The sequence below is a fragment of the Patella vulgata genome, chromosome 9, assembly GCF_932274485.2.
Source record: "Patella vulgata chromosome 9, xgPatVulg1.2, whole genome shotgun sequence".
Taxonomy (NCBI): domain Eukaryota; kingdom Metazoa; phylum Mollusca; class Gastropoda; family Patellidae; genus Patella; species Patella vulgata.
Window position 1 is genome coordinate 9826287 of NC_065887.2, and position 60948 is coordinate 9887234.

At 35.5% G+C, this 60948-nt stretch overlaps 2 protein-coding genes across 2 annotated transcripts; both read right to left on the minus strand.

The window, feature by feature from the left end:
- Positions 1–15454: 15454 nt before the first annotated feature.
- LOC126807649 (DNA-directed RNA polymerase I subunit RPA2) lies at positions 15455–43620 on the minus strand. Its single transcript, XM_050532391.2, has 31 exons — positions 43499–43620; positions 42668–42745; positions 41888–41947; positions 40922–40996; positions 39459–39578; positions 37691–37756; positions 36295–36369; positions 35654–35752; positions 35368–35463; positions 34844–34920; positions 34009–34155; positions 33561–33614; positions 32486–32603; positions 31329–31416; positions 28976–29082; positions 28080–28215; positions 27399–27472; positions 26153–26362; positions 25224–25421; positions 24098–24205; positions 23667–23843; positions 22949–23032; positions 22539–22596; positions 22173–22260; positions 21914–22055; positions 21614–21672; positions 21391–21488; positions 20103–20228; positions 18954–19081; positions 17819–17983; positions 15455–16827 (listed from the first exon to the last, which is right to left on the minus strand). The coding sequence occupies exons 1-31, from the start codon at positions 43586–43588 to the stop codon at positions 16612–16614; spliced, it is 3417 nt and encodes a 1138-aa protein (XP_050388348.1). The 5' UTR covers positions 43589–43620; the 3' UTR covers positions 15455–16611.
- Positions 43621–48861: 5241 nt separating this feature from the next.
- Positions 48862–59753, minus strand: LOC126807654 (neurogenic differentiation factor 1-like). Its single transcript, XM_050532398.2, has 2 exons — positions 59609–59753; positions 48862–50044 (listed from the first exon to the last, which is right to left on the minus strand). The coding sequence occupies exon 2, from the start codon at positions 50035–50037 to the stop codon at positions 48961–48963; it is 1077 nt and encodes a 358-aa protein (XP_050388355.1). The 5' UTR covers positions 50038–50044; positions 59609–59753; the 3' UTR covers positions 48862–48960.
- Between the last annotated feature and the right edge of the window lie 1195 nt (positions 59754–60948).

The window sequence follows — 60948 nt, forward strand, 5'->3', positions numbered from 1 at the left end:
TACAACAGACTTTTCTGCTTTAATTTATTTTTCATGTTAAAAGATAAACATCTTTTATTAGATTTGCTATCTTTTAAGAACAGGCGTTCGTGGCGTATTTAAATGTTACCAAATATAATCCAAGCAGGTTTTACGTATGTAAATTAGCTGTTAACTACCCATCTCTGGATGCTTCAATAACATTTAGAGTAATGCTGAAGATTTTAATAATTAATTTGTGAGAAATGCAGGCAATAAATAAATATGCTATGCATTGATGAAAACGTTACAAAAACGTAAACAACGACGCCATTAACAAATTATTAAAAAAGGCTAGGTGGTAAAAGGTTTCATTGCATTATACCTTGCTGGTCAGGATCGTCGTCTGCGGGAATGACAAAGAGTGTCTAGTCGCTCGGATGGTAAGAAAAAGCTAGGTACACCCTTGGCCCTAGTCGTTCGGATGGAACGGAAAAGTTATGTTCACTCATGAAGACATTGGCGTGCACGAAAAAGCTAGGTTCATCTGTGAAGGCATTGGCGTGCTCGTAAAAGCTGGGTTCCCCTGTGAAGACATTGGCGTGCACGTAAATGCTGGATTCAACCGTGAAGGCATTGGCGTGCACGTAAAAGCTAGATTCAACTGTGTAGACATTGGGGTGCAAGTAAAAGCGAGGTTCACCCGTGAAGACATTGGAGTGCACGTAAAAGCTAGGGGGTTCACCAGTGAAAGCATTGACGTGCACGTAAAAGAGGCCTTGGCATTTGGAATTACACGAAGAGTAAGCAGAAACGCCTTTCTGGGAAAAATACCCCGGTGGAATTGTACACCTAACAGTTGAAATAAATAATATCCCCTTGGAATTGTATACCTCATAGTTGAAATAAAAAAATATCCCCGTGGAATTGTACACCTGATAGTTGAAGTGAAAATGACCGTATATTAGTATCACAATGATATTATAGTGTTGACGAGACGTTAAATCCCATTCTATTATACCTCGATATTGTCTTTGTGAACTTGTGAATAATTGAGAAGTGATCAAATCTAAAAAAATCTGGAATAAATTTTAACTAAACAACTGTAAACGAACGTTAAAGAAAGCCTACTATTTGTAAAAGATTTCAATGGTCAATGCTATTAGCACTTCTGGGTGTCATTAACACCACAGGAGATAGTGGATACCCTGTACCGATTGCTTCATTTCCCTCGGGTATTGCTGGCGTTAAAGGCACAACATGCCATATCGTTCACATTATATCTCATAATTCAAATATATGAGTATGTACTATTTTAATGTAAATACTGGTGTTATTGTGTAATTATCGTATCTTTAAAAGTACATCAAAATATTTTTAAAAATGTCTTCAGGGAGCATATAGAAACCAATGTAAAACTTGAAGATACATTATGGGAGGTTAGATAACGAGTTTGTAGTTCTCACTATAATAGTTAAAAACTAGATAATGTAAAGATAATTTGCTGAAAATTTCGATCAAATTGATCCACTAAGAACCAAGAATTAAGCGATTGAAATTTCCGCCTAGCCTCGATCATCATTACTAATCATAGTCTCGATTATCCAGTTAATCATTAAATCGTGAAGGAAAGTTATGCAGTAAATCGGATCATAATCCACTACAGATCGCAGGCTAGCGATGCCATTGAGAGTTGATGATGGTCTGGATGAGTTAATTAATGTCTAATTAATAATTTAGATAACATTTCAGGCCTAAAGAAAGACCTGCAATAGGCAGATTTAGCTCTTGTATAATGTATATTTAAATGACCAGAAGATGGAATTGATTTATTTGAATAGTTTTTGAACCAATTTATTTATGATTGTATATAACTTTTATTCTGGCAACTTGGCGCTTTTAAGGGATCAGATAATGCCGTTTCCGGGTACAAAATCATTTCCAATCTTAAGACTAGTTTTTTTTCCATTTATTGTGTGTGTTTGTGTGTGTATGTTTTTTTCGGGGTTTTTTGGTGGGGGTGGGGGGAAACGATTTGAGACAACTGGCGTGATTTAGATTGCCCAGTTGTATGTCGCCCGTCCAATCTCGTGGGTTTTCTCCGGGTCTTGAACCATTATGCCAGCTAACCATCTTTCTCTCTCTCTATCTCCCTCCCTCTCTCTCTCTTAAACAAGTACGTGCGCACTATAGGGACTAGGAACCGACCATGACGTCATTTCGATATCATATCGAAGTCCATTAATCCATGCGCATTTGTTCAAAGACAAGCATGCGAATTGGTGGAGCCGTAGACGTTTTGACAAGCGCCGTCCTAGGACGAATCAAAAAACAAATTTGCATGATTTGTTTCACCCCCCCCCCCCTTCGGGCCCACACCATAACACCTCATTCATGCACTCTGATCTACCTTCAAATGATACACGAACTCTACATATATATTCATTCGGCTAAAAGAGGAGAAATTCCACCCGCTTTTCACTGAGTATATTACCATCTGTTTTTCATGGTAAATATTTGTAAGATAGGGGTAGGAGATATGATATATAGTTGGTAAATTAAGTGGGGTGTGAAATGGACCAGCCAGCTAGTTACACCTGCATATAATAGACAACTTCTAATGATGATGATAACTGGAAGAGCCAATAGTTAAAACACTTTATAATCAGCAGTTGTAGGCCTAAATATATCTTTAGGTAACTTGTGTCATAATTCAGTTTGTGACTCAATCGGGTTACCTTGTAAAATCCTGGTCTAAGCAGAGACGAACCTCGGGGTAGTGCCTGTGTGCTTAGTCGTTTTAGGCAAAGCGATTGTCCTTTGTCATAATTCAGTTTGTGATTCAAACGCATATGGTCACATATGCAACGTTAGGAGGGAAGAATATTTTCAAAACGAGGCCGTTTCATTGAATTCCAACTATCAAGGGCTCTTTCACGTAAACGTCAACACAATAAAACACAGATCCTATTTCGTTTCGTTTTTAAAGTTCAAAATTTCGTTTTACTTATCTTTATGTTATCGGCGGAGGCCATCGAAAGTTTAAAAAAACGAAACGAAATATAGATCTGTATTTTAATATGATTGACACCAGCACGAGCAACCTTATTATTTGTCTTAGCCAAGAGAAGGCGGGGTTTTAATTAAAGTGACATTAACTTGTAATTTATTACTTTCATTTATTAAAATTATTATATCAAGCAATAAATGTTTTCTATAAAGTCTAACAAAACATATTTGATGAACGAATGACGACTTAGCGCACACAACTTATATCTCGTTGCACCATGGTAAACACATTAGTCTCGCACTCACCACGAGATTAATACCGTTACGTCACAAATTTCCACCAATGAGATCTTATCTAACAGAAGTATGAAATGTATCCTTCTGATGGTCTGTGTGGCTGTCATTTTCATCTCAAACACTGTGTAATTTTGTCATTAAATTGAAAGCTTATCCACTTACGTTGTTGATACTTACGGTGGTATTTGTACAATCTGTGTGTGAGTTTTGTACCACTAACGACTCGTCACGCATTGGAGTTCCCGGTAGGGGCTCAAAAATCTCCTTCGATTTTAAATGGGCGGAATTTCGGTATATAAGATTTCGCAAATGGTGCGTGGCGAATATAAGACAGGCGTGTTCATTAATATAATGACTTATACTCTGTCATTGTCTAACTAGCTCATGTCTTATCTTGTCTTGTTAGAGATAGTAATAAATATGGCAATTCATACTCAAATCAGGAGGTCGGGTGTTCGATCCCGGCCTGCATTGGCCGAGAAAGTTCATCCAGATTTTCCGGCGTGGTTCCCGGAGGGCCTGACAAGGACAGCTGTCTAGTCGTTCGGATGGGACGGAAAACCCGTGTATATATTTGAATGCACGTAAAAGATCCCCTGGCAGTTGGAATTCGATATAAGAGTAGGCGATAGTGCCGCTGCCCGGGCAAAATTCCCCTCATAGCACACTGTATGGCGTATGCCCGTCTTCATTAGCCCAGTAATAGGAGCAGAACAGTAGGACGTCAAACCCCATTTCAATTCATACTCAAATCAAGAAACCCCTAAATATGAGCGTGTGCAATTGCATTAAAAAAAACCCATCTCTTTAAAGAACCCCATCTCTGTCAATATAGATATATCCCAACAAGTGTTTTGTAACCCGTCAGTGCAGAGATAGGCCCTATGTCACTTTATGGTTAGTAATTCGTTAATATTGATATCTTACATTGGTGGTTAGTAAGTCGCAAATATTGATATCTTACATCGGTGGTTAGTAATCTGCCAATGTAGAGACACGTCACATCACTTTTTGGTAATCAGTCAATATCTATAGAGATAGGTCACATCACTGGTTAGTAATCAGCCTTTGCAGTAGTTTGGGTTTTACTGACGGTGATTATTACGGTCGTTTTTGTCAAGATTTCAATTGCCATAATTTTGTCATTTTTGAAATAATTTGACAAAAGAAACGTTCGTGTCGGTGATTAGAAGGAACGCGGCGACCCGTCACATCATACATCAATAGTTAGGTAATCGTCAGTAGAGGTAGCCTACTTTACATTAATCGTTACTAATCAGCCAATCTACAGATACGTCTCCCCATTGGTTAGTAATTAGTCAATCTACAGATACGTCTCCTCGTTGGTTAGTAATCAGTCAATTTACAGATACGTCTCCTCATTGGTTAGTAATCAGTCAATCTAGAGAAACGTCTCCTTACTAGCACATGTAATGTAATGCGTCAATATTGAGACACGTCTCATGTCTGATTAGTGTAATGCGTCAATATTGAGACAGGTCTCAGGTCTGATTAGTGTAATTCGTCAATATTAAGACATATCTCATGTCTCGTGCCTGATTAGTGTAATTCGGCTTTATTAAGACACATGAAAAATAGGTTATTATAATAAAGGTACTAATTGACCAATGACTGATAAGTTTCTTTGCTCCAAAAATGCAACATCAATAGATTTTAAAAAAAAAAAAGAAAACTACCATTAAAAGCTAATCACCCACGTAAAGAGCCAAGGGCAACAATTAACGTCATTGGTGTACCCATCATAAAATATAGTTAAGTAAAACGATTTAATAGTTTCAGGGGTCTTTTTGATACTTTCTACTTGCAATGAACCGTTTAATACATTTAAAGAACAAACAACACATGTGTAAAGTTGTAGTCTCGGGAACAACTGGCGGTATGGTGTATTGTTCTAAAACTATTCTTAAAGAAAATCGACAAACAATAACAGTGGTACAAGACAACACTTGCCTCTAATAAATTTCACCACTTCTCATTTTGCATGGATAACGACACATCTTTTGTTTTTTAGTTATGAATCATTACCTTGAACACGTTTTATGGGTTTGTGTTTGATGTTTATTTTGTAGACTAGAATGTGGTGGAAATATTAAAGGGGATAATGTACAGCTGTTCAACTATGGAGGTAAAACTGGAATAGACTTGAGTGCTTGTATTATGTTAGGAGAAATAGTACATATATTTAGCTATGTGAACTTCCCAAAGAAGTGGCATTAAGTGTTCTAGAAAAAAAATAAAAGTCGATAATGTATTTTCAACTATGTGGGTAAAACAAGAATAGAATTGATTCCTTGTATTATGTTAGGACAAATAGTACATAAATATATTTAGCTATGCGAACTTCCTAAAGAAATGGCATTAGGTGTTCTAGAAAAAAATAAAAGTCGATAATGTATTTTCAACTATGTGGGTAAAACTAAAATAGATTTGAGTGCCTGTATTATGTTAGGAGAGATAGTACATATATTTAGCTATGTGAACTTCCCAAAGTAGTGGCATTAGGTTTTCTAGAAAAAATACGAAAGGTGATAATGTATTTTCGACTATGTTGGAAAAACTAGGGTAGATTCGAGTGTTTGTATTGTGTTAGGAAACATAGCATCTTGAAAAAAGTATATATATTTAGCTATGTGAACTTTTCAAAGAAGTGACATTAGATGTTCTAAGTAAAAAAAGAAAGGCGATAATGTATTTTCAACTATGTGGGTAAACTAGAATAGAATTGAGTGCTTGTATATGTTAGGTCAAATAGTACATAAATATATTTAGCTATGCGAACTTCCCAAAGAAGTGGTATTAGATGTTCTAGAAAAAAATATGAAAGGCGATAATGTATTTTCAACTATGTGGGTAAACTAGAATAGAATTGAGTGCTTGTATATGTTAGGAAATCCTACTTTAATGATGGCATCTTCAAAAAAAAGTACATTTGTTTTAGCTATGTGACCTCAAAGTAGTGGCATAAGGTGTCTAGAACATGACAAGGATGATAACTCTAGAAATAGTTATAAGAAGTTATATATAGTTCATTGATAGACTTATTTCTCACAATAATAGAAAGAAACAATATAAATTTCAAGTAGATCAGATACTGAACTTCTACAGTTCCCACAGATCAGAACAATGCAAGATATGTCAAGTAGATCCCACGATAACATTTGTCACAAGTGAGTTCCAAAGATTCTAGACCAAGTGAGCAATTGCAAATTATTGAAATAATTCCCACATTAAAGTGGGATTAAAAATTTACCGAGTCGAGATGGGGTTAAAGGTCCACTTGACACAAACTAGGGACTAAAATGGGGTTCAATTTTATTTCAATAATTTGTTTGTATGTAGGGATTTTAGCAGTGGGAGGAAAACAAAGGACCCAGGGAAAACTTTTGTGGTTTGACAGGGGACCCTACTCATTGACTTGTACACACATTGGGATAGAGAGATGTTTGGCTTAACATCCACTTCACAGGTAAAGAATACATTTTACTTAAATAGCACACTGGGATATAATTTAGCAGTGGCAGGAAACTGGATCCTCTGGACCTTGAGGAAATCTGCAGGTGACCTTGGTAAAAAGATCTGACCTGGAGAAACCCATGCTCTTAGAAATTCCTGAAAACTTAAACATGCATTATGCAAGAGCAAAATCTGATTATTGCAAGTCTTAATTTAGGCTTCAGATGTTATAGAAATTATAAATTAGATCTTTATTTAAACAAGCCCAAAATCAACTCTGTAGCACGGATGGCTCGGCTACAGCTCGGATTTAAATAGGATTTCACTTATTAATTAATTCAAATATGGCGCATCCTGATGAGAATACGTCAGTTAGATCGAGGCTAAATGATAGAGTGTACTTAGCGAGGCCGCTGTAGAGCGTTTCCGCATACCATTGAAAACTTTACTTGATAATCGAGATATGTAAGTGGAGTTAACGCCTGTCAATCAAACGATCGGCCTAGGTGAAGGCACATTTCACTACCATTTCTAGTCAAATATTACAACGATGATAACTATGTTCAGAATAAAGTAATTTGACTGAAATTTTCAATATATTCTTCTTTCATCATCTACTTTTGAACTGTTATAGCAAGAATGGCCAATTCTCTATAAAAAATCTCCCATAATGTATCTTTAAACTAAAATAATTTGAGTATACTGATGGTTCATTGGCTTAGCACTAAAATAATTTGTGTATACTGATGATTCATTGAGTTAGAACTAATATTACAGAACAAACTTTACCTCATAGCCAATGAAAAGGCTGCATTCTTAAAATATTTTAGTTTAAATTTTCTTGAATAAGGCCCCAGTGTCATATTGTGGTATATTCTATATCATTGTGGTCTGAAACCTTATGTTTAAGCAGACACAAGTTGTCTCCCTTATGTTGTAGTTCTTCTGCCTTTTAAAGTAATAAAGATAGAGATTGGAATTCTAACATGGAGAATGGTTGATTTTTATTTTCACCCACATATAAATGTGTAACACCCCTGGATCCAAGGATCCGAATACAACATGGTGGAGATGCAAAACATCCTAAACTTATTGTGCTTCATATTTTGTATGTTTTTCACCAAACTATGGATTTAATCAGATTTTTGTGACAGTTTAAGAGTACCATGTGCTTTTCATATCTGTGCCATGTGCTTTCCATGTGCTTTCTTAGAATGGACTAAGCAATACTGCTTGACTTTACTGTATATCTTGAACTCTACTGATATTAGTCAACTGATGGAACTTTAATCAATCTAGTATCATTCTAATTTTGAGAATTTTCATTGTGCAGAGAATTACATTTACAATTTACTAAATGAATCACAGATGAGATCAGATTGAGATAGCCCTACATTGCCTACAATTATCCAAAGTCTGAAATTATTTTGGAGAGCCTAGTCTTGAAGACAGAATAATTTAAACCATGTTTATGTTCAACTTACATCATCATTACCTAATTTTCAATTCATACTATGATTTCGATCCAGTTTCCAGTTTTATGTGACTGTGAATGTAGTAATATTATTTAGTATTCTTGAGCAGGCAGTGTGGTGTAGATAATCCCAGAGAAGACCAATTATTGTAGATGTAGTATAGGCCTACCGACTTTTAATTCTAGCCTTAGACAGTCCAGTGACAATTATAACATAACATGCCAGTTTTTAGCTTCATACTGAATAGTATTTAATAGTAATAGTAACATTTTGAAATCTACAGTCTACAGTGATTTGATGCATATGCAGTTGCAGTGACATTTGTGCGATATTTTCCTATATAAATCATTTGTTCAATTATCGACATTCATTGAATATTATTGACTTGTGTTTTTTTACCTGCTTGGTTATCGTTGTTAGGATATTGTATGATTGTATTGTATGATTGTGTTGGGTGAATGTGTTATTGTGTACAGTACTTGAATTTCCATTTTGTTAATTTGATATATTGTTTAGTAATTAGTTTTCTAACATTTTGTAAGCTTGATACATGTATATATTTTGTTTCATAATTAATTTTGTGGCATTTCATAAGTTCATTTTGTACAACTTTGAAATGGCTCAAGGTAAGCCCTTTAATGCTGATAAATTTGATGGGTCTATCCTAAGTAGGGATCTTGCTACAGCACATTATTTGACTTTCGTGGATTATTTAGAACATCATAATCATGATCAGAACCCTGTCAATGTTGCAGGAATTAATGTGATGGTTGGTCTCTTCAGGCAAACATTAAAAAGCAAAGCACGTCTATGGATAGAAGGTAAAGTGTTCCGAAGCTTGGCAGATCTCCGCACTCAGTTTATTGAGAGATTTTCTGATAATCGGACGCCCTTTGGTTTGCATAAGGATTACGCTTCATTTTGTTATGACGAAACTAAACCGCCCTCTGAAAATTTAGAGGAACTTCAGAGATTAGGAAGACAGTTGGACATAGCTGATGCACAACTGCGATACAAGTTTGTTTCCATTTTGCCATCATTATGTCAACAAGCTGTGGCAATGTCAATTAATGACAGGACTTCTATTTCTGACATAGCTCTCAAAGCTCAGTATTACTTTGACATTCACAAGAGTGACAGTAAAACTAAGGAAGTAACCTTTTTCACGGCAGAAAATGACAAGGATACTGAGATAGCACACTTAAAACAAGATTTAGCTGATCTTAAGCTAGAGCTGGAACGCCCATCACGACAATTTGCTTCAGGTTTTTCTTCTCCTCGGAGACGGTCATCTTCTCATCATTCTTCTTCCAATGATAATCGACGCATCGATCACTCAATCAGTCCTAAGGCACGCCATACCAATGAATTTCGACCTCATAGCCCTAGACAAAATCGAAATTCTCATTTCTCAAGACATAACAACAGATCATATTATAACAGTCGATTTTCTTCAAGTCGTCAAGATTTTTCTCCAAATCACCGAGAATTTTCTCCAAGACGTCAAGATTTTTTTCAAAGTCATAGGAATCGTCAAATTGTCTGTGACTACTGTGGAAAGCCTAACCATACTTGGCGCTCTTGTTTCGTCCGCCAAAGGCACATGGCTGACAAACATAATCAGGATTTTTAATACAGGGAATTTGTTCCATTGCTCCGAATAAATTCCCGATGTCATCATCACAGACCAAACCTTTAAACATACAATTGTCAAAACGTAATTATTGTAAAGGTAATTTCCCTGATGGACATTCTGCTTTACTTTTGTTTGATAGTGGTGCTACTCGATCACTAATCTCATCATTTACTATTGAGTCATCTTCATATCTCAGTAGTTTACCACTTCATAAATTAGAACAATCCCTAAAATTTAGAATGGCTAATGGTCAACTAATAGTTTGTTCTCATTCGCTACAACTTGAGATAGTTATTCAAGGTCATACTTTAGTTTTTGAAGTGTATATTGCTTCCAATCTTGTTGGAATTGATTTGATCGTTGGTCAAGAGACATTGGCAAAGTTGGATGCCAACCTTAGTTTTAATAACAATGTTTTGCAGTGTCGATCTACCAACATTTCATTCTCAACATCTAATTCAGTCTATGTCAAACCCAATCAGCAACGTTATGTTACTGTTCATGGTAAAATTCCAGGTATTTTTCGCAATCGCGAGGTTTTAATGACATGTAATAGTAAGATTAAAAGTGCTTGTCCTTCAACATTTCTTATCAAGCTAAAAAGAAATAGTGCTGTGATTCCAATATGTAATACAACTTCCAAGACATTACATATTCCATCATCTAGACCTATATCCCATGTTTCACTACATGACATTTTCGTTTGTGACTCTATTAATATATCTACAGAATATGAGTCTAATTACACCAGTCATTCATCAGACTCTGTATTTCGCTCTACAATTGACCTTACCAAAAGTCTTCTTACAGCCAACCAGAAAGACAATTTCTACCAGCTTTTGACTAAACATAAAGAAGCATTCAGCTTGAATGGCGAAATCGGAAAATGTCCCAATATCCAAGTTGATATTGACGTCACTGATGACAAACCTTTTTATATTAGGCCTTACCCTAAAACCGAAAAAGAAAAACGTATAGTTGATCAAGAGTTACAGAAATTAGTGAAGTTAGGAATACTTGCAGTTGGTAGTCAAGCCTACACATCACCTGTCTTGATTCTTCCAAAGAAGGGAACCAATGAAAAGCGAGTCGTTGTAGATTTCAGATATTTAAATTCGCGGATTAAGCGCTTAAATCATCCGTTTCCACTGTTGACAGACACTCTGAAGAGAATTGGTAACGCTTCACCTGCTGTTCTTAGTTGTTTAGATCTTAAGTCGGCCTTCTTTTCCCTTCCTTTATCGCCTAAAGCTCAACAGTACACAGGCATATCTTCATACTCTGGTGGAAAACATTACTATTTTAAGAGACTAACACAAGGATTATGTATATCTCCAGCGGTTTTTCAATCAACAGTTGATAATGTTTTAGCAACTATTCCAAGTAGTTACGATTTCTGTATCGCACACCATGATGATATAATTGTTTTTAGTCATGATACTGATTCTCATACACGACATTTAAATCTTCTTTTTAAGGCCCTTATTCAACATGGTTTAAAAATTTGTCCTCGTAAATGTGCATTTTTTCGTCAGGAAGTTACATATATGGGTCATAAAATACAACTTGGTTCAGAAGGCCTAGTGACTATTCAGCCTTTGTCAGATAGGTGTAAAGCCATTCAGAATCTTCCCAGGCCTAGGTCAACCAGAGATGTACGACGTTTTGTGGGCGCTGTCAATTATTTGTCAAACTTCTTGCCCAGTTTGCAATCCATATTGCAACCTCTACATAAGATATCCAATAAACGTTCGGTTTTCAAATGGTCAGAAGCTCAAGAAACAGCCTTCACTAAAGTAAAATCTTTGTTAGTAAAGCCACCCGTTCCATATATGCCTTCTGGCACCGGACGCTTAACCCTTTACAGCGATACATCTCGCTTTGCAACAGGATCTTACCTTACTCAAGTCATTCAAGGTCAAGAACGACTGTTAGGATATTACTCAAAACGCTTACCAAAAGCTTGTGAAAGATATTCCGTTACTGAATTAGAGTTATTCGGATTACTCATAAATATTTCCAATTTCCAGTATTTATTACGTGGAGTAGAATTTGATGCATACGTAGATCATGCAGCCATCATTCATCTATTTGATTCAAAACGTGCACCTTGTACAAATCGACTTCAGAAACTTTTAGTAAAACTCTCCCATTTTTCCTTCAAGATCGGTTACAAAAAGGGAAAGGAGCTAGTTCTCGCAGATTTTTTGTCTCGTAATCCCCTTGAGGATGATTCAGAAATAGATTCAGTAGTTCCTACAGCATTTACTTTAACAGAAAGACCTATAACTCGTCAGTGGGCAAAACAACAGAACATACCCATTCCGGATCTTAATTCCTCAAAACAAAAGTTATCTTCTTCATCTATGCTTACCAATCCTCCAGTTTCAGCAAATCAACAATCTCTTCATAATTTTCCCATTGATTTTGAAGATAGATCCAATGATAGACAAGCCGTCTCTACATCAAAGTCTGGCAACAAGTCTCATACTATTCAACAATCAACTCAGCAAGAGTCTACTCCCTTGTCTTCTGTTTATGCACCACCTTCTACTTTTCCCAATGAACCTCGACTTGTTGACCGAATCCTTGACTCAGACACACCCAATGTTGAAATACCTATTGAATTGTGCATGCCTCCTAGCCCAGTTGTTCATAATTCTGCACAGGTTGTTAAATCTCATTTTCCGAAACAGCGAGAGTTGGATAAATTACTTTCAATCATCAAGAGAAAAATGATACGAGATTACAATCTCCCTATTGATTGCAATCAACTGCGTATACAACAAGAGACATCACCATATTTTAAACCCATTTATGACTATTTATCTCACGGTATACTTCCTTCCAACCGTGCAGCGGCCAAATCGGTTAAGAATAAATCTGACGAATATATTCTCTATGATAATGTATTATTTCGTCTTATTATTCATAAGGATGAAACATTTAGTCTCCAGTTGGCAATTCCTGAATCGATGTGTTCTAATTTAATCAGTATTTACCATGATAATATTCTATCCAGTCATCAAGGTATTACCAGAACTTACCTCACCATGCGGAAACTTTTTTATTTTCCACAGATGTTTCACACCATAGCTAATTATATTAGCAGCTGCCATCCATGCCAACAGTTTAAACCAAAGTCAGACGATGTTCGTATTTTTCATCCACGAATACCTACCGAATTTCGAACTTTCGATAAACTTTGCTTAGATTTTAAATCCATGCCAGCTTCACCCAGTGGATTCAAACATTTAATGGTGATATGCGACGAAATAACTAGATTTATACTGTGTGTTCCATTGAAGTCTTTTGATGCGGAAACTATTTGTGAGGCTATCATCCAAAAGATCGTTTGCATTTTTGGCCCTCCTTCTGTATTAATTACAGATGCAGCATCCTCTTTGACAGGAAAATTGGTATCTATTCTTTGTTCTTCATTAGGAATAGATCACAAACTAATCAGTGTTGCAAACCATGGTAGCTTGTTGGTTGAGAGACATATTAAATCTGTATCTGACCTTCTCAAATTCAATCTAAATCAATTTGGTACGGATTGGGTCAGGTTTGTTTCTACCAGTTGTTATGCATATAATTCATTTGTTTCACCACAACTTGGAAATCATAGCCCATATCAGCTCGTTTTTGGAAAAGAACCCAAAAATCTTACTTCTCTCAACTGGAACTTTGACAAGAGTCTTTGTAAATCCTATTCGGATTATTTGTCACATTTGAAACAAAAGTTTGATTCTATGTCTTCTACTATTTTAGATTTGCAAAAACGCAAACAATTAAGTCAAAATGTTAGTATCTCACACAGTCTAAGTACAAATCCAGTTTATGGATTAGGACAGTTTGTTTATGTTCTGAAACCTTCCTCATCAGCTTTAACCTCTAAGTCAAAGAAAATCAAAGCTGAATGGTGCGGACCTTTGATTGTCCACCAGATTTTGGATCGCACACATTACATTTTAGCAACATTAGATGGTAGAGTTTTGCCTGATGTCTATTCCATTAATCGGCTTAAACCTTGTTTCATAAGAACTAATGAGCCAGTAAAGAGATTAACACATATTGACCAATTACGTAAACAATTAGGTAAATCTGTATCTAGCAATGATTCACCTGTATTGAATACTAAGGATAGTTAGTATCAGTTTACAGATGAAAATGGTTATAATTTACCTGAATTTAATAATAAGTTTATTACTTATGATAGATTTACTACTTCTGTTGATATTAATAGATGTATACCTAATCAAACTATTGCCTCTTTATCTATGTTATCACCTCCTCAAATGGAAGAACAACTCAACTACTTAACAGAAGTTGTGAATGATGACAATTTTATTGAAATCAAAAGAGCAAGATTTAAATTTGGTAAATTTCAATTGCTTGTCAAATTTAGCCCAAAACAACAAAGTTGTGAATGGATTAATATAGATCATAATGTTGAGTTTTGTAATATTGCTCATGAGTTAATTAATGAAAATACTCTTCAAGTAACTGGTAATCTCCGTAAATATCAAAGTAAATATTTTTAGAATTGTTCCTTACACAATGTGTTTAAGCTTGTATTGAAGGTAAACCTATTTTTGCTATTTATCATACACTCCTATATTATGATGAGACTCTTCATAGTTAAAATTAGATCATTATTGTTTATATGTATCTGATAGTTGGATAATTTGATATACACTTGTATGTTAAAGAGATAATATAGTATTAGGTTGGAGCAATACTTCTCAATCAAGTTTGTTTTATAGAGAACATTTCAAAATGGAGTTATCGTAGGATTTCTATGTATATTATAGATGACATGTAATTTTCATAATTTGTTTTGTTTTAATTAACATTCAATATTGTTCTTGTTTTACTACTTTCTCATTTTTGGTATCATATCGTATCATCCCTCATTTTTATTCTCATGTATATTTAAGCTTTTCTTATTTTTGTGTGATAGTGTGTGAATGTTTTTCCATTTATATCTCTTCTTTTCAAAAATTCCTATGGAATTTTGTTTTAACGCGGGGGGGATGTCATATTGTGGTATATTCTATATCATTGTGGTCTGAAACCTTATGTTTAAGCAGACACAAGTTGTCTCCCTTATGTTGTAGTTCTTCTGCCTTTTAAAGTAATAAAGATAGAGATTGGAATTCTAACATGGAGAATGGTTGATTTTTATTTTCACCCACATATAAATGTGTAACACCCCTGGATCCAAGGATCCGAATACAACACCAGGCCTTTGAATAGATGACAGACCTAATGGTCTACTGAATTGGGATAAGACCACTAAACCACCTAAAGTACGAGACATAGGGTTCCAATTTCTGGTAAAAAATATTAGAACTCTTATACATCATAACATCTACTTGTATCATTAGAATTAGTAATGTTATATTTAGGTCACAGGCACTTGAAGGGATTAAAATAAAATTTCTTACTACTGCTTGACTATAGTAATATATAGTCAAGCAGTAGTAAGAAATTTTATTTTAATCCCTTCAAGTGCATGTGATTTAGGTATGCTCCAATAATTATTTTAATATCAATTTACATTTGACTTGTTTGCATAAACAGCAGAAATAGAGACCAAATGGATAGTAGTTATTTTATCTTTTATTTACATAAACATAAATGAATCGAGAAAATTTCTATATTTATTCAAATTATAATGTTACTAATTACAAATAAATTTATTCAAGGAAACGGTCCACAAATAGATTATTATGACTGCTACTTGAATCAATATATTCTATGGAATACAACTACTGCTTATTACTGAATGACTTTCGACTGGACTTTATCAAGCTCATAGAATTGTGATCTGTATATTCCAATTACTAAATGCCATGGAAACAATTTACCTGAATCAAGTTTTTGAAAATTTCTAGGAGCAACTGTTCAATATTTATCAGCTCCTTTACTTAATAATGTGTTAGTGACATCATCAATGCGACCAGATTGTTCAAGTCCCCCGAACTGATAAAAGGTGATTGTTTGAGTGATTTGAGGGTTTCCTGTAGACAATTACTAGTTCTGTTGTTGCAGTGAAATGAATATAAAATGAAATTGGGTTTAACGTCCTACTGTTCTGTTCCGACTGGACTAATGAAGATGGACATACGCTATACAGTATGCTATGAGGTAAATTTTGCCCGGACAGCGGCGCTACAGTCTGATCTTATATCGAATTCTAACTGCCGAAATATTCATGTGGTTAGGTTTATTATTAGTGTATTCATAAATAGCCACTGGAGTCTGGTGAATGATGTTTTGCGTAAAATTTTAAAGCTTTTTTTGCCCCTAAAGAAATCGTGAAGCAATTAATCCAATAAATATTTGCAATGAACAAATATGATATGTCCTTAGATTATTTTTGTTATGATTTAATAAATTATGATTTCTGTTTCTGTAACAATTTTTTGTAGTAATCTATGCAATTTTAAATCACCATGCATTTGTCGGAAAATACTCAGAAATCATTTCACATTACACAACTAAATTAAAGTAATCCTTTCTACACAAAACACTGTAGCAAATTTTTTAATAGATGTTCCCAAAGAAAACAAATGATATGGCTTTAGTACATATTTGCTATATTTACTAAATTATTATTTCTGTTTCCATAAAGAGTTTCTGTATCTATCCATGATATTTTAATTCACCATGGATTCCTCGAAAAATACCAAACAGCTCAGAGAGGTCATTTCACATTGAAGCACTAAATTAAAGTAATCCTATATACACTGAAGATCATTTAACATCTAAAACCACTTTGAGTCCCATAGAAGCCATCTCAGCTACTAAAACTTGAAAGACATAGGGTACGGCAATAACTTGAATACTTTCTGTTTTTTTACAAAGAGAACACGTCCATTTATTTTGATTATTATAAACAGTTCCATAAACTTGTTTCGGTTTTTCTAAAACAGGAGACAGTAGACTGTGACAGTCTGTGCACATTCTTGCCTAAAAAAATAAAAAAGTCCCAGATATAATAAATAGAAATATCCAGGTTTAATTTGAAATAAACTGAAATGAAATGAAATAGGGTTTAACATCCTACTGTTCTGCTCCGACGGGGCTAATAAAGACTGGCATACGCCAGGCAAGGTGCTATGAGGGAAATTTTGCCTGGGCAGCGGCACTATGGCCTACTTTTATATCGATTTCCAACGGCCAAGGGATCTTTTATGTGCACTCCAATGTATACACGGGACATCAGTTTTTTGTTCATCTAAACGACTAGACAACTGTCCTTGTCAGGCCCTCCGTCCTGCACCACTGACAAGGGGAAACCACCTCAGAAAATCCTGATGAACTTTCTCGGCCAATGCAGGGATTGAACACGCGACCTCCAGGCTAGCGAGCCAGCGTCTTACCCACTTATTAGCCACCTTGGCTCCACAATAAAATGAAATGGGGGTTTAACTCCCTACTGTTCAGTACCACCAAAATCATGAAAATGGGCATGCTGCATACTATGAGGGAAATTTTGCCCAGACAGCGGTGCTACAGCCTGGTTTTTTTTTTGTTCCATCCACACTGTTCCTTGACAAGCCCTCCGTCCTGGAACACTGACAAGGAGAAACTACGCCCGAAATTCCTGACAAACTTTCCTCGGCAAATACACAATAATACTAGTACAATCTGTGAGTCAAGAAACAAAATCAAATGTACCAATGAGAGATAGAGAGAGAAATGGGGTTTAACATCCATTCGATCATTTCGGGACTAACATATGGTTCAATTTTATTTCAATAATTCACTTGCATGTAGGGACCCTACTCCTTGTCACGTACAACCTGGGAATCGAAACAACGCCAATTGAATCAATGACAGACCTTATGATACAGCGTGCACACATGCTAACCATCCAGCCATCCAACCCCGTGTATCAATGAGACAAAATTTAGTTGGCTGATCTTCCAAATGAATAATGCTGCTTTTAGTAACTTACATATGATTTGTCTGAACAGTTAAAAAGTCGATCATGAAGCAGAAAAGGAGTTCCATGAGCTATCAATGCATCTCTTTCCATTTCTCCAAATCGGACACCTCCAGCTTTTTTACGGCCTTTAACAGGTTGATGGGTCAGTACATCCACTGGACCTGTTGATCGTACCTATAGAAACGAACAACACCATGATTAAACATTGGAGTAGATGTTTCAGTTAAGAAAAAGTAGTTTGTATTTGATAAAATGAAATATATCAGAAGGAATTAAGAGATCTAACATTTATGTCTTGAATATTTTCGGGAGCCATGGTGGATAAAAGAGTAAGACGCTGGCTTGCTAGAAATTAAATGAAATGAAATGGGGTTTAACGTCCTACTATTTTGCTCCGAACTGGGCTAATGAAGACGAGCATACGCCATACAGTGTGCTATGAGGGAAATTTTGCCTGGACAGCGGCACTACGGCCTACTCTTATATTGAATTCCAACTGCCAAGGGATCTTTTACGTGCACGCCAATGTGTACACGGGACCTCGGTTTTTCGTTCCATCCGAACGACTAGACAGCTTTCCTTGTCAGCCCCTCCGTCCTGCATCACTGACAAGGGAGAACCACGCCGGAAAATCTGGATGAACTATCTCGGCCAATGAAGGGATTGAACACCCGACCTCCAGGCTAGCGAGCCAGCGTCTTGCCCACTTAGCCACGTGATCCCCCGCTGGCTTGCTAGCCTGGAGGTCGAAAGTTTGCTACCAGTGTTGGCCGAGAAAGACATCAGGATTTTCTGGATTGGTTTGCCCTTGTCAGTGGTGAAGAACGGGGGGAGGGGACCTGACAAGGACAGCTATCTAGTTGTTTGGATGGGATAAAAAAAAACTGAGGTCCTGTGTACACATGTGCATGCATGTAAAAGATCCCCTGGCAGTTGAGATTCAACACAAGAGTAGGCCGTAGTGCAGCAGTTCAGGCAAAATTGCCCTCATAGCAGACTGTATGGTGCATGCCCATCTTCTTTAGCACATTAAAATATAGTGAATCATATATATACAGCAGGCCCCCATTCATATTACCATATAACAAAATTAAATAATTGCAATCGAATCTGCAAGTTTCTAATTTTGTTACCCAAACTCTACCTGGAATTTATCGGACACCATGTGACGGAGTCGCTGATAATAAACAATACCAATAAATATTTCCACTTCTAATTCTCTACCATCAATACCAGAATATAGACACTCTGTACCATAATAATTATATCCAGCTAAAAAATATTGAGAAAAAATATGTTACATTCTTAAATGAAATGAAATTTTAACGTCCTACTATTCTGCTCCGAACTGGGCTAATGAAGACGGGCATACGCCATACAGTGTGCTATGAGGGAAATTTTGCCCGGACAGCAGCACTACAGCCTACTCTTATATCGAATTCCAACTATCAAGGGGTCTTTTACGTGCACGCCAATCAATGTGTACACGGGACCTTGGTTTTTCGTCCCGTCAGAACGACTAGACAGCTGGACTTGTCAGGCCCTCCGTCCTGCATCACTGACAAGGGGGAACCACACCGGAAAATCTGAATGAACTTTCTCGGCCAATGCAGGGATCTAACACCCGACCTCCAGGCCAGCGTCTTACCCATTAGTATCTGATTAGGTCTAGTTTTGAGTGGCCATTTGTAAAATCGGAATATGGTAACTATGCTTAAAATCTAGTTACTAGTCAGAGCTGCTATTATAATGATCATCACTGCGATTCTTAAATTCAGTATCTCATTAAGATGGTGATCTGACATTCTTAAAATCAGCATCTATAGCAAGCTACATGTACCATTCTTAAAATTGTGTTATTCTTAAATATCAGCATCTGATAATGAGATAGTGAATTTAAGAAATTTCCAAGAATTATTTTTGTTGAAGTCTAGTTATATTAAAGGGAATGGAAGCTTATAATTAACCCATTTTCTACGGGGACCTTAATTGACCCAATTCTGGCCGGTTCGTTTCAATATGGATTAAGAACCCTGGTATGTAAATGATGAAAATAAAGCCACACAAATTTTATTTTCTATTCTTCAGGAACACATGTTAAAATTGTTTGTCTCTCCAGTAAAAAGACTAATGTAAAAACCAGAAGTACTTGGTTGCACTGTTCAAAATCTTTTAGTTCCAAATTTTTAAGTATTGAAATTTTAATCAAAACATCTTTTTTTGTGATTCAAGTGGCATTTTATTTACCAAGACCCAAGAAAAACAGAAAATTAAACAGGTTTGGCCTAATTACCTTCTGTTAACATCTGACCAAAATGATCTATTGCAGGTTTATCCTCAGAGAATGTGAAGGGCGTGGCATCGTGACATAAACCATGTGATGCTCCAGATTTTCCTGCCATACTTTCTATCATCATACCTATAGGTGTAAATAACAAAACGTTTCTGATAAATTACTTACAGTCTTCATCCTTATCAACTTTCAAATCGTCACAGCAGACTTATCTGTTACAGGGGGGCTGGATGGCGGAATGGTTAGCATGTGCGCGCTGTATCATAAGGTCTGTCAACTGGTTTGGTTTCGGGTCGCCTGTACAACCTCATGGGTTTTCTCCGGGTCTTCTTGTTTCCTCCCACTGCTAAAGACCCCTACGCACAAGCGAATTGTTGAAATAAAATTGAACCATGTGTTAGTCCCGAAATGACCTAGTTTTGGTTGAGTGGATGTTAACCCCATTTTTCTCTCTCTTATCTGTTACAACGTATTGGTATTGTTTTTTAAATACTGCTTGAATTGTAGAGAATTCAACTCCTTTCATACGCTATGAGCACACAGACAGTGTGGAATAGAGCTATACAAATGTTTACATTACTATTATTACCGCAGATTCATTTGAACTTGTTTCATTTAAAATATGTCAATTAATTATTTGTGTAACAGAATTGATTAAATTCCATGTATTTCTTTCATGTATCAACTGTCAAGATATTTTTCATTTGTTTGTCCCATCCAAACACAAAGGTACTTTAGAATCTAGACCATCCTTGTACTAGTACTACAGACCCCGACATATTTTCGTCATGTATCTACTATCAAGATATATTTTCATTTATTTGTTCCACCCAAACACCACGGAACTTCCAGGTAATCTTGCAGACCCTAAATATATCAGCGGAATCTTTGGTATCAATTCTGTAATACCAAACTGACATCGAAGCAAACCTATTCAAATAAAACACTATTTATCGATAACAATTACTATGGTTTATTTCACAAGTTGTTATCAAGCATATCAACACATGTTATCCATAAATAGCGATTTATTTGATTATGTTCCAATTACTAAATGCCATTCAAAGAAAGGGGGAGGGGGTGACCGAATGGTTAAAGCGTGCATGTTGCACCATAAGGTCTGCCATTGAGTCTAGTGGCGTGGTTTCGATTCCATACTTGTATGTGACAAGGAGTAGGATCGTCTGTCCAACATCGTTGGTTTTCTCCCAAAATGACCTAGTTTGTGTTGAGTGGACGTTAAACCCAATTTCCCTCCCTCTTCCATTCAAAGAATATACAAACTTACCTATTGTCATTCTAGATGGGAAACCATGAGGATTAAAGATAATATCTGGAGCCATCCCCGTTTCTGTAAATGGCATATCTTCTACCGGCCACATCATACTGTTAATATCAACAAAACAAATTTTTGAAAGTTGTGCTATATAAAAACATCAAAAGAATAACACCCGTACCAATATTTGTCTCAAATAAGTCGATCAGAATGGAAATCTTAGAATATGACTTACCTACAAATACCTTTCTGACCATGTCTACTAGAAAATTTATCTCCTATGACTGGATTTCTCTGTTAAAAAATAAGGAACAACATTAGAACAAAAAGTCGGTATTAAACAGTAACTCAAGATGACCATCTACCCATAACAAACTCACCCTCAATGATTTATAAATTGACTTTCAATTAATCTGGGAGAATTTTATAATATTTATTTTTACATAAGACTTTTAGTACAAAACTACCCCCCAAAATATTGGGATCATCTGTTTGGTAAAGTTCAAGCATTTGGTGAAAAATAATTGGTACATACCGGTATACGGAGTACAATTGCTACCCTCTGTAATTCAGTATTACCATTGTCATCCCCTAGCAGTTTAATCTGTTCAACATAAGCTGATTCATCATTCTTATAAATAACAACTTTACTTTCACCAGTCTGTAAGTTTATATAACTATAAAAAAAAGATAACATTTCATTCATAAGTCTTAACTTTTTACTATTTTGAGAGAGAGAGAGAGAGAGAGAGAGAGAGAGGGAGAGAGAGAGATCAATATTACCAGCAATTTACCTGTAATAAGCAGCACCTTTTTTCAAAAATCTACCAACATTTGGTAGTCCATCAATATCCAAACCATTATTTTCTATATCTTTGTTGCCTACAAATAAAAGATGTTTAACATTATAATTAGGTTCTTTTTGGGAGTACAAAAAATTACATTCATACAGAAAAAAATAAAATGTAGGTATAAAACTTTACCCCAAAACCTACATTTAGCATACTGTATACTACTATCCCTCATTCATTGTTAACTGTACTTAGATAATTATACCTATAACCATGCATATAATTGAAGTAACAGACCAAATTTCTGGAACTCGATTAGTTTGTCATTACATTTAGTTGGGGAAAAAAATTCAGAAGTGATTTACCTACCAAAAATAAGAGATATGCTTTGTCCAGATTCCTGACAAATAGTCTGTAAATCTACAATCTGAAAAATAAGACCAACTAGAAATGAACAACGAAAGAAAGGCATATATTCAATATGCCATTTGGTCTTTGGAATGCTCCAATACCTTTTCAAATATTAATAAATTCTTCAGTGTTCAATTTTACAATGATTTTACTTTAAAAGTTAATTAACAACATCTTCTGTGAGTATGGCATTTGCTCACTAACCAGGAGGTCCTGTGTTTCATCCCCACATTGGCTAAAAAGTTTCCAGCCAGTCGAAATTTTCCTCATAGCACACTGCATGTCATATGTCTGTAGTCATTAGCCTCCTTGGTACAGTAAAATATGACATTAAACTCCATTTCATTTCTAAAAAACAATATCAATACCTCAGTTTTATAGACAGTGCCGTGTCCAAAACCTCTTTCAAAAGAACCTTTGTTAATGACCATAGCATCTTCCATGTCGTAGCCCTGAAAAAATGAGATGATGAATGATTAGAAAACAATCTGATATAAAATTATGTGACAAATGTTAACATTGAAGAGAATGAAAGGGGGCAAGTAAAAGTTACTCAAGCAGATCAGTGCTGCATTTACCAATACGCTTGGCAAGATAAAGCCTGGGGCCTCGAGATGAAGGAGGCCTTTGGTCAAGTTGTATAATCGTTTGGACACTGTCATATACACACACTATAGTCTTAAACATCTGTCATAGTTCTCGGCTTTGCTCAGTTTTATTTAAATCACACTTTCATTTTCCTCTAGTCATGAATGTTCAGGATGGGAGGGACTTCACAAGTGGAATAGACTAGGGTCTCTCAGAGAGACTCTCTCTTCATCTAAATCCAGCACAAATTAGGGTATTTTGGGACTAACATGGTTCAATTTAATGTCAATAATTCACATGCGCATAGGTGTCTTTAGCAATGGAAGGAAACCGGAGGACCCTGGGAAAACCCAGCGGTACTAAAGAGGATGTACATACTAACATGGTTTAATTTTATGTCAATAATTCATTTGCACATAGGTGTCTTCAGCAATGGGAGGAAACCGGAGAACCCGGGGAAAACCCTGTGGTACTAAAGAGGGTGTATGTTTTACTAACCGTGTAGGATATAACAGCTACCACAGCATTAGTTCCTATAGGATATTCATCCATATTATAATCATCATAAGCTACTGGTCGCACTATTGGTGATTGGGGTGTCTGTAGTCGATATAATTTATTATCAGCACGATATCTGTAGGAATGTAATGGTGTTCCTAGTGTCTGTTTTCCCATCTTAAAAATACAAAAATACAATTATGTCAATGAACCAACAATATACCATTCAAAACTTTGCAGTGCATTCTATAACTAAATCAGTATAGTGGACTATGGTTTATTACTGTATAACTTTTACAACATAACATAAGATTAAATAGTGCCCAATATCCTTGTCAGCCCTACCCCACGACTACCGCAGCCCATTTTCCTTGTCAGCCTTATCACTTGAATGCATCAGAGAATATATTAAGTAAATTAAAGCTGTATACCTGACACTGATACATGTTTCGAGGACTTTGGTTAAAATCAGAATATGGTGTAAGGGAGGCAATCACACTTAACATACTGTGTTCACATATCTCTTCATGGGTTGTCATCTAAAATAGAAAATAAAGTCTCATTTAAAATATTTCTTAAATTCATTTTGAAGAATTATCTAGCACACTAATTGCGTTTTTTTCTACTTTATAATATCTTTTTAAACACCAAAAAATATTAAATCATTTGTTCTTATTAGTAAATTGAATCTCCAATTAGACATAACACTTATATAAAATTATCTTAAAGGGACTATCCCGATTTGAACCGAGTCTCAAAAATAAAATTCTAAGTATGTATAAAATTTAAGCGCTAAAATATAGAGGAATGGTGTATTTACTTTGTCTCAAAATTTCAGCTCGAAATATTGAGTCGTTTGGACGTAAACACCAAAACTGCTTATACGAACACATAACACTTTTTAAGATCTCGGGTCAATTTTTTCGTTGGGTGACCTGACAATCGATTCCCATTCCTTGAGATGTCTATACAGTAAATGACCCATGTGCTGTACTTGATAACGAAAGGTAAATGTCACCTACAAATTATTTTTATAAAATAAAAATCTGCTTTTATCCAGACACCGCATAATACAGCTTGGGACACCGGTCTCTATTTCCAGATGAAGACTGGCGGGTTTAAGCTCTTTGAAAACACTATCACATATACTGATTTAGTTGTTCGGCCCGAAGGTAGAGGATTTTAAGGTATTTTAACACAAAATTAAGCAGTTTTTTTCTCCAAAATATTATCCGGATTGGCCCATTAACAGTTTGTTAGAACAAGATTATATTTTTATATCAAAAATTTACATACGGTCATAAGAATATAAAATGAAAATTTTTTTACTTTTTGTTTAAACAGGATATCTGAACGGGATTATGGAACAGACTCAATCCTATTCTTCATGTATGCATTTTCATATGCCTTTTGGCAGAATACATGGAAACGTTCCCATTACATTTGCATTAGAACATTCCCATCACATATGCATTAGAACGTTGTCTTTTTTTGCCGGTGAAAATGCACGCAAATACATGCCTATGTAATTAAACAACTCTCCATGTTTCTGCTTACCCCTTCATGTGCTTCTTCTGAAGTGACACAGATGTTTAAATAAACCTGTTCAAATGTTCCGATCATCTCTGGCTTGTCGTGAGCTAAGTTTATTACTGGACGAATCATTCTAGCAAGGGTAGAAAATAAATATAAACCAGGAAACTGACTAGCATATTTGGATTTTGGTACAAAGCAAATCTCTAACACAGATGGAACCTAAAATTATAACAAAATAGGGATTTGTGTTATTTTTGGACAATTGTAGAAAAGAATTTTGTTCAAGTGGAGAGTGAGACATAGAAATTGGATTGATCACTTGAAATGATGATAGATTTTATTATAATCTAATTAAAGTGAACATGTTAGACCAAATTTTGCCCAATGTTGAACTTTCCACAGTTTTTCAATATTTGAACGACCTTACCAAATATGTAGTTGGACAGGTGACCCTAATCCTTGTCATTCACAAGCTAAACCATTAGACATATTTTAGGGAATCAAAGAGTTTAACGTAAACTCAACACAAACTAGGTCATTCTGGGACTAACATATGGTTTAATTTTATTTCCATAATTCAATTGTGCGTAGGGATCTTTAGCAGTGTGAGGTTTCCGGAAAAAAAACCACGAGGTTGGACAGGCAACCCCTTGTCCTTATCACTTGACTCAATGACTGTCTGATACAACGCACGCGCGTTAACCATTCGTGCACCCAACCCCCCTGTTAATTTGAAACTCACAGATACCTGAATAATCTGTTTCTCACATATTAGTATTATCTGATTTGCATACTGAAACCCAATTCTATTAATAGTCTGGGATTGCCCCATGAACACAATGACAGGTAGTGGTTGTGTGTTACACATTCTCGAAATCCTGGTATTACAGGAATTTCTCTTTCTTCAAGTCCACTCAGGGTTTAATTTAATTTTTCGATTATAAACTTACCTTTTCTTGTTGTGTAACTTTTAACATTCTAAGAGTATTAGTTAAATCTTCCACCTTATCATCATGTATATATCCCATCATTTTACCATCGAATATCACTCTATAGAAATCTGGTCCAGATAAAAATAACGATGATGATCCAAGGGCAATAACTCCAAGTTTAGCTAACAAATTAGTCATATTACTTGTATCACAGGGAGAATTTACTATCTGAAATGGACAAAAAAAAATAATTTCAAAACAAGTAATGTGCGTGGTTTGTGTCTTGTCCGCAGGTTTGTCCAAGCGGTTTTGTTGGTGTGTATTGCTGTCCTCCTGCGCTTATTATAAAGAGAGAGAGAGACAGAGAGAGAGTTAACTTCCACTAGATACAAACTAGGTCATATAGGACTAACATATGGTTTAATTGTATTGTTTGATAAATTAACACTTCAGTTATTTGCCATGTGTTTTCTGTCTTCCTCCAGAATAATGCATGGCATGGGACATTGTGTTTCTATGTCAAAAAGCCATTTCACTGAGGTTTTAAGTCGATTGGTTTTGCTTTCATTGGTTTTAATTTCGTCTAAAAAGGCGGTGATAGGAGGATAACTAAAAACCCTTTCTATTAAAAATTCTACAGCTGGCATTATTATAATCGTTTTGAAATATGGTAATACATCCCAATCCACTTTTGATCTTTAATCTAGTCATTAGCTCTAGATCAGTGATTCTCAACCACTGGCACACTAAGAAAATGCGAAAAGCCATTTGATCCCAATTGAGTATTCACTGGTGTCTACTGATACGTTCATAGTTGTGTTTAACTTTATTTAGTTTGAGTCATTCTATGTATCTGTAACTAGTCTGTGTCTGTAACTGTGATTGTATGCCGTCTATGACTTGCCATGTTTTATTTAGTTTGAGTCATTCTATGTTTCTATGACTAGTCTGTTTCTGTGGTTGTATGCCGCCTATCACTTGCCATGTTTTTATTTTGTAAAATTTAAATATTTTTCATATATATTTAGCCAGCTAGTGTGTCGCTATTTTTTTTTATATGTTCAAGGTGTGCCGTTGCCTAAAAAGGGTTGAGAACTACTGCTCTAGATTCTGGTGCTGTGTTTTAAACCACCAATCTAGCTAGTCCTCCTTCACATGATTAGCTCTGTATCTCTATAGCGTGGTGCTGTGTTTTTGAATAAATCACACAAATTCTCAACAATGAAGACACTGCTGTAGATTGAAATGTTTTAAAGGAACCTACTGAACACTGGGCTGCAAGATGATTCATCAAACCACATGGTGTACCATCAGGTGTATGTACTGGGCACAAAAAACCTAGAAAATTCAAAATAGATATATTCTTAATTTTGAAAGCTAAAATGAAATTTTAGATATATATTTCTAAAACTATTAATATATTTTTTATGAGAAATCTATTTATCACCTTTCAAACAAGTCCCAGTTTTTAGTGGGTCTTGGATAAAAATATTTGTTCTTTAACTATATAGGCAAAGCAAACAGCAAACTGTACAGTCATAATCTATATCCTTTGTCTAACAGTTTCAGCTAAAAATATTAAGCCGTTTGAAAACAATTGCCAAAATAGTTTATAGTGGTTAAAGATACATAACTTTTTAAGAGAAGTAGCTATTGAGATGCCATTTGTAAACTTCACAAGGTGGTAATTAAAATGCAGAAATAACCTGCAAACCCGCGCCACCCCCACCCCGAAAGTATAGCACAAAGTTGTCATTACACACATGTCTGAGTTATAGACAGATTTATCCAGGTATGTGGTGATTGTTTTTCAAGGAGCTTGTCTGTATCTCCACCCAACAACTGGAAGTTGGCATTTCTTTGACAGCCTATCATAACGATTCGTGTAATTGCTTGGTACTAGAATATATGGTTCTTGCAGCATTCCATGCAAAGCAATGCTTACCCCATGCTTCAGGTCGAAGTTTTCGCACTGTAGTGGTTCTCATTTCCGTGAAGAAAGCACCACGATGAACACAGCGGAAATGTGAAATATATCTGAAAGAATTCAGTTTGTCGGCAACAACACTTAAACCAGCTTGCTACAAGAAAAAATGAGGTGGGATTTAATGTCCACTAGATCATTTTAGGACTGAAGTATGGTATATCGATATTTCAGGGATCTTTAGCAGTGAGAGAAATGAAATGAAATGGGGTTTACTACGATTCTGCTTTGACAAGGCTAATGAAGGCAGTTCAAAGCCATACAGTGTGCTATAAGGTAAATTTTTCCCAGATAGCAGCGCTACAGCCTACTCTTATATTGAATTCCAACTGCCAAGGGTTCTTTTACGTCCCATCCAAACAACTAGACAGCTATCCTTGTCAGGGCCTCCATCCTGCACCACTGACATGGGGAAACCACGCTGGAAAAATCTAAAGCTTTTTCTTGGCCAACACCGGAACTTTTCGCCAATAAACAATTTGTGACGTCATTTTAGCCCTTTTGCTCATCGAAACATAGATTAGAGTATGAGGAGAAGGACTAAAATGACGTCACAGATTGTTTATTGACGAAAAGTTCCTACTACCCATGGAGAATGGCGGAAATTACTAACGTTGAAATTTACCTATTGCAGGTAATATTGACATTCGGGATCGTGTTATACTTATGGAAAGGATATGTTGACATAATTACTTGCAATATTTAAAAAAATTTCAACCTTTTCAGGTGAACTTTAAACAAACGTTTCACAGTAATGAAAGACATTGCTACCAAAGTAGAAAAAATCAAAAAATGGGGTTTAACATCCACGCGACACAAACTAATGGACACAAGTAGAAATTAATTGATAGTTTTACCTGCATGAGATTTAAACCAGACGCTGATCGTAGATTACCTGTAGCCAGGAAATAATTCATGGAATTTGTAATATCACTCACTCTATTTATAGCTGTTAAAAATTTCCCTAAAATATTAAAAAAAAATACAAATAACTTGTAGCAACAGCCACTAAATTAATAAAGGAGAGAGGTGAAATAAAATGAAATGGGGTTTAACGTCCTACTGTTTTGCTCCTAAACTGGGCTAATGAAGACGAGCATATGTCATGCAGTGTGCTATAAGGGAAATTTTGCACGGGCAGCGGCGCTACAGCCTACTCTTATATCGAATTCCAACTGCCAAGGGATCTTTAATGTGCACGCCAATTTGTACACGGGACCTCGGTTTTTCGTCCCATCTGAATGACTAGACAGCTGTCCTTGTCAGGCCCTCCGTCCTGCATCACTGACAAGGGGAAACCACGCCGGAAAATCTGGATGAACTTTCTCGGCCAATGCAGGGATCGAACACCCGACCTCCAGGCTAGCGAGCCAGCGTCCTACCCACTTAACCATGTGATCCCCTAAAGGAGAGAGAGAGAGAGAGAGAGAGAGAGAGATGGGGTTTTAACATCTACTTGATACAAACCAGGTCATTTCGGGACTAACATATGGTTCATGGATGTCATTAGAAGCCGGCAACCGGCAAATTTCGCCGTTTACATTAGGCCAATTTCCGGCTACTTTTCAGCTAAAGAAGATCAGCAATTTAATTTTAATAAAATAATTTGGCATTATATTAATTGAAACTAATTTAATTCCTAAACGCAAAGCACACAGACGTATCAACTAACCAGTTTTTTCGTTGATACTCAAAGAATTACGACCTTTCTCCCAATCTCCGGCACAGAAGGCTATTTCTCACGGTAAATGTTCATAATTATGCCAATGCTAGTTTTACTTTCAAAAAGGGAGGTAACCCCCTTACTTCCGTTGTATAAATTGACCTCATGATTGGCTGAATTTGACCGGAAACTTCTTATTCCAGTAGTATGCTTGTGGGTTAATAAAAGTATATTGTAATCAAGGAGGAGTAATAGCAGAGTTCATGAGCGTACCTAATAAAATAAAGACCTGTACTGACTGTACAAGGTCCGTTCCCTTACTGTCATTTTTCCTCATGGCTAGTAGTAAACGTCTATACGATTTTGACAGTTCTCCCGTGAACAGAAAGAAAACGTTTCATGCTACGTGACTTGAGCGTGAAATCGGAAGCCATTGGCATTGAGTGATTGACTGAAATTTAGCGGCCTTTCAATCTGCGATTTTAGATTACTTTTTCGTTTAAATATATTACTAGCGGTTGTATTATAATGCTTTAATATCGATCTCAAGATACAAAAATAGTCGGTCTCAAAAGTTATAGAAATATAAGTGCTATACTGTTTATGTGGGAGGCCCTTGCGGGAAAATAAAACTCTGATGTCACGTTTCCAGGGATTTCCATTCACGCGATTACACCCATAATTAGAAAACGGGATTTATCGGTTTTGCAGACTGAAATTTGCTAATTCCGAATAAATGCAGCCTGCCTTTTATCTGGTATCATGAAGATTAAAAATATTTTATATATTTTTCAAGTTGTTACGATTTTATAAGTTTTAGCAAAGCCTAAACTAATATTCACGGATTTCAGTTTTAAAATTGGTAGACATGCAATTCTATAATAAGGCTTATCTTAAGACTTTACTCAGATATGACTGAAAAGCACTTATTTGGATTATTAAAGTTTTTTGGATAGATTTTTTATTTATATTTTCACAAAATGTTTTAAAAAAAACTTTCTGTCATTTAAAATATTGACCCGAAACGCACCTAACGCCATAACACACTCCCCACCCTTCGGTTTGCCCGCAGATTCAGGCCTGGGGCCCTAAACATTTGCTGCCCCTGACTTTAGCAAAATTTCCGGTTACTTGAAAAGTTAGTGACATCCCTGATATGGTTGGTTCTATTTTATTTCAATAATTTGCTTGAGTGTAGCGGTCTTTAGCAGTGGGAGTAAACCAGAGGACCCGGAGAAAACCCACGAGGGTGGACAGGCGATAAATTAATAAAGGATCACATGTTGAACTTGTGACAATCTACAAACAGCCCCAACGTCGTCGCGCAGAATGAAGTAATTTGACTGATATTTTCAAGATACTCCCTTTTCATTATCTAGACTTTAACTATTATAGCGAGAACTGCCAGCTCTTTATCTAAATCTTCACTCGGCTTTATGGGGTGCTCATAATACTGATATGGGCACGTTGGCTGTGGCATTGTATTGCTTGGTCTTTACATAATGTATGTTTAAATAGTTGGTTACAATATTTGTAGATATACTTACTGAAATCAAGTGTAAACGCCATACCCTGATGTCTAGCCATTTTATCTATATTTATTTTAGCTGCTATTAACCAACTTTCTAATCTCTCCTTTAAACAAATAATATATCCATTTAATAAATGAAATGAAACTAATTTTTAACATGCTACTTTTCTGCATCGACTGGACTATTGAAGATGGGATCATTTAATAAGTAAATTACATATTGTAATTCACATCTCATCATGAAACTGAATACATTAGAAGCCCATGTTTGATTGAATCACCCTTTTTTTTCAATACACAGTTCATAGATGTTAGAAGGGTTGGGGTACAAAATCCTATGGTTACTTTTTCAGGAGTTCAATACCAAGGTGGGAGGAGGGTAAGGGACAAATTGATATGGTTACTCAGACATCCCTGAAAGTTTCTCCAGGGTAAAATCTGGCCTCCTGATCCCTCATCAAGAATAAGAGAAACTCTAACATTATGTTGGTTAATTAATTCAGTACTAACATGCCTCTTTTAGCGATTGAACTTTCAGAAAACAGCAGAACACAATACATATATATAACGCTTTCACATTTGTCCTCTTTTCTAAATTTGTATGCTTGATAAAAACCAGTGATATTTTGTGGAAACATCGTGTGTATACAATATAGTGATTATTATCCATAGAACTGTGTTGTGTTATATTTTATTCAATAGCTAAATGCTATTTAAAGATTACGACTTTCACAATATTCTAGTCTTCAAGGGATACATATTTTCAAAATTCCCAAAATTACAATTAGTTAATTTCAACGAAATGAAATGGCGTTTAACCTCCCAACTGTTCTGCTCCCAATGGGCTAATGAAGACGGGCATACACCATATAGTCTGCTATTCGGGTAAATTTTGTGGACAGCTTCACTCCAACCTACTCTTATATGGAATTCCCACTGCTAAGGGATCTTTTATATACACACCAATGTGTACACGGGACCTCAGTTTATACATTACCCCTTACCAGACCCTCTGTCCTGGCACCACTGACAAGGGAGAATCACGCCGGAAAATCCCGATGAACTTTCACGGCCAATGCAGGGATTGAACATATGACCTCCGGGTTAGCGAGCCGACCTGACTCCCGACATTAAACGAGCAATGCATGTTATAATTATCATGTAGTTAATTACCTTTAAGAAGATAAGTAATAAATGTCCACTTAATAAAACCTCCTGGTTCATTGGATTATCTGGACTTTCTTCCGCACATTTTCCCTTTGCAAAAACAAACAACTTTTGAGTAATATACCTGGAAAGTTTAAATATTAATAGGTTAGATTTGTAACATATCTTACTAAGGAGAGGACTTGTGTATCATCATATTTTACTTTTCCAAAATGTAAGATCTACTGTTCTGCTCCTAAACTGGGCTAATGAAGACGGGCATATGCCTTACAGTGTGCTATGAGGGAACTTTGCCCAGGCAGCGGCGCTACGGCCTACTCTTATATTGAATTCCAACTGTCAACGGATCTATTATGTGCACGCCAATGTGTACACAGGACCTTGATTTTTCGTCCCATTCGAACGACTAGACAGCGGTCCTTGTTAGTCCCTCCATCCTGCATCACTGACAAGGTCGAAACCACTTTACTTTTCGAAAAGGGGGGGGGGGGGTGACTGACTGAATGGCTTAACGTGCGTGCTTTAGATCATAAGGTCTGTATTTGAGTCAAATGACATGGATATGGATTCCAATACCCACTTGTACTTGACGTGTGTTTTCTCTGGATCGTCTGGTTTCCTCTGACTGCTAAAGATCCCTACGCAAAAACAACTTATTGAAATAAGAGAGAGAGAGAGAGAAATGGGGTTTAACGTCCACTCAGGACTAACATATGGTTTAATTTTTTATTTATTTCAATAATTTGCTTGCGTAGGGGTCTTTAGCAGTGGGAGGAAACCAGAGGACCTGGAGAAAACCCACGAGGTTGGACAGGCGAACCTACTACTTGTCACGTACAACCGGGGATTCGAAACCACGCCAGTTGACTCAATGACAGACCGTATGATACAGCGCGCTAACCATTCGTCCATCCCCCCCCCCCCATTATTGAAATAAAATTGAGACATATGTTGGTTTCGAAAGAACCGGGTATTTGATTTGTCGAGTGAACGTTAAATCCTATTTCTCTCTCTCTCTTCTCTTCTAAAAGCCAATCATTCTGCTACCAGATCTTACTTTTAAAAAAAGATAAATACTTACACTAACAGATGAAATTTATCTATGTTTGAATCTAGATGAATACAAATACATTTTCTGAAATACACAAATAATATATAAACTAAGATATATCAACTCATGAAAATCATATTCTCTAGAATAATCTCAAATGGAAAAAAAAACACCCTGTTTACTAACAGAAACAAAATTTCTGTCATTGTATTAATTAGTTGGATCCCAAATCTTGTATATAATGTCATATGAGAAAATTTTAGAATCAAATCAATATTTTTGCAGTGACAGAGATTGATTGCCTAAGAAAGATTGTAAAAGAACACAGGTTCAAAAGGAGAAGGGCATATCTCTTAGGCGTTTTTGGCTCTAAAACATTTATTAATGAAAGTACATTTTAAAGTATTTTAATATTAAGGGTGTTTATTGGATGATAAAGAGCTGGGTAGCGAAATTTGCGAAAAAGAATGTAACTTACTCTAACAAGAAATTGGCAATATCTTTATTTGTATACCATTCGGGTAAATTTAATTTCACTCGAAACTTTTCACCAATAAAATCTAACATACTGTCTTGAGTTAATAACTTCTCTTTTAATACTTCTCGTAACATATTCACAATACATCTGTTAAAATAAAACACAAAACATCTGTTAAAATAAAACACAATTAATACTTCTCTCAACTTATTCACAATACATCTGTTAACTGTTAAAATAAAACACAATTAATACTTCTAGTAACATATTCATTCACAATACATCTGTTAAAATGAAACAAAATACTGGTAATAATAACATGATTACTGTTCATTTTGTGAAATGCAGAAATTATTGTATGGATCTGATTGTATTTCTAATGAGGAGTCCACTATTATATCAACTGGCTCCTACAGAATCCCTACAAAAAGTGATTTTCACAAAAATTACAGCCAAAGAGAATTGCATCCAATAGAAACTGTATTTAATTGAATAGTAGAATTATTCAGAATATTTTAAGCTTCACAATAAGTGTCCCAGTAACTACCCTTTTAAAATACAGACAGAGAGAGAGAGAGAGTTTAACTCCACTCTACACAAACTAGGTCATTTCGGGACTAACATATCGTTCGATTTTATTTCAATAATTATTCGATTGCACGTAGGGGGCTTTAGCAGTGGGAGGTAACCAGAGGATCCGGAGAATACCCACGAGGTTGAACAGGCCACCCCACTCCATGTCACCTACAACCAGGGATTCAAAACCATGCCACTTTAAAATACAATGTAAGTATCCTAGTAACATACTCTTTAAAATAAAATTCTAGCAACATACCCTTTAAAATAAGTGTCCTCTTCATAACCTCGGGTCATTTCGTCATATATATATTTATCTGATACATCTACTAATGCCTGCAATAAAATATGTACCGGTATACAAAAATTGATAAAGATGCTGTTGTTAACTTCGGTTTCAATTGAAACACTTACCAACACTTCCAGTGAAATTCATATTATAATATAGAGTGCTTTACTGAGGTCAAAATTACATCAACTTGCATTATGCAAAAAAAAAAAAATAAAGTGTTAAGCCACGTTAAAAAATAATACATTTCTGATAGTTACATTTAAAACAAAATTGAACGTCTCCCAATTTTGAGAGAGAGAGAGAAATGGGGTTTAATGTCCACGCGACACAAACTAGGTCATTTCGGGACTAACATATGGTTTTAATTTTATTTCAATAATTCGCTTACGCGTAGGGGTCTTTAGCAGTTGGAGGAAACCGGAGGACCCGGAGAAAACCCACGAGGTTGGACAGGCGACCCTACTCCTTGTCACCCAATTTTGATTTCTTACCTTTAATATGAAAACAACTGGTACAAAAAATCTATCTTTCTGGTGACCGAATTCCAACATGGCTGTACCATTGGAAAGATAATGTAGAATACAAGACTGCAAAACATAACACCAATAAACACAACTTTAAAAAAAAAAGTTGATGAAGGTAGAACTTATAAAATAAAGTAAATTTTGTCAATAAATCGGCAAGATATCTTTCCGTAATTAAAAAAAAAATGTGAACAGACTGACAGAAGCTACTGTTTATGTCGACATTATATATGGTAATATGAAAATGTCTTACATTTCCTGACTGATCGTTTCTGACTGATCGAAGCTGAATACCATATTCTGTATAAAACGGACCTCGTGCTTTCCATCCATTTCTTTTCAGACATAGTGGCTGTAATAAACAGAGTAGAACATAGAGGCTGTAATAAACAGAATAAAACAGACATAGAGGCTGTAATAAACCAACTACAGAGTACAGAGAGAGAGAGAGAGAGAGAGAGGGAGGGTTTAATGTCCATTCAACACAAACTAGGTCATTTCGGAACTAACACATGGTTCCATTTTATTTCAATCATTCGCTTGTGTGTATTGGTCTTTAGCAGTGGGAGGAAACCGGAGGACCTGGAGAAAACCCACGAAGTTTGACTGGCGACCCTACTCCACACCAATTGATTCAATGACAGACCTTATGATTGAACGTGCCATCCAACCCCCGTAAAACATAGGCAGTAAAAAACAGACAAAGTGGCTGTAAAATACAAACTACAGAGTAAAGACAAAGATTGAAAATGTAATATATATAGCTACTTATTCAACCTTTATTCTGGCATGCTTGGCCTTTAATATTAGCAAATCTATACTTGAGTTTTAATATGAACTTTCTTTTTAAGGGCATTGTAAATGAAACATTTACAAGTTAATCGACCGACTTACGTAATTTCTTCTCTGCATGATCAACATTCTAATCACTTTTTCTTTTCCATTAACTATAAAATATCCTCCCATTTCCTGTAAAAAAAAAAGTTTTTATCAAGGTAAAATTGATAACTTTCTTCTTAATGTCTAAAAATTTAATTGAATTCAGTTCAATATGTGAATCAAGGGCTGGCTCAATAACAAGGTCTCGGGTTTAGTCCCGATGTTGGCGAAGAAAGTTCCTGGGATTTTAAAGCCAGGTTTCCCCCCATGATCCTGAATAAAGGGCTGACTCAATAACCAGGTCTGGGGTTCAGCCCCATGTTGGTGAAAAAAGTTCCCGGGATTTTAAGCCAGGTTTACCCCCATGTTAAAGAAGCAACGACCATGTTTTTTACAACGTCTAGCCGTTGCTAGATTAGTCTAACTAAACTTCACAATCTTATAGGTCTGTTATCTCTCTTTACCGGTGACAGGTGAACAATAGCGTTGTCCAATTGAAGGTTATCACACAAAAACACTCAAATCAACTATGGCGACCTACACGAACACCTTGACATTGAACAAACCTTGATCTTTTCAACTTGATTATTACAGGTAAACATTTTAGACGGAAAGCGCGAGACTTGGTAATTGCGATGATATTTTCTATCAGCTGAGTTAGCTGTCAATAGAAATTAGTGCAGGGTATTACGCGAAGGGCTTCATAAGATGAAGGCTATGGAGTTAAAGTGAGGTCAAGTCTTCTATTGAAGATGGCTTTCCCCTTGTCAGTGGTGCAGGGTAGGAAGGTCTGGCAAGGAACAGAATCTAATCATGTGGATGGAGCAAAAATCTGAGGTGTTGTGTACATTTTGGTGTGCACGTTAAAGAATCCTTAACAGTTGGAATTTGATGAAGTGGAAGTTAAAGTGAAACTGTCCAAACAAAACAATTTACATTAAAGCACACTGCATGACATTTGCCAATCTACATTTTCGGTCGTTCTCAATAACAATATTGTAGATTGTCAAGCCTGGAAATAAGGCACCTGTCACAGACAATGTCAGGCACAGATTCAGGCTTTGTCAGGCACAAAACTTCTGGTGCTTATCATTTTGTCCGGCACGGAATTGTTTTTTTTATTGATATTATTAATACATGTCCGGCACTAAGTTGAAATTGTCAGGTACTATTTAATTAGTGCCTGACATTTTGTCAGGTATATCTAAAACCGTTATTTCCAGGCTTATAGATTGTATCTGATAAGTCGTATGACTTAAAGAAATAAATAAAGTAAAGCATTATTCCGGTTGGTAAGTAAAATTAGGATGTTATACCCATTTCATTCCAATGTAAAGTCTACAGTTATATTTCTTAAATTTACACTGATTGTTTGGATATAAGTATAAGCGTAAACTGTATAAAATATTACCTCATTTTCCTCTCCATGTTTGATTAACTCTGCGGGTTTAAGTTGTGATAAATTACAGGCATCTGACTGAAAACAAACAAAAACAGTTTATTATTATTCTGAATATTTTGAATTATTCTGAATATTTTGAATTATTCTGAATATTTTGAATTATTCTGAATATTTTGAATTATTCTGAATATTTTGAATTATTCTGAATATTTTTAATTATTCTGAATATTTTTAATTATTCCGAATTATTCTGAATATTTAACACTGAGTTTATAGCAACTACTGAATGTATAACAACTACTGTAGCACAAAGACATAAAGGACATAAACCTCCTAACTTAATATTAAGAATAGAGCTATATGCCCTTTTATAAAATATTTTCAAATATCACAGATGTCTGAGTACTAACACTGAATTTATAGCAACTAGCAAAGATTATCAGGGGCTAACCCTCTAACTCAATATTATGACCTTTTATCAAATATTTTCAATCATCACAGATGCTTGAGCACTAATATCCCAGCATGATATATGTCTATCCTCACTCTACAATATCATTCAACTACATTTTCTCTGTGTAGTGCTTTTAACCGATGAAGGCACTTCTACCCTAAGAAACCTTTTCCTTACAAGCCTATAATCATACCAAGTGCTGAACTTTTAAACAGGGGAAGCAACCCTTCTACAGAGAGAGAGAGAAATGGGGTTTAACGTCCACTCGACACAAACAAGGTCATTTTGGGACTAATATATGGTTCAATTTTATTTCAATAATTCACTTGCGCGTAGGGATCTTTAGCAGTGGGAGAAAACAAGGTCATTTCAGGACAAACACATGGTTCAATTTTATTTCAATAAATCGCTTGCGCGTAGGGGTCTTTAGCATTGGGATAAAACCGGAGGACCCTGAGAAAACCCACGAGGTTGGACGGGCGACCCTACTCCTTGTCACGTACAACCGGGGAATCGAAACCCCGCCAGTTGACTCAATGACAGACCGTATGATACAGCGCAGCACGTACGTGCTAACCATTCGGCCATCCAACCCCCCAAAACAACCCTTCTACAAGTAACTGACTTCTCACAAGCCTGAAAGCTTACAATTTACAGAAATTTTAAACAATGGAAGGTTTCTCCAAGAAATTTACTCTCCACAAGCCTTTAATCATGCCACCTGCAGAGCTTTTAAACAGTGGAGGCAAACCTACTCCATGTAGTGAAAGCATTGATGGGATTTCATAATTTTTCTTGTCGGACATATTTTCCCGAAAATAAAGGGGCATAACTCTTATCGTTATTTAAGCAGGCGTTTTCAAACCACAATTAAGAATCATGTGTCTACAAAACATTCAAATTTATACGTAATAAAAGATAGGTGCACCTCGTTATTTTTCATGTTTAATTCCCGTACGGAATTCAAATTTATGTCAATAATATTCCTACAAAATTATGTGACATCGTAATACCATAGAATGAAAGTGTGCCGACTACTGCCGATCCGTACCTGTTTAAAATTCCTCCAAAATTACCATATAGTACACTATATTAATTTGGGAATTTTGAATATTATTCACCATGTCTTGATGTCCGATTGGGCATATTCGTGGTCGGACAATTTAGGACGTTTGGAAAATAGCGTCGGACATGTCCGGAATATACGGGCGAAATCCCATCACTGATTGAAACCCTACATCAAGTAACTGAATTCACTTGAGATTCAAACAAAAAAGCATAAGTTTAAAATGAGAGTATAAGAACTAAGAGTTTAATACTAACCTTCACCATGATAGGAATTTGTCCTATAATTTTTTCTAATTGTCCTATAATTTTATTGTTAATAGAACAAGTTATAGATACTTGTAATGCTCCTTTATATGTTGTACCCCTCTCTCTACACTGTAATATACAAATAATACATGGTAACATATACAAATAATACATGGTTACATATACAAATAATACATGGTTACACATACAAATAATACATGGTTACATATACAAATAATACATAGTTACATTACATTATACATATAATACATAGTTACATATACAAATAATACATGGTTACATATACAAATAATACATGGTTACATATACAAATAATACATGGTTACACATACAAATAATACATGGTTACATATACAAATAATACATAGTTACATTACATTATACATATAATACATAGTTACATATACAAATAATACATGGTTACATATACAAATAATACATGGTTACATATACAAATAATACATGGTTACACATACAAATAATACATGGTTACATATACAAATAATACATAGTTACATTACATTATACATATAATACATAGTTACATATACAAATAATACATGGTTACATATACAAATAATACATGGTTACATATACAAATAATACATAGTTACATTACATTATACATATAATACATAGTTACATATACAAATAATACATGGTTACATATACAAATAATACATGGTTACATATACAAATAATACTTGGTTACATATACAAATAATACATAGTTACATTACATTATACATATAATACATAGTTACATATACAAATAATACATGGTTACATTACATTATAAAAATAATACATGATAACATATACAAATAATACATGGTTACATTACATTATACATATAATACATAGTTACATATACAAATAATACATGATAACATATACAAATAATACATGGTTACATTACATTATACAAATAGTACATAGTAACATACAACACAAATAATACACAATATATGACTATACATTACACCCCTACCGCATTCTTCGAAGCACCTTTGTAATGTTTTGCTAATGTAATGTTCGTTTTCATAATTATTGAATCGAAAGCTAAGGGAGATAACTTTATTATATTATTAACAACTTAACATTAAGATATACATGAACACAAGAACAATAAAAGTGGTTAACATGTATTTTGCCATGGCAGTGGCAAATCCACTAATTTGAACTGGATGTATTTTATGCTATATTTCCACTGTTGTGCAATGTGTTATGATAGAAGTGTCCCTATTGAGTCCCCGATCTGCTAAGTGCAGATACGTTCAGATACGATTCAATACAATCAATACGATTGCTATGACTGACCTCATTATATGATAACCCAAGATAGGATCACCACAATTACTCCACGATTAAAACCATGATTCCAATTGTAACACGATTTGTGATAGTGGGAACATAGCATTAAGGCTTTTATAGAGAATGTATATAAATACCTCTTTAGGGTAGACTCTTTGTGTAGAAACAGCCACATTGGTTTGGTTAACTCGTGGTGAACGTATAATACCAGACTGAAAATAACAAATAATATTAATACATCATCAAATCTTAATTCACAGTTACAATACCCTGGGTTCAAATCCTGACATGGGACAAGAAGAATCTTTAGAATTTTTCAAGCTCCTTACCCAGTCGTCAGGGGAGGCATTTGGGAGAAATGAGGACAGACCATACGCCATGCAGTGTGCATAAGAAAATCTTGCTCGGACAATGGCTCTATTCCTTGGTTTGCGTCCCATCCGAACGACTATACATTGTCCCTTGCAAGGTCCTCTGTCCTAAACCACTGACAAGGGGGAACCATGACGGAAAATCCTGATGGACTTTCTTGGCCGGCGCAGGAATCGAACACTGGACCTCCAGGTTAGCGAGCCAACATCCTACTCACTGAGCTACCAGGGATTAACGAGGAAAGCATGACTAGTTGTTCGGATGGAACAAAAACCGAGGTCATGTTTAAAAATTGGTAGGGCGCATAAAAATCTCTTGGCAGCTGGAATTCAAACAAGAGTAGGGAAACCAAAGCTGCCTGGGCAAAATTCTCCCTTAAATTACACACATAAACATAAAAAAAAAACATATGTCAGTCTCAGATTGATTGACATATTGTGTTAAGAAGATGCTAAACTCCATTCCCATTAAGTTATAATTTCATTGGGCCGCCATAAATCAGCTTACCGGACAGTTTTACATTTATGCATTTTTCAACACAGTTTAGCGTTCAGGAATAAATGTATTAGTATTATTGAAGTCATTATGGTGAAGTGTAATTTTGCAATATTTGCATTCAATGCTCGAAATTTGGCAATATTTGCATTAATTTCAATGCCCAAAATATTTTCATGATCTATTTATAATTATTTCACGTTCTATAATTTGATAAAAATGACATAGATACTTACTGTAATAGATATAGAAACTCTTTCTTCATTTGGAAGAGAAAACTGTATTGGTCTAATGTCCTGTAAAATATACAGATAAACTGGTATGTATTAAATTAATAGCGAGAGAGAGAGAGAGAGAGAGAAATGGGGTTTAACGTCCACTCGACACAAACTAGGTCATTTCGGGACTAACATATGGTTTAATTTTATTTCAATAATTCGCTTGCGCGTAGGGGTCTTTAGCAGTGGGAGGAAACCGGAGGACCCGGAGAAAACCCACGAGGTTGGACAGGCGACCCTACTCCTTGTCACGTACAACCGGGGATTCGAAACCACGCCAGTTGACTCAATGACAGGCCTTATGATACAGCACGCACGTGCTAACCATACGGCCATCCAACCCCCCTAAATTTATAACACATTACATAAATTAGTAATCAAATTTATAGCAACTGTAGGCTATTACATGTAATTAACCAAAAGCACTTGGTAAAATTATTATTTTTTAGTTAATGATCAATAGTGTATGAATATCCGAAACCAACACAGCACAGCACAGCAAGAACTTGCCATAACAGACCGTTTCATTTGTTATTCCATCACATCATCCAGAACGTGAGTTATATAACAACTCTTCCTAGTGTAGTACAGACAAATAAAATGAAATTACGAGCTATAAAAAACAAAACGAAATAGGATCTGTGTTTTAATCAGATTGGAAACGAATGCAGTAGAATATCAATAAGATTTTGTATGGTATCCTATGTTGGTCATAATAATAAATATGTAAACGTTTACCTTGATGGCATTACGTAAGCCATCTTGTAGCATGTAATTAAAAGATTCTACATGTGGTCGGGTGACATCTTGCAAAAGCTGAAACATAAGCAAAATGACAGTTAATTAATATCATAAATTTCCCTTACTTGCCGTACCATAAATGCATCTGGATTCACATGGCAAAATATAAACCTCAGGGAAAATCCTTTGCAGGCTTGCAAACGATCCTTACAAATGTAAAACATCCCATGTGTCGAATTCGAGATACCGGTACCTTTATTCTTTCACAAAAAAAATAAACAATAGGCACTTTTTGGACACAGTGACTATAGCTTTAAACGCCATTCAATCAACTGTAAAATATTAGCAATAATAGTTAGGCCTATAGCTAGCTATAGGTAGTTTGTTGAGCTATTATTATGGGTCAGTAAGGCTGTGCAGGCAATGTATAGTCGTTCAAACGGTATGAAAAACCGAGTTCCTATGTACACATTGGTGTGCATGTAAAAGAACCCTTGGCAGTGGGAATTCGATATACCCAGTAGACCATAAAGAGCTCTGTACGTTATTATGACCAAATTTCTTTTAATTTATAATAATAATATTATGCAACATGTTATCGGGCAACATCAGAAAGCATCAAACATAATATGAGCCTATATCTTTAATTTGAGCTTCCAGTCTGTCTCATGTCGACATCCCCTGCTTTGATTATGTCGAGAACTCACAAATAAAACGAAAGTAGCACTGTGCCACTCGGCAAAAAACATTTATCGTTTCATTAACCATAATCATTAATATTAATATTCTTTTTAGCACAATGCAATCCGTTCTTTTAAAATGTCGTACCGGAACTTGTTCTGCCTTGGGTACACCAAAATCTGGAGCGGTCAAGTTCTTAAAACTTGGCTGTTTTTGTTTTGATCTGTGAAACGACATGCTGCTTTCTGGCCATGTGCTTTTTTACTTCCGGCAAAACTACACTTGATTATCCAGTGTTTGCATTAACCCTCGACTATCCAGTCTAGGAGGTGGCCATAATAATTGTAAATATTTCGCAAAGATTATGGAATGTTAAAATATCGGTAGAAGTATATATATGGCCTATTTACTGATTTATGAATTTGTGGAATTGAGGTACACTACATCGGTACGGTAACAATATATTTGAGTATACTTTCATGCATTCAGTTTTTGATGGTTTTATCGTTTCTTAATCGGTGTTGTCTCCCTTCAACTATAGAAAGACTAAAGAGTCAACTAAAACGGTAAGGAATGAGCTTCTCCGCTGTTCATTTGGACCGTTTGATTAGACCTTATCCCACTCAAAGATCGATTACGCGGGTCATTGATTCAGGAATAAGTTATTATACGTTTATATCTGAATCTCAAAATGCCAAAATTATATTTTTTCCTCTTGTTACAGAATAAACATTCATTAAATAACAATATTGGAAATTTACGGAATATGCAGGGAGCATAATGTGTAGATGAGCAATATCCAATACTCATGGAAGATAAATTGAGGCGGGACTTAGAAATGTCGATATTAGGCTTCTGCGACACTTTTTACGGGTCGTACTTTTTACTTTATGGTCGACAACCCTAACCCTAACCCTCGCACTAATAAAAGATAGGCCTAAAATGTTATTTATTTATAACCAGTAGCTGAAACAATCTTGATATATTTGCCCTTCAATATCTAAATTGTAGTTTTGTCCTTCCATATTCTTTAAAATATATATGAATGTTTTTCGAGCATTTGGTCGGCGGTAACAAGTATTTGGTCGGCGGTAATTATATTACGGTCGAAAGTCATTACAATGCGGTCGGCGGTAAAAAGTATTTGGTCGGCGGTAATTACACGACGGTCGGCGGTAAAAAGCATTTGGTCGGCGGTGGTCGGCGGTAAAAAGTACCACCGACTTTGTACTGATGCACACATATGAAATGGGTAGCTCTCGGTCTTGGCTCTAATACTGACATTCAAATCTTTCTTACTACCCTTTTTTCGAATGATAAAACTGATAGTATAACGTGATTTTGTAAGTTGACACTGTGGATAATCAATTAAACAGGTATATTAATTACACTGCAAGGACTGGTGAAACACATGGGTGCCTTGTATTTTTGACAGAAAACCTTTCAATTATTCGTAAGTATCCAAATCAATATCGAACCCCACTGAAATTTATAACATTGAAACCACCCCTAATTTCTTTCTTTACCTCGTGGGTTTTCGCCGGATCCTTCGGCTCCTCCCACTGCTAAAGACCCCTACGCGCAAGTGAATTATTGAAATAAAATTAAACCATATGTTAGCCCGAAATGACCTGGTTTGTGTCGAGTGGACGTTACCCCCCCACCCCCTCTCTCTCTCCTAATGTTCCAGAAGTATTCAGAGGAGTAGCTAGAAGTGCAATGATTTCCCGAATCTCCACCTCTCCACTTGCTTGGCCAACGACACCCCGGCCTATGTGCCACTGGTATCTATATACCCGACATGACCTGGTTTGTGTCGAGTGGACGTCTCTCTCTCTCTCTCTCTCATATACGGATACATACGACATATGTATATAAAATAAACACAGAACTAAATATTTCTTTTTGAACACATTATTTTATTTCAACAATGGGATTATCTTTACAAGCTTATTACATAAATTTAATCAAGGGATAATCATAGGAAGACAACCAGGGTATAGCAAAATACATCATTTTATTATTAAACAAAATAATAAGGGAAATACTGTTATATTGTAATTGTTTTGTTATAAAGCGGAATAATAGATATATAAAACGCGAAAAATAAAGTAGATGGATGATAATAATGCGATTTACTAATGTAATTATGTATTCTTTTAACGCGAAACACTATAAAGTGTGTCATTTTAACGCGAAACACTAAAGTATATCATTTTAACGCGAAACACTAAATTACACCATTTAAGGAGAAATGCTAAAGTATAACATTTAAGGGGAAACACTTAAGGTATCAGTTTTACGCTAATGCTAAAGTATAATGTATTATTTGAACACAAAACACTAAAGTATATGTATCATTTTAACGCGAAACACTAAAGTATTGTATCATTTAACGCGAAACACTAAAGTATATACTTTAACGCGAAACACTAAAGTACGTGTATCAATTTAACGCGAAACACTAAAGTATACATGTATAATTTAACGCGGAACACTAAAGTATACATGTATAATTTAACGCGGAACACTAATGTATATAATTTAACGCGAAACACTAATTTAACGCGAAACACTGTAGTAAATGTATATATCATTTTAACGTGAAACACTAAAGTATTGTATCCTTTTAACGCGGAACACTAAAGGATATTTATCATTTTAACGCGGAACACTAAAGGATATTTATTATTTTAATGCGAACACCTATGTTTAAACATATTTTATCGACAATTAAATTGAATATTGCACATTTTTTTTAAAATTGCTTAGACCGACTTTAAAATTCGTCTCAAATTTTAAAATGTGCAATTTTTATTCATATTATTCAGTAAAATATTACAATTTATTTGTATTTTTATTATATATATTTCTATAATATATAGGCACATACTGTTTACTATTTAAATATCATATACAATATATATTTTGAAGAATTCATAATAATATTCATAAGTACAATAGGCACAATAGAGAAACAATTTTCTATAAGGCAGTGGCGTAGTGTGGGTTGCCAGCGCCTGGGGCAAGGCAAGTATTGCTTCACCGCATCCGAGCGAGAATCGTTAACATAGCACAAAATGTTCAAACACTGGGAGATTTTCTATGTGAGCGTGCGGTATATTTTTTTTTCTGTTTGTTTTATTCATTATTATACTATGAACTATAACAGATGGAAGAATAATTTAATAATTTACTTAGGCGACGTTTCGAAGAGCATTCTCTCAACGTTTTCACTTGCTTGCAAACGCTGAGAGAATATTTTTCGAAGCGTCGTCCAAATAAATCAGTAATTTTTCTTCCATAAGTATATGTAATAGTTTATTGCTCTATCCAGTTACTAAATGCCTCTAAAGCGTTGTCATTATTACTACTTTATTTTTTGATTCTCTTGAAAGTTTTGTGACCCTTTAGAAATCTGCATTCAGGCCAACCGCCCCTGTGGCCCCATTCACACCACTCACACTACGCCACTGACATAAGGCAAGCATTTTGTATAGTTTTTATACAGGAGAAAAAAGACATGAACTATTCCAAAAGAAAGTATACACTGTCTATTTCGTGATGCATCAGCCAGTCGTTTGTCCATTGTATGAAGTAATTGGGTATTTTTTTACCCAGAAATGTTGAGTTTGGACGCAAGAGACATGTGCAGTATTGTGTTGTCAAATGTTTTTAATTTAAACAAAACTCAGTCATACTTTGAGTGTGTATACTTTCTTTTGGACACAACCGTTACTTAGAATAATATTGAAAATATAATAAAACTATTTTATTTATTGAAATACAACAAATATATATTTTTATATTATATAATTGCACTTCTTCCTATATTCTTGCATTTATAAGTAACCTGTATATAATTATCAGTAGGTCACAAAACTAATCTATCCTATTAACATATTAGATGTAGATATAAATATATTTCACTTTTCCTATATTATTGCACTTTCCGGCCAAAAGTATATAATTGCACTTTATTATTAACTTATATTAATAAAATAATATTTCTATATTGCACGTTTCCCGTCTTATATTAGTAAAATAATATATTTAACTTGTCAACAAACTTTTTGGACTTGTATTTACTTAGGGTTTGTAACATTGAAATATATAATTGCACTTTCACCATCTTATTGCACTTTGTCCGCCTAATCATCAGTGATACAAGTGTAAAGTGTATTATCAATAATAAATCACATAATTAGTGTGTATAATTAACTTCTTGAACTTGGTTTATAATTGCACTTTTTTGGACTGTTCTACTTTCCGCATACTTTGTCACACTGACTTCTCGGATTACAATTAGCTTTGGATTTCCGACATTAAAAAGACTATTATTTATAACTATTGCATTTGAATCGACATTTACTTCTTGGACTTAGTTTATAATTACACCTTTTCTTTATTATTCTATTTTTCCACCGACCTTGTCAAACTGACTTCTCGGATTATATTTAGCTTATGGGTGGCTACATTAGAAACATTATTCATATATAATAACATTACATTTGTCACATTTTAAACATTATTATATACATAATTATTACATTTGAATCATTATATCAGTATATACATTATTGTTACATTTAGCTTCAGGGATTGCTACATAAGTATCATATTTTATACACAATTGTTACATTATATACATAATTGTCACATTTGAATCATCATTATATTATATGTATGTACATTATTGTTACATTTGGCTTGCGTATTGTTACAACTGAATCATTATTGTACACGTAATTATTACATCGAATATATTTGAAATATTTAAACGAAACGAAATGAAATAAAGTATTACATTTACGTTATAGATTTATTAATTGTTATATTTGGATATTAATGCAATGTTTAATTACATGTACTTCATTTACATACCCCTATATTACTGATTGTTGAATATTATATAATAACACGGTGTACTTGAAACATAAACGCATGTTATAATAACATTAAATACACATGAAACAATATTGCACATTTAACAGGGCACTTCTTTTGAAATTTTTCTTGAATTTAGCATACTGGACCGGTGGCTGTGATTCTCCTGAAACGGCGAATGGCGAACGCCCAAAAATAGCCATAATGCGACTAGATGATCGGGATTCCTGTATATTCCGCGTATTTTTTTTATTCTGCTGTAAAAATTATAACTACCGGAAAATTCACTACCGGTATAAATATTAGGGCTATTAGATTACGTTTGAAAAAAATAAAATTGACAGAAATTGATAACTTTTGTGAGGAGTGCGTTTTTTTCTTTTGAGCGTGGGGGTGGGGGGATAGAACACGTTTCCTTAATTGGTATTTAAAATATACACCTCCTCGTACTATCAGCACATGGCATTTCTTCGTTTCGTTGTGAATTTTCATAATAAAAAATACGCGAGAAATAAAGGAATCCCGATCATCAAGTCGCATTATCCCCCCCCCCCTTTTTTTTTCTTTTTTTTCTTTTTTTGGCGTTCACCATTCGCCGTTTCAGGACAATCACAGACACCGCATACTGGACTGTAGAATAATTATATTCTGTAAACACTATCGAGTTATAACACTGTTGAATATACTTCGCATTATTAAGTGATAAATATTGTTTATTAATTTCACACATGTCCGGCATTAACATCAAATAGACCCGTTGTCGAATGAATCATTCCAAGATCCTGTTCCAGGGCTGGTTCAGGTTGGAAGTCGACCAGATCATCAGGTAGTGTATATACGCCACAATCCTGTGTACTGTCTACTACTGGATGTCCAAAACTATTTCCCGAACTGTTCATATTGTTCGCATAATTATCACACGGCACACCTATATCACATGACCGCACAAACTGTGACGTCATCGATCCTGTCGGATAGGAAGCTTCCCTGTTCCCGCCATAAATGGGGCTGGTGTTTCTCTGTAGCGAGAGGCAACTTGTGGATAAAGGCACGGTTGTGTGGTTAACAGAATACTGGTAAGGCGATAACTGGCTTGACGTTATGTGACGTTGTTGTACGCAATGAGACGGTTCTAGCATAGCGGGAAAGGTGGTGTATGGATCGTGACTCAGAGCCGACGAAAAGCCCATAGCGTTCTCATACATAAATTGATATGGTTTCTGATACGATGATTCTGGTAAGAGAGTTCTAGGATTCAGCTGAAGACACCCAGCAACCATGTTCATCGTATTTTGTGAAAGTCCTTTAGAGAGAGATTTGGCAAAAGACACACTGTCAGGACGGACGCCATTTTTCAAGATGTCGGCTAATGCGAAAATATAGTTCCTTGCTAATCGCAGAGTTTCGATCTTGGAGAGTTTTTGTGTTTTGGAATAGCATGGAACATGTTTACGGAGATCGTCCAACGCATGGTTTAAGCCATGCATTCTGTTCCTCTCGCGACTGTTGGCCTTGTAGCGACGAATTTTAAGTTTTGCCACCCGCGCTTTTGTCATTTTCTTCTTTTTGGGACCGCGTTTCTTGGGCACTTTTGGTTCGTCGGATTGGTCATCTTTTCTGGACTTGCGACCTGGTCCCGATTTCTTATCCTTGGTGGATCTTTTATCGTTTTCTCCAGTAGTGGAATCCGGTTGGTCGTCGATCTCGGAGTAATCATCCTCGTCGTCTTCATCATCTGTTGGAAGATCTAACTCATCCATATCAACCTCTAAGTTATACTCATCTTCTTTAATAGGCATCTTTAGTCTGAAAATATTCAACAAAAATTTAAAATTAGATTTCAGTTTTACCATCCTCGACTTATTATTTAGCAAGTTGAAAGAGTCAAGCAGCGTAAAACATTTTTTCAAGAACTGGCGCACCGTTCTGTTATATGGGAACAATGTCTTTAATTTTTTAAATTTTGACGAATTCAGCCATTAATTTTTGTGTTAAGATAACGGGTTGGGATTGGTTTCTCGCAACCTTTATGCTTACTTTTCACATTCGAAGTATATGGAACGGTGAGCTTGATAATTGTTTACCAGAATTCTTTATAATATCTTAATTTGTGTATATTTGTGTACTATTATCTGAATGGCTGGCTCGCCTTTAAATGATTTTTTTTTATATCCCTCTGGAATATGTATAAACCTATTCAGCAATATTAAACAGACATTATGTAAGATCGAAATCTGCATGTTGCAGGTCATTCTTTGGACCTTAAATGTTATGTTAATTATTAATTAGACATTTATTAACATGACAAGACCATAATCAACTCCCATTTAAGTAGATTTGAACGGTTCAGCCATTTAATGATTCAATTTAAAAATGGAGAAGCGATGCTAAGAATGACCAGTTTTCGCGTAAACTATTCCATTTCTGTGTCTTTGAAATGAATTGAATCTGTATTTTTCTGTATCATTTATGAAAGAAGTAAATCTATATCCCACTTATTACTCAGTTATTTTATCAACGAAACGAAGAACCCATCCCTATATCACATTAATGCAATAAAGATCTTACTTTGCTAAAGATATATTGGCCTGCAAGAAAAGTAATTGCATTGTTAAACTGGGGGTAAAATTATTCGGACTATATTAAATGTTTTAGACAAGCGACTGATTTTTAAATATCAGAAAATAATGTTGCTACTTGTGCTATATTGATAGGAAAGAATGGAGACGGGGGAAATAAAGGGCTTGGATATTAGTTAATCATTCGCCATTGTTTGTAAACTGTGACAGATGTGGCATCAACTTTACAGCGGGACTCGATACGCTTCGATACATTTTCACAATACGCCGCCATTTTTTGATTGGCTCATTGGTAATCAAATGACGTACGGGGCGGTGCGATAATCAACGAGAATTGACGTGACTTAATTAGTCCGTTATTACTGTTTGCAGGAACCGGTTACGTAAAATGGCTACGCTAATCTAGTTAGATTTGGTGGCCCTGTTGTGATTAGAAGAGAATAATAAATATCTTCCCATGAATCATTATGATGTCTATTGTTATTTTAAGGGCCTACTAAAAACGGCCATAGAAACCCATTTAAGTCATTGTTACCCTTCAGAGATGGAAACACCAGAGGGTCGTTTGAGCTTTCGCTGTAGGGTCCCAGTCCCCATAAGTGTACTCCAAACTACAATTGTATTAACCATATTAATCCTTTAATTGCCCTTACGTAGAAATGTTTAAATGTCATTTTCTTCAAGAGGAAACCAAGTACCTAATATTGAGTTACTCGTACTCTACAGATCGAATGTCTTGTCTACGATATCACCCTTGATGGAAGTGGACGTAAAACACCAGGAACGAACGAACGGGATCTAATGTTATTGAGTTAAGTAAAGGCGATACCTTAATAAGGTTTTTGTATTAAAATATTACAAAATTATGCTTATATTTAAAACAGCAACCTTTGATAGCAACTAATTTAATTTAAATATATATACAATATTTTGTTGGTTTAAAAAAAAAAATAAAAAAATAAAATAAAATAAATTAAGTAAATGAAATATATGTTAAAAGAATAATTTAGAATAAATATGCGTTTCTTAAATCCGTAGGTTATTTTATTTTTACCCAATTTGATTTGTTAATATTGAACGGTTTAGCGAATTAATTAAATCCACACACTTTCTAAGAGAAACCGTAGAATTGGTGATAATTGTATTATCTGCCCTTGGTTTTTCTCTTTGCGTTCTCACGAGGTATAAGTTGAACAGATGGTTTAAATTGTAAAAAAAAAGGAGAGAGCGAACAGAAAAAAAAGACTTGATTAAATGGATGGGAAAATACAAGAACGAACGAAAGAAAACAAAGGAAAGGGGATTATGTTAAAAAATAAATCAAAGTTTTAAAAGAGAATAGAATATAAGGGGAGATTATTCTGAAGATTTACAATCATTCTTTTAAGGTTGTATTATTAGACGGGCCGAAAAAACAATAGACACCTCGGTCTAAAGGTTTAAATTCAGAAGTATTTTTAATTCGTCAAAGGTTTGAATTCTAAGATTATTTTGAATTCATCGAAGGTTTTTATTAAGTGTCGGCAATTTATAATCAACTCCTAATTTCCCTGTTCTAAAGATTACTGTAGAATTTGAAGAAAAAAAATAAAGAGAGAGCGAGAGAAATGGGGTTTAACGTCCACTCGACTCAAACTAGGTCATTTCGGGACTAACATATGGTTCAGTTTTATTTAAATAATTCGCTTGCGCGTAGGGGTCTTTAGCACTGGGAGGAAACCGGAGGACCTGGAGAAAAACCACGAGGTTGGACAGGCGACCCTACTCCTTGTCACGTACAACCGGGGAATCGAAACCACGCCAGTTGACTCAATGACAGACCCCCCCCCCTTGGATTCGCGCCTTTGAAATACTTCAATACAAATGATACGTGCACAAGTTTCTGTTTAGTTGACAGCGATTTCATATTTCCATGGAATATCTTCTTAATTGACAACAAGTACTATCATATAATTGTCACAATATCAATTCATTTATAACTTTAGCGAGCTTTGTCAATATTAGCTATAATATTACCAATATCATAAAGTAATTAATTCCTGACAAAAACAGGAATCTCTAATGATCCCCAGTTGAAATGGTTCCAACGGTAAATATCCGCTAGTCTTGGAAGTGGTTTTCGTGATAAGACGTCGGTATTTATGTGTCGTTTACCGGTAATATGTTTAATATCAGTTGAGATTAAGAACCGTTATGAAGTGTTTAATGATTTTATTACTTTATGGTCTACTCTCGGGTGGGTCAAAATCATGATTCTGTACTTGATTTGATTTGATTCAATTACTAAACGGTAGCTCTGGCACGTATATGAAATATATAGTTTTCGTTTTATGAAAGAGAGAGAGAGAGAGAGAAGGAGAGAGAGAGAGCGTGCGGGAGGGGCGGGGGGAAGGGATTGCAATGTCCACTTAGCATAATTATATATCTGTTTACGCTAAGTGGTCTTAAGCAGTGGATTCATTAGAAACCAGGGTATCCGGAGAAAACACAGGGGTTAGCGAGATTAACATATGGTGCAGCAATTTTATTTCAATAATTCCTTTGCGCGTGGGGGTCCACGAGGTTGGACAGGCCCGCTCACGCTAAAAACATTGGACCATTCACCCCCCCCCCCATTTTTTGAATGCAAGATCGAACCCACTACGACATGATTAGATGACACACCTTAATATCACCATGATCTGAACCGATGTTATATGTTGATCTATGTTAACTATAAGGATGGAAGAAACACCAATACATGCCGATGTTCGGGCGTTCGGTCAAACCCTTGTGCACTACCGTATCAAATAAGACCGACAGTTGCCCCACCCCCACTCTCTCCTCCCAGAACTGGTCCATACAAGCAAGTATGCAATTTAATTTGCATACATTTTGTTCTGTTAACTAATTTAACTAAAAAAAAATACGTAAAAAATCCCTTGGAAGTTGGAATTCGATATAAGAGTAGGCCATAGTGCCGCTGCTCGTGCAAAATTTCCCTCATAGCACACTGTATGGCGTATCCCCGTCTTCATTAGCCTAGTCGGAGCAGAATAGTAGGACGTTAAACACCATTTCATTTTCTTACTGTGACTGTTGTAAAAGATAGGACATATGCCTTTAATTTAAATATATATAGGCCTACCTTTGACCCCTTATTACTTTCAATGAATATGATAATATTTTGTATCATTGTCAATTAGGTATCAAGTATCGGATGTCGACCAACACGATCATAGATACACATCCATAAAACTACGGATTTTTATCAATAAATGGCTAAAAGCCTTCTTTGTTTACCAACAGACTGGGGGTCCCATGGGGTTATTAATAATAATAAAATGACTTTAAACGAGGGGTATTTTTACTATTTCAAGAACTTTTCATTTAGTGTAATCAATTTTAGGAAACGAATCAATTAGGTCAATAAATTAATGCGCCAACACACTAATCAAGTTTAACAAGCGAACTGTTTCCTGTGTTTGGAGGCGGTTGTGTATTGTCTGGAAGAAGGGGGAGTAATTTAAACACAGCATGCACGTCCGATAATTCATTAATACTAATCAACGGTAATCTGAATGTGAAAAAAAAGTAACTGGATAACCGCGGGCAAGTCCGGGTGGGATGTTATGATGACATATTGCAAAATACTTCCGACAGAATCGTAAAGCGTGGTTTCCCCTTAGCAGCGGTGCAGGAAGGAAGGCTGGATAATGAACAACGTCTAGTAGCTCGGGTGGTACGACAAAAAAGCTACCGGGGTCTCGTGTATACCTTGGCGTGCACATAAAAGAACCCTGACATTTGGAGTTCAATTGCTGTCCGTGCAAAATTTCCCTCATAACACACTGCATGGCGTATGCCCGTCTTCATTATCCCGGTTGGAGTAGTAAAGTAGTTTGTTAAACTGCATGTCATCACAAATTATACATGTTTAAATAAACACTATATAAATTTATCCCAAGATCAAAGAAATGAATTAATATGTGGATGTAAAATATTCTAGTACAATCTGATTAAAACACATATCCTATTTCGTTTCGGGGGTTTGAATGGCTGAATGGTTAGCGTGCGCGCGCTGTATCATAAAGTCTGTCATTGAGTCGACTGGCGTGGTTTCGAATTCCCGGTTGTACGTGACAAGGAGTAGGGTCGCCTGTCCAACCTCGTGGGTTTTCTCCGGGTCCTCCGGTTTCCTCCCACTGCTAAAGACCCCTATGCGCAAGCGAATTATTGAAATAAAATTAAACCATATGTTAGTCCCGAAATGACCTAGTTTGTGTCGAGTGGACGTTAAACCCCATTCTCTCTCTCTCTCTCTCTCTCTCTATTTCGTTTCGTTTTTATAGTTCAAAATTTCGATTTACTTACGAAACGAAACGAAATCTGTGTTTTAATCAGATTGATTCTAGTAGGGTATCAATATAACAAGGGCAGGGGGTAATAATTTGTTACAATGATGCCTGGATCATTTATATTATTCTAACATTCTAATTCGCGAAATTTATTTTAAACCTAGAAAAAAAAAGTTACTTCCTTACGCAAGTCTTGTGATCGTTGGGTACAAAAGCGCCTTTCAATTAGAATTATTAACACGTGATCGCAAAATGGAATTTAAACTTTGAGCATAAAAGGATTAACAAAATTGATTATACCAATATTCCAAGGCTAATTCTGGCGCGTTTAAACTTTTAGCATGTCTTGGAGTCTCTTGGGGGCAGTCGACAAGTTTAAATGATTCACATTCGGTTCGAGGTGAGAATGACTCAACGCTAGACGTTCTGAGAGAACAGATCGCGCCCTCCCAAGGGACCATTCCCTATCTTTATGGTTAATATCAAATGTTCGATTACTTTTTATTATCTTTAGATAAAAGGAGTATTAATTACATTAATTGATGATTCTGTCGGCGAATAGTTTGTCGGGTTACAAAAATATCTACATTCTTATCTAAACCTCTTTGACTGATATGATGTTTTATTTTCATCGGGCAAATACTAAAAGGATAAAAACTCGTTTCGAAAGATTGAGCGGAAGTTTGTTTGTTTAGTAATTTAAGTTTCATTTTTGGATTAAACAAGCCCTTGAAATTCTGGCTTACAACATGCACGCGTCGACAAGTTTAAAGATTGGCGATACCCATTAAATCTCTCTTCTCTTCTTACCGGAAAGTGTAGAAGTGAAATGAACCTGGCTAAAGGCGGGCATGCGCAATGCATTGTACACGAGGGAAATTATGCACTGACAGCGGCGTTTCCGCTTATCCTTCAACGAATTTCAACTATCAAGGCTTCTGTTACGAACACGCCAGCGGGACCTCGGTATTTAGTCCATCCGAAGGGCTATGTAATTCAAAGAGTAATGCCGATTGGGGATGGACACATACGAGAAAAGTCCAATATATAGCTTTACGTTTAGTATTATGTCTCTTGAATATCCATTTTAGCGGTTCCGCAAGGTCAACGTCTTGGGCGGGGTGACACGCCAAGACATCTACCAGGAACTATTGTGATTACATAAGCAACTTTCACAAAATGAAATGAAATGGGGTTTAACGTCCAACTGTTCTACTCCGAGTGGGCTAATGAAGACGGGCATACACCATGCAGTGTGCTATGAGGAACATCTGACCGGACAGCGGCGTTACGGCTCGTCAGTGATGTAGGACGGAGGGCCTGGCAAGGGACAACGTATAAAAACCTGCGCAGTAAAACAACGTTTTGAATTAGGGATAACTTCAAATTAACTAGGAAATCGTCCATTTTGTGGCAGGAAATACCAGCAACCTAATAGTTGGTTTCTTTGGGAAGTAATTTGAGGCGGTAAACGCTTCCGTTTCCAAGAGCCGAGAATTTTTCTGGTTTCTAAAAACAGACACACGTGACCGACGTTGTGTGGACAGATGTGAAACGGCAGATCAAAGTAAGCGACAATTCCAAAGCGAGACTAAGGCACGTGCCGCTCATTCAAGTGAGTCGCGCGCCACCAATGGCTAGATTAGCGGTAATTGACTAATGATTATCGTCGTTACATATGTCAATCTTTGTGAATAATGGTATATATCTAAAATCGGATTAACTTTATTTAGGCCGTAATAATGATCTCAAAATATGAATAGATAAAAAAAAATATGGCGTTATTATTGATGGTGATGAATTTTCATTAGACTTATGCACGCTATCGATTTTGATAAAAAAAAAAATTATTAATCTTTGAGACATCAATTTCCTGATTTATGATGTTGATTACCTGGATTTAGAAACATAATTTAAACAATGAAACTTTCAAGAATTGAAGATCTGTCAGGAGAAGCAGAAATGAAATGGGGTTTAACGTCCTACTGTTCTGCACCGAACTGGGCTAATGAAGACGGGCATACGCTATGAGGGAAATTTTTCTCGGACAGCGGCACAACGGCCTATATCGAATTCCATCTTTTTCGTACACTCCAATATGTACACAGGACCTCGGTTTTTCGTACCATCCGAATGACTAGACAGCTGTCCTTGCCAAGCCCTCCGTCCTGCATCACTGACAAAGAGGGCCGAGGTGGGGGGGGGGGGACCACGCCGGAAAATCTGGATGAACTTTCTCGGCCAATGAAGGGATCGAGCCAGCGTGACCCCCGTATTTATGAGGGTAGTTAAAGACGTATTATGTAAGATTTAGATTAAGAGGTGACCGTTCTTGCTATAATAGTTCAAACAATATCATATACACTAATTTTTAGAAACAATTTATAATTTTTAATAATAAATTTAATTTTATTCTCGTGGGTCCTCGCGCCTTCTTGAACGGCCTCGTAATTTAGCCTAATTTTTAAAAAAATTAATTAAACAGGCTTATGAAAGAGCTAAATCTGCTTATTGCGGGTCTTTCTTTAGGCCTTAAATGTTATATAAATTATTAATTAGACATTAATTAACTATCTAGACCATCAACTCTCGATGGCATCGGATAGGTCGAACTTTAAGTAGATTAGAACTGTTCGGCCCTTTAATGATATTATTTAAAAATGGTGAAGCGAGGCTAAGTCACGAACAAACAATTCGGTGGTTACGATCAGTGCACACATCTTGAGAAACTTCAAAGGCTAATATCAGGATAACATAATATGAATGATATTTTCAATATATCAATTTTTCATTATCTATTTTGGAACTATTATAGCAAGAACGACCAGCTCTTTATCTAAATCTTACATAATGTATCTTTAAGTGCATATAATTGTGTTTATACTTCATTGAAATAGGTTGGTTTAAGAAATAAAATATTTAATACTTCGTCTAAATGGTTTGATTTTAATGAACTGTTAAGTGTTTAGTACGTCAATATGGGCGAAACATTGCTGTTTTTTTCTAATGTATACCGTAATTAAAGATACATTATGGGAGATTAGATAAAGAGCGGACAGTTCCCACTATAATAGTTCAAAACTAGATATTGTAAAGGGAATTTGCTGAAAATTTCTGTCAAATTGATCCACTATTAACCGAGATTTTAGCGATTGAATTTTCGGCCTAGCCCCGATCATCATTACTAAAGTCGGTAGGATAAAAAAACATAGTCTCGATTATCCATTTCATGATTTAATTATGAATGGCAGTCGAACAGCAAATCGGAACCTAATCCAATAAACATCACAGCCTAGCGATGCCATCGAGAGTTGATTATGGTCTGGATAAGTTAATTAATGTCTAATTAATAATTTAGTTAACATTTCAGGCCTAAAGAAAGACCTGCAATAGGCAGATTTAGCTCTTGCATAATCTATGTTTAATGTATATATTTTAATGTATGCAGTGTGTGACACTTTAACAAACAATTACTTACTGAATTACTTACTTATACCTATATTCAATTATTTATCGCACACTGTTTAGTAATTTACATCGAAGCGAATTGAAATGGGGTTTATTAACGTCCTACTATTCGGCACGGGACCTCGATTTTATCGCCTCACCCTAACGACTGTTTCCACTAATTCCAACCGTCACTCTAATGTACACACGCGGGACCTCTTTCCAACCTTACGACTGGGCAGTGTTCCTTGTCTCGCCCTCCACCCTGCACCGCTGACAAGGGGAAATCACGTCGGAAAATCCCGGGAAACTTTCTCAGCCATCCCGTCTTCATTAACCCAGTCGGAGCAGAACATTAAGCACGTCAAAAGTTTATTTTACGACCAACACCGCGATCGAACTCCCTAGTTAGTGAGCCAGCGTCTTACTCACTGAACCACCGCTGATCCCTTGCATCGAAAAGGTATAAGTATATTAAACCTGTAGTGCGACACAAGTTTATCTAAGTACGGTTGAAAAGGCTGGTGGGTAAAAGAAAACAATAACAACAAAAACGTATACACACCCAAATGTGTCAAAAACTTTCACGACGACACGAAACGGCGAGGTACCTAAATAAACCGAAGCACGCCGTATAAAATAAATTACTCATGAATGCAATTGAAATAAATAAATAAATAAATTATTCATGAATACTATTGAAATAAATAAATAAATAATTTCATTTGTATTCTTGTTTGTTTTTGTTGCTTAAATAGTTAATTATAAATTTTCAAGTTATCTATAGACAGCAAGGATACGCCAAAGCATGTGCTAAGGTAATTATTGAAGAATTAAGAAGAAGAAAAAACCCGAATAAATACAATATACTAGCACATATTGAAAGTGTCAAACTGAATAATCATATTTCTTATTCCGTAAAAAAAGTTAAACAGTTGTCATAAAAAGAAAATAAAAAAAGCAAAGAATTATATCTTTAAAATAAGCAAAAAACTCAACACACTTACCTTAATTATTTACACTTTACAAATATAAAAAAAAATCTGCGAAATTGTTCCCGTTGAATTTATTATCCTTATGAATTAAAACATTCTGTATAAAATAATTAAATATTGTGACGGGAGTGACTTGTCGTGCTTTGGATGAAAAACCCGTTAGTTGGCAAGAATCGAAGACATTCTGTCGCATATGGCACGTCAAAACGTTTATATCCTCCCGCCTCGCTTCCGATTATTATGCAAATATACATACACGAATAGAAAGAGTGCGCCGACCGCAGCACGACCCCTCGCATCTGTCACTGTTTCTGGTATTATCGTATCCGTCCGCTCTGTACCGTTATTCCTGACAGATCGGCCGATCGTTGGATCAATAGTTGTTGAAATTGTTATCTTTGACTCCTGGCCTATAATGCTATGTTGATTCTATAGACGACAATGATTTGGACATGAGAAAGGGATTTTGTATAATTGTTGATTTTAGTTTTTACCAAGTTTTCCAAAATTAACATTATTAAGTTTACCCCCCCCCCCCCCACCATATGAAACACACACAACTCAGTTAAAAGAAAAAAACAAAACAAAACAAGAAAAATAAAAAAAATAAAACCCGCTTAAAAACTAAAAATATGTACAAACATATCTATAATCTTGTTGTTTATTTATAATTACATTGTCACTTTGTAAAGTGCCCCTGAACATGTTATATGAAAGGGCGCACTATAAATATGCTGTAATAATAAATAATAATAATATAAAAAAAAACAAACACCAATAATGTAAAAAAAACCAAGAAAAACAAAACAAAGCAATCATTTAAAAATCAACAAACAAACAAATATAAAACAAAAGAAAAAAAAACCCCGATACTGGAGCTTCATGAATTTTCGAAAATAAATCATATCCTTCCCATTCAAAATCGATAAAAACAAGCATTATGATTTTATTAGTAGTCATAAACAACGGGGTGCGATTGTTGGTCCCCGTAAATAGGTTTATCTAGAATCAAACTAAATAAATATTGAATCTCTATCGGAAATTTATCACCCTCCACCTGTCAAGGTAAATGGTTGGGAGGGGGTGACTCGTGCGAAGGGCACGTGCCACGCGCCAAATTACAATTAGAGCCTGACGTTGTAAATTTGTCGAGAGCACTCGGCGCCTTGTAACGAAGCAAGATGAATTTATTTCTAAACTTAAGGCTTAAATTCCTCACGAATCGCTTATTTATGGCAAAAGGTGTTTAAACAATATTTAAAATTCCACGTAATGTTATGAAACATCGGATCTGGGTAGATTTAAGGCTTAGAGTCGAAGATAATGGTTTTAATATCGCATAGCTTTCTATA

Coding starts and splice junctions, on each gene's coding strand:
- LOC126807654 (XM_050532398.2), bottom strand. CDS start 50,037: ATGCCTATTAAAGAAGATGAGTATAACTTAGAGGTTGATATGGATGAG.
- LOC126807649 (XM_050532391.2), bottom strand. CDS start 43,588: ATGTCGTTTCACAGATCAAAACAAAAACAGCCAAGTTTTAAGAACTTG. Junction 22,261..22,538: donor AAGCATATCTCTTATTTTTG/GTAGGTAAATCA, acceptor TTTTATTTGTAG/GCAACAAAGATATAGAAAAT. Junction 17,984..18,953: donor TGGTGTCCGATAAATTCCAG/GTAGAGTTTGGG, acceptor TCGTTTCTATAG/GTACGATCAACAGGTCCAGT.